Source organism: Homalodisca vitripennis, chromosome 7, assembly GCF_021130785.1.
Source record: "Homalodisca vitripennis isolate AUS2020 chromosome 7, UT_GWSS_2.1, whole genome shotgun sequence".
Lineage (NCBI taxonomy): Eukaryota > Metazoa > Arthropoda > Insecta > Hemiptera > Cicadellidae > Homalodisca > Homalodisca vitripennis.
In genome coordinates, this window is record NC_060213.1 from 91108066 (window position 1) to 91180154 (window position 72089).

Here is a 72089-nt window from a genome sequence, read left to right on the forward strand (position 1 = left end):
ATTTATATATATTTGTGTTTATTTTATAATAAAAGTATTTTGAGAGGTCCTAATGGATGTTTTATTAAATTTAGTATATAAAGTGTTTCAGTTGTAGACGGTATTATCAGTTATTGGATTGAATTGTCAGAATATTTAAAAAATAATTTATACGTTAACACGTTTAGAATGCAATATTATTTGCTTAAGTCGTTACGAACCTGGCGCTGCGCTCGTGAGACGAGTTCCTTGCTGCGGACGGCATCTAGCGCTTATAGTTAACAGAACTGCCGCCAGAGTGCTCCACTGTCATTGGAAATCCCGTTATTTTAAGAATAATTATGTAAATATACATTATTTAATAGAAATAAAATTACATTAGCTAATTTAAAAAGCGTTGCTAAGCAATTGTGCATAACTATAATTTAATAAATTACTAAATTTAACATTACATTAGGCTCTAAAGATGGCAGCTCTCGGGCGGTACGTTGCGTGTGTTGCTCGCCATATATACATCAACGCGACTACTAGACTCCGGGAAGGACTGATGCATCTAAGTATCACAAATAATGTAAATTGACAACATAGATGTCAATGTGGTTCAGGTGCAATGTTTGTACGTCCTTTCCCATTTGTAACACTTGAAAAAATATATATAGACAAAAAAAAATATTTTTTTCGACTTTTTTTCTACTGTTGAATTCTATCTTGGATTTTTGGTTTCTACCAACCTAACAATATTCACTTTTTATGTCTTCGTAGTCTTACGAATTTTTCATTCTTCCTAAAGTTCTGATTTTAAAAGGGTTTTGAGGCAAGAGCCGATGAATTACAGCAAAATGTAGTTTAAGCAATTTTGTACAGAATATAATTCTTTAATGTAAATTTATCGTCAAATTTGATTTACATTGAAATCACCCGATATTGTTATTTTAATAATATACTACCTAAAATAAGGAACATTACTCTACTATTAGTTTTAAATTATGTTTCGTTCGGAAATTAAATATATTGAAAACTCTAAGTATGCATTTTGGTCCCACAAGTTAGACTATATGTTTACCAGTTTTAATACACTAGCACTTTTCATTCACACTTGCGGCGGCAAATGTTTAGGACAGTATATTTTTTACCCATATCACTCTGGAATTTATATATATATATTTGTGTTTATTTTATAATAAAAGTATTTTGAGAGGTCCTAATGGATGTTTTATTAAATTTAGTATATAAAGTGTTTCAGTTGTAGACGGTATTATCAGTTATTGGATTGAATTGTCAGAATATTTAAAAAATAATTTATACGTTAACACGTTTAGAATGCAATATTATTTGCTTAAGTCGTTACGAACCTGGCGCTGCGCTCGTGAGACGAGTTCCTTGCTGCGGACGGCATCTAGCGCTTATAGTTAACAGAACTGCCGCCAGAGTGCTCCACTGTCATTGGAAATCCCGTTATTTTAAGAATAATTATGTAAATATACATTATTTAATAGAAATAAAATTACATTAGCTAATTTAAAAAGCGTTGCTAAGCAATTGTGCATAACTATAATTTAATAAATTACTAAATTTAACATTACATTAGGCTCTAAAGATGGCAGCTCTCGGGCGGTACGTTGCGTGTGTTGCTCGCCATATATACATCAACGCGACTACTAGACTCCGGGAAGGACTGATGCATCTAAGTATCACAAATAATGTAAATTGACAACATAGATGTCAATGTGGTTCAGGTGCAATGTTTGTACGTCCTTTCCCATTTGTAACACTTGAAAAAATATATATAGAAAAAAAAATATTTTTTTCGACTTTTTTTCTACTGTTGAATTCTATCTTGGATTTTTGGTTTCTACCAACCTAACAATATTCACTTTTTATGTCTTCGTAGTCTTACGAATTTTTCATTCTTCCTAAAGGTCTGATTTTAAAAGGGTTTTGAGGCAAGAGCCGATGAATTACAGCAAAATGTAGTTTAAGCAATTTTGTACAGAATATAATTCTTTAATGTAAATTTATCGTCAAATTTGATTTACATTGAAATCACCCGATATTGTTATTTTAATAATATACTACCTAAAATAAGGAACATTACTCTACTATTAGTTTTAAATTATGTTTCGTTCGGAAATTAAATATATTGAAAACTCTAAGTATGCATTTTGGTCCCACAAGTTAGACTATATGTTTACCAGTTTTAATACACTAGCACTTTTCATTCACACTTGCGGCGGCAAATGTTTAGGACAGTATATTTTTTACCCATATCACTCTGGAATTTATATATATTTGTGTTTATTTTATAATAAAAGTATTTTGAGAGGTCCTAATGGATGTTTTATTAAATTTAGTATATAAAGTGTTTCAGTTGTAGACGGTATTATCAGTTATTGGATTGAATTGTCAGAATATTTAAAAAATAATTTATACGTTAACACGTTTAGAATGCAATATTATTTGCTTAAGTCGTTACGAACCTGGCGCTGCGCTCGTGAGACGAGTTCCTTGCTGCGGACGGCATCTAGCGCTTATAGTTAACAGAACTGCCGCCAGAGTGCTCCACTGTCATTGGAAATCCCGTTATTTTAAGAATAATTATGTAAATATACATTATTTAATAGAAATAAAATTACATTAGCTAATTTAAAAAGCGTTGCTAAGCAATTGTGCATAACTATAATTTAATAAATTACTAAATTTAACATTACATTAGGCTCTAAAGATGGCAGCTCTCGGGCGGTACGTTGCGTGTGTTGCTCGCCATATATACATCAACGCGACTACTAGACTCCGGGAAGGACTGATGCATCTAAGTATCACAAATAATGTAAATTGACAACATAGATGTCAATGTGGTTCAGGTGCAATGTTTGTACGTCCTTTCCCATTTGTAACACTTGAAAAAATATATATAGACAAAAAAAAATATTTTTTTCGACTTTTTTTCTACTGTTGAATTCTATCTTGGATTTTTGGTTTCTACCAACCTAACAATATTCACTTTTTATGTCTTCGTAGTCTTACGAATTTTTCATTCTTCCTAAAGTTCTGATTTTAAAAGGGTTTTGAGGCAAGAGCCGATGAATTACAGCAAAATGTAGTTTAAGCAATTTTGTACAGAATATAATTCTTTAATGTAAATTTATCGTCAAATTTGATTTACATTGAAATCACCCGATATTGTTATTTTAATAATATACTACCTAAAATAAGGAACATTACTCTACTATTAGTTTTAAATTATGTTTCGTTCGGAAATTAAATATATTGAAAACTCTAAGTATGCATTTTGGTCCCACAAGTTAGACTATATGTTTACCAGTTTTAATACACTAGCACTTTTCATTCACACTTGCGGCGGCAAATGTTTAGGACAGTATATTTTTACCCATATCACTCTGGAATTTATATATATTTGTGTTTATTTTATAATAAAAGTATTTTGAGAGGTCCTAATGGATGTTTTATTAAATTTAGTATATAAAGTGTTTCAGTTGTAGACGGTATTATCAGTTATTGGATTGAATTGTCAGAATATTTAAAAAATAATTTATACGTTAACACGTTTAGAATGCAATATTATTTGCTTAAGTCGTTACGAACCTGGCGCTGCGCTCGTGAGACGAGTTCCTTGCTGCGGACGGCATCTAGCGCTTATAGTTAACAGAACTGCCGCCAGAGTGCTCCACTGTCATTGGAAATCCCGTTATTTTAAGAATAATTATGTAAATATACATTATTTAATAGAAATAAAATTACATTAGCTAATTTAAAAAGCGTTGCTAAGCAATTGTGCATAACTATAATTTAATAAATTACTAAATTTAACATTACATTAGGCTCTAAAGATGGCAGCTCTCGGGCGGTACGTTGCGTGTGTTGCTCGCCATATATACATCAACGCGACTACTAGACTCCGGGAAGGACTGATGCATCTAAGTATCACAAATAATGTAAATTGACAACATAGATGTCAATGTGGTTCAGGTGCAATGTTTGTACGTCCTTTCCCATTTGTAACACTTGAAAAAATATATATAGACAAAAAAAAATATTTTTTTCGACTTTTTTTCTACTGTTGAATTCTATCTTGGATTTTTGGTTTCTACCAACCTAACAATATTCACTTTTTATGTCTTCGTAGTCTTACGAATTTTTCATTCTTCCTAAAGGTCTGATTTTAAAAGGGTTTTGAGGCAAGAGCCGATGAATTACAGCAAAATGTAGTTTAAGCAATTTTGTACAGAATATAATTCTTTAATGTAAATTTATCGTCAAATTTGATTTACATTGAAATCACCCGATATTGTTATTTTAATAATATACTACCTAAAATAAGGAACATTACTCTACTATTAGTTTTAAATTATGTTTCGTTCGGAAATTAAATATATTGAAAACTCTAAGTATGCATTTTGGTCCCACAAGTTAGACTATATGTTTACCAGTTTTAATACACTAGCACTTTTCATTCACACTTGCGGCGGCAAATGTTTAGGACAGTATATTTTTACCCATATCACTCTGGAATTTATATATATTTGTGTTTATTTTATAATAAAAGTATTTTGAGAGGTCCTAATGGATGTTTTATTAAATTTAGTATATAAAGTGTTTCAGTTGTAGACGGTATTATCAGTTATTGGATTGAATTGTCAGAATATTTAAAAAATAATTTATACGTTAACACGTTTAGAATGCAATATTATTTGCTTAAGTCGTTACGAACCTGGCGCTGCGCTCGTGAGACGAGTTCCTTGCTGCGGACGGCATCTAGCGCTTATAGTTAACAGAACTGCCGCCAGAGTGCTCCACTGTCATTGGAAATCCCGTTATTTTAAGAATAATTATGTAAATATACATTATTTAATAGAAATAAAATTACATTAGCTAATTTAAAAAGCGTTGCTAAGCAATTGTGCATAACTATAATTTAATAAATTACTAAATTTAACATTACATTAGGCTCTAAAGATGGCAGCTCTCGGGCGGTACGTTGCGTGTGTTGCTCGCCATATATACATCAACGCGACTACTAGACTCCGGGAAGGACTGATGCATCTAAGTATCACAAATAATGTAAATTGACAACATAGATGTCAATGTGGTTCAGGTGCAATGTTTGTACGTCCTTTCCCATTTGTAACACTTGAAAAAATATATATAGACAAAAAAAAATATTTTTTTCGACTTTTTTTCTACTGTTGAATTCTATCTTGGATTTTTGGTTTCTACCAACCTAACAATATTCACTTTTTATGTCTTCGTAGTCTTACGAATTTTTCATTCTTCCTAAAGTTCTGATTTTAAAAGGGTTTTGAGGCAAGAGCCGATGAATTACAGCAAAATGTAGTTTAAGCAATTTTGTACAGAATATAATTCTTTAATGTAAATTTATCGTCAAATTTGATTTACATTGAAATCACCCGATATTGTTATTTTAATAATATACTACCTAAAATAAGGAACATTACTCTACTATTAGTTTTAAATTATGTTTCGTTCGGAAATTAAATATATTGAAAACTCTAAGTATGCATTTTGGTCCCACAAGTTAGACTATATGTTTACCAGTTTTAATACACTAGCACTTTTCATTCACACTTGCGGCGGCAAATGTTTAGGACAGTATATTTTTTACCCATATCACTCTGGAATTTATATATATTTGTGTTTATTTTATAATAAAAGTATTTTGAGAGGTCCTAATGGATGTTTTATTAAATTTAGTATATAAAGTGTTTCAGTTGTAGACGGTATTATCAGTTATTGGATTGAATTGTCAGAATATTTAAAAAATAATTTATACGTTAACACGTTTAGAATGCAATATTATTTGCTTAAGTCGTTACGAACCTGGCGCTGCGCTCGTGAGACGAGTTCCTTGCTGCGGACGGCATCTAGCGCTTATAGTTAACAGAACTGCCGCCAGAGTGCTCCACTGTCATTGGAAATCCCGTTATTTTAAGAATAATTATGTAAATATACATTATTTAATAGAAATAAAATTACATTAGCTAATTTAAAAAGCGTTGCTAAGCAATTGTGCATAACTATAATTTAATAAATTACTAAATTTAACATTACATTAGGCTCTAAAGATGGCAGCTCTCGGGCGGTACGTTGCGTGTGTTGCTCGCCATATATACATCAACGCGACTACTAGACTCCGGGAAGGACTGATGCATCTAAGTATCACAAATAATGTAAATTGACAACATAGATGTCAATGTGGTTCAGGTGCAATGTTTGTACGTCCTTTCCCATTTGTAACACTTGAAAAAATATATATAGACAAAAAAAAATATTTTTTTCGACTTTTTTTCTACTGTTGAATTCTATCTTGGATTTTTGGTTTCTACCAACCTAACAATATTCACTTTTTATGTCTTCGTAGTCTTACGAATTTTTCATTCTTCCTAAAGTTCTGATTTTAAAAGGGTTTTGAGGCAAGAGCCGATGAATTACAGCAAAATGTAGTTTAAGCAATTTTGTACAGAATATAATTCTTTAATGTAAATTTATCGTCAAATTTGATTTACATTGAAATCACCCGATATTGTTATTTTAATAATATACTACCTAAAATAAGGAACATTACTCTACTATTAGTTTTAAATTATGTTTCGTTCGGAAATTAAATATATTGAAAACTCTAAGTATGCATTTTGGTCCCACAAGTTAGACTATATGTTTACCAGTTTTAATACACTAGCACTTTTCATTCACACTTGCGGCGGCAAATGTTTAGGACAGTATATTTTTTACCCATATCACTCTGGAATTTATATATATTTGTGTTTATTTTATAATAAAAGTATTTTGAGAGGTCCTAATGGATGTTTTATTAAATTTAGTATATAAAGTGTTTCAGTTGTAGACGGTATTATCAGTTATTGGATTGAATTGTCAGAATATTTAAAAAATAATTTATACGTTAACACGTTTAGAATGCAATATTATTTGCTTAAGTCGTTACGAACCTGGCGCTGCGCTCGTGAGACGAGTTCCTTGCTGCGGACGGCATCTAGCGCTTATAGTTAACAGAACTGCCGCCAGAGTGCTCCACTGTCATTGGAAATCCCGTTATTTTAAGAATAATTATGTAAATATACATTATTTAATAGAAATAAAATTACATTAGCTAATTTAAAAAGCGTTGCTAAGCAATTGTGCATAACTATAATTTAATAAATTACTAAATTTAACATTACATTAGGCTCTAAAGATGGCAGCTCTCGGGCGGTACGTTGCGTGTGTTGCTCGCCATATATACATCAACGCGACTACTAGACTCCGGGAAGGACTGATGCATCTAAGTATCACAAATAATGTAAATTGACAACATAGATGTCAATGTGGTTCAGGTGCAATGTTTGTACGTCCTTTCCCATTTGTAACACTTGAAAAAATATATATAGACAAAAAAAAAAAAATATTTTTTTCGACTTTTTTTCTACTGTTGAATTCTATCTTGGATTTTTGGTTTCTACCAACCTAACAATATTCACTTTTTATGTCTTCGTAGTCTTACGAATTTTTCATTCTTCCTAAAGGTCTGATTTTAAAAGGGTTTTGAGGCAAGAGCCGATGAATTACAGCAAAATGTAGTTTAAGCAATTTTGTACAGAATATAATTCTTTAATGTAAATTTATCGTCAAATTTGATTTACATTGAAATCACCCGATATTGTTATTTTAATAATATACTACCTAAAATAAGGAACATTACTCTACTATTAGTTTTAAATTATGTTTCGTTCGGAAATTAAATATATTGAAAACTCTAAGTATGCATTTTGGTCCCACAAGTTAGACTATATGTTTACCAGTTTTAATACACTAGCACTTTTCATTCACACTTGCGGCGGCAAATGTTTAGGACAGTATATTTTTTACCCATATCACTCTGGAATTTATATATATATTTGTGTTTATTTTATAATAAAAGTATTTTGAGAGGTCCTAATGGATGTTTTATTAAATTTAGTATATAAAGTGTTTCAGTTGTAGACGGTATTATCAGTTATTGGATTGAATTGTCAGAATATTTAAAAAATAATTTATACGTTAACACGTTTAGAATGCAATATTATTTGCTTAAGTCGTTACGAACCTGGCGCTGCGCTCGTGAGACGAGTTCCTTGCTGCGGACGGCATCTAGCGCTTATAGTTAACAGAACTGCCGCCAGAGTGCTCCACTGTCATTGGAAATCCCGTTATTTTAAGAATAATTATGTAAATATATACATTATTTAATAGAAATAAAATTACATTAGCTAATTTAAAAAGCGTTGCTAAGCAATTGTGCATAACTATAATTTAATAAATTACTATATTTAACATTACATTAGGCTCTAAAGATGGCAGCTCTCGGGCGGTACGTTGCGTGTGTTGCTCGCCATATATACATCAACGCGACTACTAGACTCCGGGAAGGACTGATGCATCTAAGTATCACAAATAATGTAAATTGACAACATAGATGTCAATGTGGTTCAGGTGCAATGTTTGTACGTCCTTTCCCATTTGTAACACTTGAAAAAATATATATAGACAAAAAAATATTTTTTTCGACTTTTTTTCTACTGTTGAATTCTATCTTGGATTTTTGGTTTCTACCAACCTAACAATATTCACTTTTTATGTCTTCGTAGTCTTACGAATTTTTCATTCTTCCTAAAGTTCTGATTTTAAAAGGGTTTTGAGGCAAGAGCCGATGAATTACAGCAAAATGTAGTTTAAGCAATTTTGTACAGAATATAATTCTTTAATGTAAATTTATCGTCAAATTTGATTTACATTGAAATCACCCGATATTGTTATTTTAATAATATACTACCTAAAATAAGGAACATTACTCTACTATTAGTTTTAAATTATGTTTCGTTCGGAAATTAAATATATTGAAAACTCTAAGTATGCATTTTGGTCCCACAAGTTAGACTATATGTTTACCAGTTTTAATACACTAGCACTTTTCATTCACACTTGCGGCGGCAAATGTTTAGGACAGTATATTTTTACCCATATCACTCTGGAATTTATATATATATATTTGTGTTTATTTTATAATAAAAGTATTTTGAGAGGTCCTAATGGATGTTTTATTAAATTTAGTATATAAAGTGTTTCAGTTGTAGACGGTATTATCAGTTATTGGATTGAATTGTCAGAATATTTAAAAAATAATTTATACGTTAACACGTTTAGAATGCAATATTATTTGCTTAAGTCGTTACGAACCTGGCGCTGCGCTCGTGAGACGAGTTCCTTGCTGCGGACGGCATCTAGCGCTTATAGTTAACAGAACTGCCGCCAGAGTGCTCCACTGTCATTGGAAATCCCGTTATTTTAAGAATAATTATGTAAATATACATTATTTAATAGAAATAAAATTACATTAGCTAATTTAAAAAGCGTTGCTAAGCAATTGTGCATAACTATAATTTAATAAATTACTAAATTTAACATTACATTAGGCTCTAAAGATGGCAGCTCTCGGGCGGTACGTTGCGTGTGTTGCTCGCCATATATACATCAACGCGACTACTAGACTCCGGGAAGGACTGATGCATCTAAGTATCACAAATAATGTAAATTGACAACATAGATGTCAATGTGGTTCAGGTGCAATGTTTGTACGTCCTTTCCCATTTGTAACACTTGAAAAAATATATATAGACAAAAAAAAATATTTTTTTCGACTTTTTTTCTACTGTTGAATTCTATCTTGGATTTTTTGGTTTCTACCAACCTAACAATATTCACTTTTTATGTCTTCGTAGTCTTACGAATTTTTCATTCTTCCTAAAGTTCTGATTTTAAAAGGGTTTTGAGGCAAGAGCCGATGAATTACAGCAAAATGTAGTTTAAGCAATTTTGTACAGAATATAATTCTTTAATGTAAATTTATCGTCAAATTTGATTTACATTGAAATCACCCGATATTGTTATTTTAATAATATACTACCTAAAATAAGGAACATTACTCTACTATTAGTTTTAAATTATGTTTCGTTCGGAAATTAAATATATTGAAAACTCTAAGTATGCATTTTGGTCCCACAAGTTAGACTATATGTTTACCAGTTTTAATACACTAGCACTTTTCATTCACACTTGCGGCGGCAAATGTTTAGGACAGTATATTTTTACCCATATCACTCTGGAATTTATATATATTTGTGTTTATTTTATAATAAAAGTATTTTGAGAGGTCCTAATGGATGTTTTATTAAATTTAGTATATAAAGTGTTTCAGTTGTAGACGGTATTATCAGTTATTGGATTGAATTGTCAGAATATTTAAAAAATAATTTATACGTTAACACGTTTAGAATGCAATATTATTTGCTTAAGTCGTTACGAACCTGGCGCTGCGCTCGTGAGACGAGTTCCTTGCTGCGGACGGCATCTAGCGCTTATAGTTAACAGAACTGCCGCCAGAGTGCTCCACTGTCATTGGAAATCCCGTTATTTTAAGAATAATAATTATGTAAATATACATTATTTAATAGAAATAAAATTACATTAGCTAATTTAAAAAGCGTTGCTAAGCAATTGTGCATAACTATAATTTAATAAATTACTATATTTAACATTACATTAGGCTCTAAAGATGGCAGCTCTCGGGCGGTACGTTGCGTGTGTTGCTCGCCATATATACATCAACGCGACTACTAGACTCCGGGAAGGACTGATGCATCTAAGTATCACAAATAATGTAAATTGACAACATAGATGTCAATGTGGTTCAGGTGCAATGTTTGTACGTCCTTTCCCATTTGTAACACTTGAAAAAATATATATAGAAAAAAAAATATTTTTTTCGACTTTTTTTCTACTGTTGAATTCTATCTTGGATTTTTGGTTTCTACCAACCTAACAATATTCACTTTTTATGTCTTCGTAGTCTTACGAATTTTTCATTCTTCCTAAAGGTCTGATTTTAAAAGGGTTTTGAGGCAAGAGCCGATGAATTACAGCAAAATGTAGTTTAAGCAATTTTGTACAGAATATAATTCTTTAATGTAAATTTATCGTCAAATTTGATTTACATTGAAATCACCCGATATTGTTATTTTAATAATATACTACCTAAAATAAGGAACATTACTCTACTATTAGTTTTAAATTATGTTTCGTTCGGAAATTAAATATATTGAAAACTCTAAGTATGCATTTTGGTCCCACAAGTTAGACTATATGTTTACCAGTTTTAATACACTAGCACTTTTCATTCACACTTGCGGCGGCAAATGTTTAGGACAGTATATTTTTACCCATATCACTCTGGAATTTATATATATTTGTGTTTATTTTATAATAAAAGTATTTTGAGAGGTCCTAATGGATGTTTTATTAAATTTAGTATATAAAGTGTTTCAGTTGTAGACGGTATTATCAGTTATTGGATTGAATTGTCAGAATATTTAAAAAATAATTTATACGTTAACACGTTTAGAATGCAATATTATTTGCTTAAGTCGTTACGAACCTGGCGCTGCGCTCGTGAGACGAGTTCCTTGCTGCGGACGGCATCTAGCGCTTATAGTTAACAGAACTGCCGCCAGAGTGCTCCACTGTCATTGGAAATCCCGTTATTTTAAGAATAATTATGTAAATATACATTATTTAATAGAAATAAAATTACATTAGCTAATTTAAAAAGCGTTGCTAAGCAATTGTGCATAACTATAATTTAATAAATTACTATATTTAACATTACATTAGGCTCTAAAGATGGCAGCTCTCGGGCGGTACGTTGCGTGTGTTGCTCGCCATATATACATCAACGCGACTACTAGACTCCGGGAAGGACTGATGCATCTAAGTATCACAAATAATGTAAATTGACAACATAGATGTCAATGTGGTTCAGGTGCAATGTTTGTACGTCCTTTCCCATTTGTAACACTTGAAAAAATATATATAGACAAAAAAATATTTTTTTCGACTTTTTTTCTACTGTTGAATTCTATCTTGGATTTTTGGTTTCTACCAACCTAACAATATTCACTTTTTATGTCTTCGTAGTCTTACGAATTTTTCATTCTTCCTAAAGGTCTGATTTTAAAAGGGTTTTGAGGCAAGAGCCGATGAATTACAGCAAAATGTAGTTTAAGCAATTTTGTACAGAATATAATTCTTTAATGTAAATTTATCGTCAAATTTGATTTACATTGAAATCACCCGATATTGTTATTTTAATAATATACTACCTAAAATAAGGAACATTACTCTACTATTAGTTTTAAATTATGTTTCGTTCGGAAATTAAATATATTGAAAACTCTAAGTATGCATTTTGGTCCCACAAGTTAGACTATATGTTTACCAGTTTTAATACACTAGCACTTTTCATTCACACTTGCGGCGGCAAATGTTTAGGACAGTATATTTTTACCCATATCACTCTGGAATTTATATATATTTGTGTTTATTTTATAATAAAAGTATTTTGAGAGGTCCTAATGGATGTTTTATTAAATTTAGTATATAAAGTGTTTCAGTTGTAGACGGTATTATCAGTTATTGGATTGAATTGTCAGAATATTTAAAAAATAATTTATACGTTAACACGTTTAGAATGCAATATTATTTGCTTAAGTCGTTACGAACCTGGCGCTGCGCTCGTGAGACGAGTTCCTTGCTGCGGACGGCATCTAGCGCTTATAGTTAACAGAACTGCCGCCAGAGTGCTCCACTGTCATTGGAAATCCCGTTATTTTAAGAATAATTATGTAAATATACATTATTTAATAGAAATAAAATTACATTAGCTAATTTAAAAAGCGTTGCTAAGCAATTGTGCATAACTATAATTTAATAAATTACTAAATTTAACATTACATTAGGCTCTAAAGATGGCAGCTCTCGGGCGGTACGTTGCGTGTGTTGCTCGCCATATATACATCAACGCGACTACTAGACTCCGGGAAGGACTGATGCATCTAAGTATCACAAATAATGTAAATTGACAACATAGATGTCAATGTGGTTCAGGTGCAATGTTTGTACGTCCTTTCCCATTTGTAACACTTGAAAAAATATATATAGACAAAAAAAAAATATTTTTTTCGACTTTTTTTCTACTGTTGAATTCTATCTTGGATTTTTGGTTTCTACCAACCTAACAATATTCACTTTTTATGTCTTCGTAGTCTTACGAATTTTTCATTCTTCCTAAAGGTCTGATTTTAAAAGGGTTTTGAGGCAAGAGCCGATGAATTACAGCAAAATGTAGTTTAAGCAATTTTGTACAGAATATAATTCTTTAATGTAAATTTATCGTCAAATTTGATTTACATTGAAATCACCCGATATTGTTATTTTAATAATATACTACCTAAAATAAGGAACATTACTCTACTATTAGTTTTAAATTATGTTTCGTTCGGAAATTAAATATATTGAAAACTCTAAGTATGCATTTTGGTCCCACAAGTTAGACTATATGTTTACCAGTTTTAATACACTAGCACTTTTCATTCACACTTGCGGCGGCAAATGTTTAGGACAGTATATTTTTACCCATATCACTCTGGAATTTATATATATTTGTGTTTATTTTATAATAAAAGTATTTTGAGAGGTCCTAATGGATGTTTTATTAAATTTAGTATATAAAGTGTTTCAGTTGTAGACGGTATTATCAGTTATTGGATTGAATTGTCAGAATATTTAAAAAATAATTTATACGTTAACACGTTTAGAATGCAATATTATTTGCTTAAGTCGTTACGAACCTGGCGCTGCGCTCGTGAGACGAGTTCCTTGCTGCGGACGGCATCTAGCGCTTATAGTTAACAGAACTGCCGCCAGAGTGCTCCACTGTCATTGGAAATCCCGTTATTTTAAGAATAATTATGTAAATATACATTATTTAATAGAAATAAAATTACATTAGCTAATTTAAAAAGCGTTGCTAAGCAATTGTGCATAACTATAATTTAATAAATTACTAAATTTAACATTACATTAGGCTCTAAAGATGGCAGCTCTCGGGCGGTACGTTGCGTGTGTTGCTCGCCATATATACATCAACGCGACTACTAGACTCCGGGAAGGACTGATGCATCTAAGTATCACAAATAATGTAAATTGACAACATAGATGTCAATGTGGTTCAGGTGCAATGTTTGTACGTCCTTTCCCATTTGTAACACTTGAAAAAATATATATAGACAAAAAAAAAATATTTTTTTCGACTTTTTTTCTACTGTTGAATTCTATCTTGGATTTTTGGTTTCTACCAACCTAACAATATTCACTTTTTATGTCTTCGTAGTCTTACGAATTTTTCATTCTTCCTAAAGTTCTGATTTTAAAAGGGTTTTGAGGCAAGAGCCGATGAATTACAGCAAAATGTAGTTTAAGCAATTTTGTACAGAATATAATTCTTTAATGTAAATTTATCGTCAAATTTGAGCTACATTGAAATCACCCGATATTGTTATTTTAATAATATACTACCTAAAATAAGGAACATTACTCTACTATTAGTTTTAAATTATGTTTCGTTCGGAAATTAAATATATTGAAAACTCTAAGTATGCATTTTGGTCCCACAAGTTAGACTATATGTTTACCAGTTTTAATACACTAGCACTTTTCATTCACACTTGCGGCGGCAAATGTTTAGGACAGTATATTTTTACCCATATCACTCTGGAATTTATATATATTTGTGTTTATTTTATAATAAAAGTATTTTGAGAGGTCCTAATGGATGTTTTATTAAATTTAGTATATAAAGTGTTTCAGTTGTAGACGGTATTATCAGTTATTGGATTGAATTGTCAGAATATTTAAAAAATAATTTATACGTTAACACGTTTAGAATGCAATATTATTTGCTTAAGTCGTTACGAACCTGGCGCTGCGCTCGTGAGACGAGTTCCTTGCTGCGGACGGCATCTAGCGCTTATAGTTAACAGAACTGCCGCCAGAGTGCTCCACTGTCATTGGAAATCCCGTTATTTTAAGAATAATTATGTAAATATACATTATTTAATAGAAATAAAATTACATTAGCTAATTTAAAAAGCGTTGCTAAGCAATTGTGCATAACTATAATTTAATAAATTACTATATTTAACATTACATTAGGCTCTAAAGATGGCAGCTCTCGGGCGGTACGTTGCGTGTGTTGCTCGCCATATATACATCAACGCGACTACTAGACTCCGGGAAGGACTGATGCATCTAAGTATCACAAATAATGTAAATTGACAACATAGATGTCAATGTGGTTCAGGTGCAATGTTTGTACGTCCTTTCCCATTTGTAACACTTGAAAAAATATATATAGACAAAAAAAAATATTTTTTTCGACTTTTTTTCTACTGTTGAATTCTATCTTGGATTTTTGGTTTCTACCAACCTAACAATATTCACTTTTTATGTCTTCGTAGTCTTACGAATTTTTCATTCTTCCTAAAGTTCTGATTTTAAAAGGGTTTTGAGGCAAGAGCCGATGAATTACAGCAAAATGTAGTTTAAGCAATTTTGTACAGAATATAATTCTTTAATGTAAATTTATCGTCAAATTTGAGCTACATTGAAATCACCCGATATTGTTATTTTAATAATATACTACCTAAAATAAGGAACATTACTCTACTATTAGTTTTAAATTATGTTTCGTTCGGAAATTAAATATATTGAAAACTCTAAGTATGCATTTTGGTCCCACAAGTTAGACTATATGTTTACCAATTTTAATACACTAGCACTTTTCATTCACACTTGCGGCGGCAAATGTTTAGGACAGTATATTTTTTACCCATATCACTCTGGAATTTATATATATTTGTGTTTATTTTATAATAAAAGTATTTTGAGAGGTCCTAATGGATGTTTTATTAAATTTAGTATATAAAGTGTTTCAGTTGTAGACGGTATTATCAGTTATTGGATTGAATTGTCAGAATATTTAAAAAATAATTTATACGTTAACACGTTTAGAATGCAATATTATTTGCTTAAGTCGTTACGAACCTGGCGCTGCGCTCGTGAGACGAGTTCCTTGCTGCGGACGGCATCTAGCGCTTATAGTTAACAGAACTGCCGCCAGAGTGCTCCACTGTCATTGGAAATCCCGTTATTTTAAGAATAATTATGTAAATATATACATTATTTAATAGAAATAAAATTACATTAGCTAATTTAAAAAGCGTTGCTAAGCAATTGTGCATAACTATAATTTAATAAATTACTATATTTAACATTACATTAGGCTCTAAAGATGGCAGCTCTCGGGCGGTACGTTGCGTGTGTTGCTCGCCATATATACATCAACGCGACTACTAGACTCCGGGAAGGACTGATGCATCTAAGTATCACAAATAATGTAAATTGACAACATAGATGTCAATGTGGTTCAGGTGCAATGTTTGTACGTCCTTTCCCATTTGTAACACTTGAAAAAAATATATATAGACAAAAAAAAATATTTTTTTCGACTTTTTTTCTACTGTTGAATTCTATCTTGGATTTTTGGTTTCTACCAACCTAACAATATTCACTTTTTATGTCTTCGTAGTCTTACGAATTTTTCATTCTTCCTAAAGTTCTGATTTTAAAAGGGTTTTGAGGCAAGAGCCGATGAATTACAGCAAAATGTAGTTTAAGCAATTTTGTACAGAATATAATTCTTTAATGTAAATTTATCGTCAAATTTGAGCTACATTTAAATCACCCGATATTGTTATTTTAATAATATACTACCTAAAATAAGGAACATTACTCTACTATTAGTTTTAAATTATGTTTCGTTCGGAAATTAAATATATTGAAAACTCTAAGTATGCATTTTGGTCCCACAAGTTAGACTATATGTTTACCAATTTTAATACACTAGCACTTTTCATTCACACTTGCGGCGGCAAATGTTTAGGACAGTATATTTTTACCCATATCACTCTGGAATTTATATATATTTGTGTTTATTTTATAATAAAAGTATTTTGAGAGGTCCTAATGGATGTTTTATTAAATTTAGTATATAAAGTGTTTCAGTTGTAGACGGTATTATCAGTTATTGGATTGAATTGTCAGAATATTTAAAAAATAATTTATACGTTAACACGTTTAGAATGCAATATTATTTGCTTAAGTCGTTACGAACCTGGCGCTGCGCTCGTGAGACGAGTTCCTTGCTGCGGACGGCATCTAGCGCTTATAGTTAACAGAACTGCCGCCAGAGTGCTCCACTGTCATTGGAAATCCCGTTATTTTAAGAATAAACATGTAAATATACATTATTTGATAGAAATAAAATTACATTAGCTAATTTAAAAAGCGTTGCTAAGCAATTGTGCATAACTATAATTTAATAAATTACTATATTTAACATTACATTAGGCTCTAAAGATGGCAGCTCTCGGGCGGTACGTTGCGTGTGTTGCTCGCCATATATACATCAACGCGACTACTAGACTCCGGGAAGGACTGATGCATCTAAGTATCACAAATAATGTAAATTGACAACATAGATGTCAATGTGGTTCAGGTGCAATGTTTGTACGTCCTTTCCCATTTGTAACACTTGAAAAAATATATATAGACAAAAAATAAATATTTTTTTCGACTTTTTTTCTACTGTTGAATTCTATCTTGGATTTTTGGTTTCTACCAACCTAACAATATTCACTTTTTATGTCTTCGTAGTCTTACGAATTTTTCATTCTTCCTAAAGTTCTGATTTTAAAGGGGTTTTGAGGCAAGAGCCGATGAATTACAGCAAAATGTAGTTTAAGCAATTTTGTACAGAATATAATTCTTTAATGTAAATTTATCGTCAAATTTGAGCTACATTTAAATCACCCGATATTGTTATTTTAATAATATACTACCTAAAATAAGGAACATTACTCTACTATTAGTTTTAAATTATGTTTCGTTCGGAAATTAAATATATTGAAAACTCTAAGTATGCATTTTGGTCCCACAAGTTAGACTATATGTTTACCAGTTTTAATACACTAGCACTTTTCATTCACACTTGCGGCGGCAAATGTTTAGGACAGTATATTTTTACCCATATCACTCTGGAATTTATATATATATTTGTGTTTATTTTATAATAAAAGTATTTTGAGAGGTCCTAATGGATGTTTTATTAAATTTAGTATATAAAGTGTTTCAGTTGTAGACGGTATTATCAGTTATTGGATTGAATTGTCAGAATATTTAAAAAATAATTTATACGTTAACACGTTTAGAATGCAATATTATTTGCTTAAGTCGTTACGAACCTGGCGCTGCGCTCGTGAGACGAGTTCCTTGCTGCGGACGGCATCTAGCGCTTATAGTTAACAGAACTGCCGCCAGAGTGCTCCACTGTCATTGGAAATCCCGTTATTTTAAGAATAATTATGTAAATATACATTATTTAATAGAAATAAAATTACATTAGCTAATTTAAAAAGCGTTGCTAAGCAATTGTGCATAACTATAATTTAATAAATTACTATAATTAACATTACATTAGGCTCTAAAGATGGCAGCTCTCGGGCGGTACGTTGCGTGTGTTGCTCGCCATATATACATCAACGCGACTACTAGACTCCGGGAAGGACTGATGCATCTAAGTATCACAAATAATGTAAATTGACAACATAGATGTCAATGTGGTTCAGGTGCAATGTTTGTACGTCCTTTCCCATTTGTAACACTTGAAAAAATATATATAGACAAAAAAAAATATTTTTTTCGACTTTTTTTCTACTGTTGAATTCTATCTTGGATTTTTGGTTTCTACCAACCTAACAATATTCACTTTTTATGTCTTCGTAGTCTTACGAATTTTTCATTCTTCCTAAAGGTCTGATTTTAAAAGGGTTTTGAGGCAAGAGCCGATGAATTACAGCAAAATGTAGTTTAAGCAATTTTGTACAGAATATAATTCTTTAATGTAAATTTATCGTCAAATTTGATTTACATTGAAATCACCCGATATTGTTATTTTAATAATATACTACCTAAAATAAGGAACATTACTCTACTATTAGTTTTAAATTATGTTTCGTTCGGAAATTAAATATATTGAAAACTCTAAGTATGCATTTTGGTCCCACAAGTTAGACTATATGTTTACCAATTTTAATACACTAGCACTTTTCATTCACACTTGCGGCGGCAAATGTTTAGGACAGTATATTTTTACCCATATCACTCTGGAATTTATATATATTTGTGTTTATTTTATAATAAAAGTATTTTGAGAGGTCCTAATGGATGTTTTATTAAATTTAGTATATAAAGTGTTTCAGTTGTAGACGGTATTATCAGTTATTGGATTGAATTGTCAGAATATTTAAAAAATAATTTATACGTTAACACGTTTAGAATGCAATATTATTTGCTTAAGTCGTTACGAACCTGGCGCTGCGCTCGTGAGACGAGTTCCTTGCTGCGGACGGCATCTAGCGCTTATAGTTAACAGAACTGCCGCCAGAGTGCTCCACTGTCATTGGAAATCCCGTTATTTTAAGAATAAACATGTAAATATACATTATTTGATAGAAATAAAATTACATTAGCTAATTTAAAAAGCGTTGCTAAGCAATTGTGCATAACTATAATTTAATAAATTACTATATTTAACATTACATTAGGCTCTAAAGATGGCAGCTCTCGGGCGGTACGTTGCGTGTGTTGCTCGCCATATATACATCAACGCGACTACTAGACTCCGGGAAGGACTGATGCATCTAAGTATCACAAATAATGTAAATTGACAACATAGATGTCAATGTGGTTCAGGTGCAATGTTTGTACGTCCTTTCCCATTTGTAACACTTGAAAAAATATATATAGACAAAAAATAAATATTTTTTTCGACTTTTTTTCTACTGTTGAATTCTATCTTGGATTTTTGGTTTCTACCAACCTAACAATATTCACTTTTTATGTCTTCGTAGTCTTACGAATTTTTCATTCTTCCTAAAGGTCTGATTTAAAAGGGGTTTTGAGGCAAGAGCCGATGAATTACAGCAAAATGTAATTTAAGCAATTTTGTACAGAATATAATTCTTTAATGTAAATTTATCGTCAAATTTGAGCTACATTTAAATCACCCGATATTGTTATTTTAATAATATACTACCTAAAATAAGGAACATTACTCTACTATTAGTTTTAAATTATGTTTCGTTCGGAAATTAAATATATTGAAAACTCTAAGTATGCATTTTGGTCCCACAAGTTAGACTATATGTTTACCATTTTTAATACACTAGCACTTTTTATTCACACTTGCGGCGGCAAATGTTTAGGACAGTATATTATTTACCCATATCACTCTGAAATTTATATATATTTGTGTTTATATTATAATAATAATGTTAAGTATTGTTGCGTAAATAACTTGTTTTTTTATTGCCTAATATGAAAAGGCTACTTTTATTGAACAATAATTATGTTTATATTTTTTGGGCAATTTACACTCTATATTTGCCTTTATTTTACTAAACTGTATATACTGCATTAATTCTATTCTCGTTGCTCGTTACACTCTCGGTCCCGCCTGGGGCACTTATGTACACTCTAGCCACTGCTGACCATACTTACTCTCTCCCCCATGTGTTACACTCTCACTTAAAATTATAGTTTATCTCTATTTGTTGTACATTTTCATTAACACTAAAGTCAGTACTCTGGATTGGCAATCTCTACCAGACCGTCTCTGCTCCCGGACACCCGCGTCTACCTTGCTCTACAGGACCGGCCACAGTGTTATGAACTATTCGTTTGCGGTCGTATTGTGCGTGAGTGAATCCGTGAAGGACATCTTCTGTCTTCACGCCTGCCTACAAGACAGCAGCCTATTTCCACACTTACTGATCACAACCTGGCCCTCAACAAAAGCAGACTACGGTTAGGTACTACCTAAAATAAGGACCATTACTCTACTATTAGTTTTAATTTATGTTGCGTTCGGAAATTAAATATATTGAAAACTCTATGTATGTATTTAGGTCCCTCAAGTTAGACTATATGTTTACAAATTTTAATACACTAGCACTTTTCATTTACACCTGCAGTGGCAAATGTTTAGGACAGTATATTATTTACCCATATTACTCTGGAATTTATATATATTTGTGATTATATTATAATAAAAGTATTTTGAGAGGTCCTAATGGATGTTTTATCTCCAGCTACTTCAGAGGCCAACTCTGGAACTTCAGCCGTCCTACCGCGGGTCTGCGAAACGACAAGCGGTTTTCCAGCTTCGACTCTTCCGCCGAAAAGCCGACGGACAACACAGGCGGAAGACATGGACGTCGAGCGAGGGCCACGCATTCCTCCCATCATCATGGACGTCCCCAAAGGATGGGCCAGCCATGTTGTTACCATCAAACAGCTGGTTTGGGACGACCCTGGGAGGCAATCTGCACGCTCGGACGCTACGGCCTGAAGACGAGCACCGTGGGCCCACTTTCGGCAACTACAAAGGTACTTACATGAACTGGAGCTGAAGTTCCACACTTTCGCTATGACCACTGAGCGCCTCCTCAATGTTGGTGATCAAAGGTCTCCCAGCCACCCTATCGCCGGAAGAGGTCGTCGAGGGCTTTTCCAAGGAGATGGCTATGGCATCGTGGAAGCCAAGCTCCTGAAGACAAGACGTGGACAACCGACCAGCCTGTGGCTCATCACCCTCCGTGGAGGCGATGGGCTCCGGCCTCCTACTGATGTCTACACCGCCCGGACTCTGTTCTTCTGCAGGCTGGAGGTCAGGAAGTACACCAGGCCTAGTGGACCAGTCCAGTGCCACCGATGCTAGGGGTTTGGGCATGGGTCCAGCCGCTGCCACGGTGAGCTCCGCTGCGTACGATGCGGTGATAATCATCCCGTCCAGCCTCTGCCCGAAGGAAGCTTCAACCCCGGCCAGATGCTGCAATTGTGGAGAGGCCCACTCTGCAACTACCGTGGGTGTTTCACCTTCAAAAACGAGAAGCAGCTCTCGTATGCTGCCGTTGCCAGGAGGGTTTCAGTGGCCTGTACCTTCCAGGATTGAGCCTCCTAAGCCTCGAGAAGCTCCTGCTCCTGCCCCCTCCTGCCACCGTAGATTACACCGTGGAGCCCTCCACTGAAAAACCGGGAGGAAGATGACTTCGAGATGGTAAGGCGCCGCCGTCATCGCCCAGCTCAGGAAGCCGGAAAAATCGGGGGCTCGTTCTCGTTCAACTCCGAAGACCTCAACCTCCGAGACACGTCAACAACCTGCCTCTCATCAACTAGAGAAACCAACAATCGAGGACACTCCTGCCCCTGTCAGGACCAACACTACCCAGGCCTAACATCGAGATCTCGTGCTGAGCCACCTAAGCCTGCTTCCAGCCCTGAACTACAAGCCCAGCCGCCCACAAAAAAAACTTCACGCCGATTTCTCACCCAGCTTCCCTCCTGCCCTCAGGATCTCAAGGTAAGACTAAATCAGATTCTTACTCAGCTGACCAACATAGTGGCGTTGATGTCACGCCTCATGGACACGTTGTCCGCCAACGTAAATGGGTAAGCTGAGAGTTGTCAGCTGGAACGCCGACGGGCTGTTTTAAGCGGCTGGCAAGCGGCTGGAACTCGGTCAGCCTACTAACTGAAATGGATGTGGACGTAGCTCTTCTACAGGAAACTCACTTCAGGCGACAAATCGCTTCAATATCCCAATTACCAGATATACCGCACTGATAGGCAGGTGCAGAACAACCGACCCGGCGGAAGCTCGGCGATCATGGTGCATCGGCGAGTGACCCATCGTCTCCTGGCAGAAGTCCCTGCCCCAGGAGCTGAGATCACCCGGATTGCCATCCACTACAGCGGAGCCGAAACTGTAGATTGCCTCCGTCTACAATCCACCTAGAAACATCGCTGCAAACTCGCTGCCTTGATGCCCTGCTGCGTCCTGGTTCCCCTGCACTTGTTGCTGGGGACCTCAATGCAAAGCATCTGGACTGGGGATGGGGATGCCGGAACACCAACTCCAACGGCAGAAATCTCCACCGTCTCCTGGATAACCGACTCCACATCCAACTACTGACACCTGAGGAGCCCACGCACTACAATCACAATGGACGGCACCTCCCCGGACATACTGGACATCGGTCTAGCTGGCTTCGCTGGAACGGACACAATCGAGGTGTTTGCAGTGTCTGATCTCTCGTCAGACCACGTGCCAGTTGTATTCGACCTCTCGGGACGACGGAGCGCAATCATATCCTCCTGCTCGTCCCACCAAGATCAACTGGCACCGCTTTGCAAACCACCTCGCTGACAGACATCGGCCACCACCCAACTCCTGCCGAGTCACCGGACCAGCTAGACCGACAAGTACACGACTTGACTTCCATCCTCCAAGAAGCTTATGACGGCCTCGTCATCTCCTCTCTCCCGGACTGACAATCACTCCACCTCTACCCGAGAAGTTGAGAGAGGAGATTCGCCTTCGTCGCAGACTGCGAAGAGAGTACCAGCAGTCCCGATGCCCCCACGCCAAACAGACCTTCAACCGCCAGGCCAGGAAGTGCTCTCGTCTCCTGGCTGAAAACACAGAGCGGCTGCGTGGGATGACTTTGTGGAACATCAAGCTGACGGTGGTGTCGGCGGCATCTGGAAAATCTCCAGGGCACTTCGAGGGGAGAAGAAGACCAACCGACCACTTCATGGGACAGCGTGGTATTGTCTACTCCCCTGGAGATAGAGCAGAGGCCTTCGCCGACACAATGGAAGGCTAATTCTCTCCCACACGCGGATGTCTACGACGAGGACACGTTCGAAATGATTGAAAACTTCCTGGAGGAATACCAACCTGACGAAGACGACCTACCTACTGCCCACTGTGACTACACTTGAAGTGCAAGACCACATTTCGCCGCCTTCGCCCGAAGAAGGCCCCTGGCCCGGACTCCTTAGGAACTCCAGCATTGAAGAACCTGCTGGCTTGGGTGATGGTCACGATCACCTGCATCTTAAATTCATGCCTACGCCTGGCTCACTTCCCGTACCACCTGGAAGGATGCCAAGGTGATCATGATACCCAAGCCCGGCAAGGACCCTCTCTTCCCGGAGAACCACAGGCCGATCTCCCTCCTGCCTGTGCTCTCCAAGATTCTGGAGAAGATCGTCTTGGCGAGTTTCTCTGAGGAGTTCTTCACGTCTATCAGGGACAGAACAATTCGGCTTCCCCCGCACTGGCCACTCCACCACCCTTCAGCTTCGCAGAGTCCTGAACAACATCACCGGAGCTGTAGGAAAACACCACTCCACTTCGGTCCTGATAGACGTGAGCAAAAGCCTTCGACAAGGTGTGGCACGAGGGACTGCTCTTCAAGCTGTCATCGTCTCCATTGCCTGGCAGGATTTTCCGGCTGCTCCGCAGCTATCTCCAGACCGGACCATCTCCGTCAGCGTTGCCTGATCCCCCTCCACGACCGCCCAGTGACATCTGGTGTGCCACAGGGATCAGTCCTCGGCCCAATCCTGTACCTGTGGTACACAAACGACTTTCCGGTCGCTCCGAGAGTGCAGCTCTCCCTGTACGCGGACGATGCGCTTCTCACGGCCACTTCATGCCAACCTGAGGATGGCTGGGTTCTACATCCAGCGGCAGCTGCACCTACTGGAGTCCTAGTTGACCAAGTGGAGGGATCCAAGGTCAACGTTGACAAATGTGAAGCCATAAACTTAACGAGGGGACAAGGAGACAAGCGGACGGCACCTGTCACTCAACGGCGACGACATACCGTGGAAGACTTCAGTCAAGTACCTGGGGGTACTCCTGGACTCCAAGCTGACCTTCACACCCCACGTCAAGAGGATCTGTGGCCAAGCGAGGAAGGGCTTCGGCAGCATCGGCCCCTTGCTCTCAACTCCACGAAGTTACCGACCAGGACGAAGGTCCTGCTCCACACGGCTCTGATACGACCAGTGCTCACATATGGCGGCCCCAGCATGGTACCACCTCACCTGCAAGACCGCAAGGAGGCAGTTGCTCGCTGTCCAGAGCGTGTGTCTCCGGCGGGCCACTGGGTCGCCGTGGTTCGTGAGGAAACACCGTAGTCAGGGCTTCGTCCAACGTCCCTACCATCAGGAGCCTCGTAGAAGGCCTGACATCGAGCCTTGGAGGAAGCTGCAGAGTCTCACCGTGGGATCACATCCGTGAGCTTCGCGCCCCAGGAGGTCCCCAACTGCGTCTTCCTATGGATGACTGATGACATCGACTACAACTTCGACTGCACTACGACACTTCACCCCACTGACAGGTAGCGAAAGCTATCTAGGGCTATGACCCTCGAGGACACAAGGCAAAAGCCTAACCGGCAGAGGCCTTGAAAGATGTGGGGGATCCAACCCCCCCACAGTCGCAGCGGCTTGACTTGACTTGACTTGATGCATCTAAGTATCACAAATAATGTAAATTGACGAACATAGATGTCAATGTGGTTCAGGTGCAATGTTTGTACGTCCTTTCCCATTTGTAACACTTGAAAAAATATAAATAAACAAAAAATAAATATTTTTTTCAACTTTTTTTCTACTGTTGAATTCAATCTTGGATGTTTGGTTTCTACCATCCTAACAATATTCACTTTTTATGTCTTCCTAGTCTTACGAATATTTCATTCTTCCTTAAGTTCTGATTTTAAAGGGGTTTTGAGGCAAGAGCCGATAAATTACAGCAAAACGTAATTTAAGCAATTCTGTACAGAATATAATTCTTAAATGTAAATTTATCGTCAAATTTGAGCTACATTTAAATCACCCGATATTGTTATTTTAATAATATACTAACTAAAATAAGGAACATTACTCTACTATTAGTTTTAATTTATGTTTCGTTCGGAAAATAAATATATTGAAAACTCTATGTATGTATTTTGGTCCCTCAAGTTAGACTATATGTTTACCAATTTTAATACACTAGCACTTTTCATTCACACTTGCGGTGGCAAATGTTTAGGACAGTATATATTACTCTGGAATTTATATATATTTGTGATTATATTATAATAAAAGTATTTTTAGAGGTCCTAATGTATGTTTTATCCAATTTAGTATATAAAGTGATTCAGTTGTAGACGGTATTATCAGTCATTGGATGGAATTATAAAATTATTATTGTTATGGAATTATAATTATATTATAAAATGTTTGTGACACTAAATAGCGTTTCATACGAGTTTTTAACACTTTGAGTGTTGAAGTGTTTTAATTGAATCTGGTATCCTATTAACGAAATGAACACCTGGCTGTGAAGGCAAGCGTTCATAAACCAGCGTTCTGTGTCTACCAGTTCGGTAGCTATCTCTGCCTCTAGCCTCGTACACATGTATGTCTCGGCCATTCGTCTTGGCACATTTAGACATACAAAACAGAGTTGTTTCCAAGATATAGAGACTGGGCAGCGTGAACAGTTTCAAATTTTTGAAGGCTTTCTTGCACGACTCTCTAAATTTCAACTTGGCGATAATGCGTATTACTTGTTTTTGCAGCTTGAACACTCTCAGGAATTGATTGTTTGCACAATCTCCCAACAACACCAGCCCGTAAGTGCGGTGGGGGTAAATCAAACCATAATACGCCGTAATTAGAACTTGAGTCGGGCAGTATTTGGCTAGAGACCTCAAAACATAAGTGCCTGTGGCCAATTTGGAGCAAACGTGGTCGATGTGATCGTTCCAAGTCAACCCTTGATCTAGGTATATTCCCAGGAATTTCGAACAATATACTTCTTCAAGCATGTTGTCAGCCAAAATAACAGCTGGCTGGTCATGACTATCTACTGTCCGTAAAGCAAAATGTATAAAATTGGATTTTGCAGAATTTGATTTAAGATTGAGGCTGTTAAAATTTTGGACGCAGTTGTTGATTTCAACAAAACTCTGCTGTTCCAGAATAAAGTTTGATTTGCTAGTGAAACAGAGAGTCATGTCATCAGCATACTGCACCAGTCTTCCGTGCAGAAGTCATGAACCTACATCATTGACATAGATCAAGAAGAGAATTTGACTACGAATTGAGCTCTGTGGGACACTATAACTCAAGTGAATTGGTTCAGATAATTTATTTGAGTTCTGGAAAATGTGAGTTCTGTGGCTTAGAAATGATCAGCGCCACTGAAGAGGCACGCCTCGGATGCCATGAGATTCAAGTTTGTCAAGCATTGTAACTTGGTCAACACAGTCGAATGCTTTTGATAAGTCCAGGAACACACTCAATGTGTGATCCCGACGTTCTATTCCTTCTCAACAATGTCGCCAAGATTTACAACTGCGTCTATAGTCGACTTGCCCTGCCTGAAGCCAAACTGGTCTTCCGATAGCTGGTTGTGTTTATTAAAAAATTGAAGCATTCTTGTCAAGATAAGCTTTCAGAATATTTTGCTCATAACTGGCAAAATTGAGACAGGCCGGTAATTTTGTGGGGATTGGGGATCGTCTTTTTTGAAAATATGGGTTACTTTAGCGGTTTTGAGGAATGAGGGAAAAACTCCTTGTTCAAAAGAGAAATTTACTAATTGGGTTAATGGTCTCACAATATGCTTTGAACATGTTTTTATAAGCCACGTTGACATTGAATTTAAATCATTTGTTGTTTGGCTGAGAGCTGCTGTTTTATTTTTCAAGCTCTTCCTCAACGCCAGGGAGGCTACTGGACACTGCATTCGTCTTGGGATTCCTTGTGGGGGTGATGGGCAAGGGCCTTGCTCACAAGCAACAGATCCGAAGAATCTGTTAAACCTATTTGCAACCTCCACCGCGCCTTCACAAGTCTATCACCACTTTTTAATTTGATTTGATTGTTGCATGATTTTTTTTATTGTTAACCATGTCCCATGCAGTTTTAGAAATATTTTTGGAAGATATAATTGATTTGGAAACATCATATGCTTTTGCAGCTTGGATAACTTTTCTATAAATTAGTTTGTAATTTCAAAAAAACGGCTTAAATTCTTCATTTTGGGACGTTTTCTGGATTTCTAATAAAATCTGTAGTTTTTCTCTAGAAACTAAAATTCCTTTATTTATCCATTTGTTGTTTACCCTTTTGAGACAAACTTGTATGGTTTTGAGTGGACAGTACATGTCGAGATAAAAGTTGAGTGTATCACTAAACTTTTTAAAATGCTCTTCTACTGAATGAATTGAATCTTGGTGTTTCCAATTTTCTTTAGAAAGGGAAGTGTTGAGGAGAGCGATGTTTCCTGGCCTTAAGTCTCTTATTTTTTTGTGATTTTGAGCTCCCTCTCGATTTTTACTCCGCTAATTACAGCCTATTGGCCATAGTGGTCCGAGATAGCTGCATTGACCACGGATACTGCGACATTTGATAGATTGGAGATGATGTTGTCAATTGTCAACTGTGTTGAATATTTCACACGCGTTGGCGTTTTGACTTACAATTTTAGGTCAATAGACCTTAACAAGTCGACAAATCGTTTGGTGGAAGAATGATTAATGTCCATTGCATTAATGTTGAAACCATTCATTAGGACATAATCCTGTTGATGGCTAGTCAAATCCATCAGTAGGGCTTCAAAATGTGTAAACAAATTTTTCTCATTGCCATTGGGAGACCTATAGATTCCGATGACGGTTAATTTTGATCTGTTTGAATTGAATTTTATCCCAACTACTTCAAAATCATTTTCGATAGTTTTAATGGGTGAAAAGGGAGAAAAAGTATAATTTGTTTTACAAAAAATGGTGACTCCTCCTCCTTTGGAGAGTTGTCGGCAATATGAATTGGCCAATGTGAAATTTGGAATTTTGCATATGTCGATTTTCTTGTCAGTAAAACCGTTGTAAGTTAACACAAGTACATCTGTTTTCATTTTTGCACACATCAGTTGAATTTCGTCAAGCTTGTTAGTGGAAGATTGGTTATTTTGATGAAGCAGTCGAATTTGAATCTGATTGAGAAATTTTAAATTCGTTTGTATTTGTTGGGTAACGTCAGTCAATTTTGGTCGTCGGACGGATGTGGGGCCCCTAGAAAAACAGAATCAATTTGGACAGAAGGCACGGGAGATGAGGTGGCAGGCGAACAGCTGTTGACGGACTCGGCAAATGTCTTGTTGCCAGGACGTGTCATCGCGCTTGCTGGATATATTACAATATATATATATATATATATATATATATATATATATATATATATATATATATACATATATATATACCGGGTGAGTTTTTTAAATAGATCCAATAGCTAACTTTTTAATTACACGACTTAGCACCACACTTTAAATTTGGAACTTGCTCAATTTTAAGTTTTACTCAGGGATACACTTTCAAATTTTTTGAAGATGGCCGCCATTTTCCAAAATGGCGGCTAACTTTAAAATCTTTTATGGAACACCCTATATTTTACGTTGTTTTTACAAAATACAAAATAAGACATTTTTGCTTTTGAGAGTTTTTCAATATCTCTAATGGTTCAGGAGCTACGTTTTTGGATTTTTTCGGACTGATGATGAAAATTTCCAGTCCACGTAGATCCTGAACCATTAGATATATAGAAAAACTTTGAAAAGCAAAAATCTCTTATTTTGTAGAGTAGAATCTAAAAACTACATAAAATATAGGGTGTTCCATAAAAGATTTTAAAGTTCGCCGCCATATTGGAAAATGGTGGCCATCTTCAAAACATTTGAAAGTGTATCCCAGAGTGAAACTTAAAATTGAGCAAGTTCCAAATTTGAATTGTGGTGCTAAGTCGTTTAATTAGAAAGTTAGCTATTGGATCACTTTAAAAAACTAACCCGGTATATACACAATTAATTATATACAATTTAGTATATAAAGTGTTTCACTTGTAGACGGTATTATCAGTCATTGGATTAAAATGTCAGGATTAAAAAAAACTTTATTCCTTAACACGTTCACGATGACATAAATTTGCTGTTTTTTGTAAATGAAGGACTTAATAACATGGAGTTGTCACAACATTCGTAAATCTTTTTTACTTTATTACGTTAAAAATAATGTTTTAAAGACTATATGAGTCCCGAAAATATTTAAAATTGTTAGAAGTGCTTATTGGTAACTTTTTGTCATGTCCCACCTGTGGGACATGACGTCCCTAGTTAACACCATATTAGAAATGTGCGTAATGTCCCACCCGTGGGACACGCTCATGTTTCCTGTGACTGTTTCTAGACACTCTGCTAGTTGTACTCTGTCCCGCTAGCCAGTTGAAGTATTGAGTTGTTTTGTTAATTTCGTTCATAACCTCACTTTTTTACCAGTGCAAACGTTCTTTACATGGTTTTGTTGTTGGTTTACTTTTTATTACTAGTTTTGTATTGTTTTAAGAAGTTTAAGTTTGAATAAAGTTCAACAAACTACAAACGTCCGAAATGGATGTCAGTGACATAGACATAGAATCACAACAATCTGATTTATATGATTTTTCACATTTTGGAAGTGAGTATGTGCCAGATTCTGAAGTTGAGAGCAGCTCAGAGTTCACGGATGATGGAGAAGATCTTGAGTTGAACAACACTATTGTAAATAGTCACGTAAATTTGCCTAGTACTAGTATCCAAGATAATGAACAAAGTGATGGTTTGGATAGTGATGATAATGGTTTTGTGGTCCAAGGCAATCGTGTAGGCCAATGGGACGAGTGTACAGAAACTGTAAGGCATTTTCCGTTTACTGGAGCCAAAGGTTTGTTATACGAATTTGATGTTTCAAGTCCACTGATAGTTTATTCTCAGTTCGTTATTGATGAGGTTGTGCAACTAATGGTAACTGAGCCAAATAGATATGCAAATGCATGGCTATCCAAAAATGAGGTTAAAAGAAGATCGATCATGCGGTACTGGAACGACTGTAATGCATATGAAATAAAAAGTTCTTGCTATTATAATGGTTATGGGAATTAATCCTCTCCCGAAATTTATACTTTACTGGTCTAGTGACCCTAAATATGAAAATGAATTTGTAAAAAACCTATGAACAGAGATAGATTTGAAGCGATCTTGAAATGCCTTCATTTTCACAACAGCGATGTAGTTGTGGACCCAGAACCAAGACTGGGAAAAGTAAAAGAAGTTATTGATTTAATAAACAATCGATGTCAGGCAGTGTTGGCACCTGATGAAAACGTTGTTGTGGATGAAACTATGGTTCCATTCCGCGATAGGTTGATGTTTCGGCAGTATAACCCTAGTAAGTCACACAAGTATGTTGTTGAGATTTATAAATTATGCTCAGAAAGTGGTTACACCCATAAAGTTAAAATTTGTGCTGAAAAATGTGGTGATGCTACTGGTAGTGAAGGACATGCCCAAAAGATCGCCCTGCACCTGATGTCAGACTATTTACTTGAAGGACGTACCTTGTTTATAGATAACTTTTACGGTACTGCCCCGTTGGCATAGTTTCTTCTAAGAAAAGAAACTTACGTGTGTGGCACACTCCGTTCATACCGCAGGGACAACCCTAAAGATTTATTAAAGGAAAGTAATAAAATGAAGAGAGGTGAATCAAAGGCTCCAGAAAATAAGAATGGTGTAAAGGTTATTGCCTGGAAAGATAAGAGGTGGGTTATAATGTTAACAACCCGTCCAGAAGACAATGGTGCTGGACAATAAAGTCATTAATTCAATTTTATAACATTCTTAAATAACGATAGTGAAATTAGATTTAGATTTGTTTTCATGTTACCTCAGTGAAAAAAGATTTGCGACACGTGGTATGGCATATTGTTTCCTTGTTAGTTTTAACAGACAATGTAACAAATTTCAGCAGTCACTCAACAGTATAAAACCACGCTAAATGTTCATTTTCAAGCTGTAAAATAACATTAAAATGAGCATTAATAAAGTAATTTGGAAAAAGATCATTCTTTGCCATGGAAGAAAAATATTAGAGGGAAGTGTTTGAAACTACAAACTGAATTATATTTAGAATATTTAATACTTTACGGCGTACAAAGATAGAAATAAAATAATTGAAGAACAAGCTAACACTCCCTGATTCCCTTTGAAATACTTATATTTTCCTGTTATTTTGATAGTATTTTCTCTTATAATGTTTGTAAAAAATTGAAAGATAATGTGTAAGACTCCTAGAACCATATTTACAAAGGTTACTAAAAAAACACCCAGATTTTATTACAGGTGTGAAGTACATGTATATATATATATATATATATATATATATATATATATATATATATATATATATATATATATATATATATATATATTATCTGGCACTTATATTTTCACCACTCCTAGTTCGCTATATTTTCAAAGAGATAATTTAGAGGTTAAATTGTTGTTAGAGTAATAATCCGTAGTTATTAGGTAATTATCCTTTTTTAGGAATTATTACGTAATAACTTAACGAATGAGTTAAATTGTATTGCATGAATATAATTTACAGTTAGAAAGTGTACACTTGAACTATTGTACTAATTTAAAGTCATTATTAATTGGTTTACATCTTTTAGAACGTGCTTTATATAAACATTGATTATCTCAAGACTAAAATTACATTTCCAAATAAATTGTTAGTTATTAATCACTGAACGTTTAATATCATATTAACAAAGTACAGTGTTGATATATGTGATTGCAAGTATTGTATCCTTTATTTTGAAAAAAGTTTACGTTGTCTTATAAGGTTTTCAATAATTCCCTTTGAGATTAAGGGGAGAATAACGCTTTGCGTGCTCCTATGTTATCTAAATTGCAATGCAGTACTCAACCTCGTACATTTATTTGACAAAATATTAGGCCAATTGACTTTAATAATATCCATAATACTGTCAGTAACATTACACATTGACTTTTTTGTCAAAATAAAAAATAAGTAACAAAAAAGTTTTGCCTAAATGAATTTTTAAATTCAAGTCATTCATTTATTTAATTTTATAAATTTATTTGGATGATCAGGCATTAAAAATCCTAGAGTTTTGTGTACAGTGCAGATAAGTGCAGAGTACAAATTTCAAAGCTCTATCTCAAATAGTTTAGGAGAAAATTGTACCTTTGTAAGAAAAAAACTAGTTTTTAGAACACGCGATTAGAGAAAAACTTATGTTTAACAGGTTAAAAATTACCTTTAAAATCCACCTGGCACGTGTTCTTCATCTTCTTTGTCTTCTTTTTTCTTCTTCAGAATTCTCCTTCCCACTCTATTCTTTTTAGTTTCATCTTTGATCTCCTGGTCTACCTTTAACATTCTTTCCCGGTCGATTATCTTAAGTCTAATCGTAAATTTACCCAGTTTTATTCCCACTCTCTCCAATAAGAGACCCCTCATTAAATGTTATCACTGCATCAGTAACTCCTAGTGTCAGTGTTTCTAGTTCTACAATCCCACTCTTGTGTAACCTTTGCCAAATACAGCTATTAAAGCTTTCGTTAGGGTTTTGTGTTTTCCCATGTAGACAGCAAATTAGTAGTTTATCCTTGGCCAGATCTTTGTACACTGGCTTAATAGCTGTCATGATTGCTTCAGGTATAGAATGCTTGAGCTTAAACACTTCATTTGTATAAAAAATAAGGAGTTACTCTATCTATAGGTGTACTATAATAAATAGGTCACGTCCAGCAGACTCAATTCTGGCGTTTAGACCGCAAAATCTGATGACACTGCATACTTTATTTTTTTACCTATTTACCTTTAAAATTCATGTATACAAGTATATATTTTCTTAAACTAGAAGAATCAGAGTTTATTTTGAACAATAACAAGAAATTAGCATTTTTTAAGGTGTAAGTGCTATTCTCTTTAGTGTAAAAATATTTGGTAGACTAGTCCAATATTTAATACAAGATGAAATATTTCTATTTAAAAATTAAGTTTTGCAATTTTACAATTACGTTATATACTTGTGCATAGTTAGCATATGCTGGCAGGTGTAGTTTCTTCAAATAACAGATTATATTTATGTTTTGTACCTTTTGATTTGTGAAGAAAATATAAATACTATAATGAGAATATTATTAACTTAGTAAAATACTACACATTATTTTAAAACACCCAATTGAATTTACTGATTTATCGCCTACGCTTAAAAGACTAAAGTAGTCATCACGATGTGCTAAGAGATATAGCGTAACATCAAGTACAGTCAGCATAAGATAAGCCAAAATGAACAAAATACTCTTCGTAACAGTTGACTTTGTTATTTCAGCTGTCATCACACAAAAGATCAAAAGCTTTCTTCGATATTACTTTGTTCCTGTTATTATTATCTATCACTAAGCTTCATAGCGAGTGACTCTGAACCTATGAAAGAATTTCTGGTTATATCTTGAATATCTAGCCTTCATACGGCTCTTAGATTTTCTTTTGAAATGCTTAAAAATGTATGTTGAAACAATAATATCTACCCATTAAAAAAAATACATTTTCTGTGTATGTTTACTCTCTTTATAATAGTGAGGAGTTATAAAATCCGTCGGTGTATATAAAAATACCAGATTGTAATTCTGGACAAAATAAAACTATAGTAAAAATTAAAATTCTGAAAGAAGGACAGGTTTTAGTTGTAATTTCTTTTTAGTTGAGGCCTTTTAAACAGTGTCCTCTGGCCCATAAACCATTTCATTGTAAACACTCAAGAGGTACTATTGTTTTAAAAGTATGAAGCTTTATGTACAAGGATATTTTGTATACGTAGTAAGTATATAATTCCTTTTATTGAAATTTACATAAAATAATATAAACCTAAATGTAAAATACAATATTTAATGAGCTTTCACGGTCGAAGTGGGTTTAGTTACGCTATCCCAATCTGTATTACTCGTACGATATCCCACACTCACAAATTATTTCGTGGATATTTTTCGCACAGTTTCTTACACTTGATTGGGAAACTAAATGACTCAATGTTTGAACCAAAATTAGTAAATTATACTTTAGAAAACTTTATTAGCAATAACATGTTATGATTCATGTATCAAGATAAGAATATAGGGACTCGTGAACACAGCAAAAAACTAACATTTATTGGGCTCATAAACGAACAATAAAACCTTGAATATGATGTATAATTTAGTTTATAACGATTAATTTCTTTTGTTTGTATACTGTTTCCATGACATCTTCCTTTTACTTATTACTGCTTATCCTGGTATATTCTCCTATTCAAAGCAAAACTAAACGTGATTTATTAAATAAGTATTTCAGAGGCTCCAACAATTAATCTCTAATGGTATCGTATAAATGGTATGAACCTGTTTCAGGCCAGTATCTTTCATACATCAAGTATTCCCACAGGTCAGAAGGTCTCAGACTTTTAGTATTAAAATTATTAGTCCATCCTTAATCTGGTAGCTAATAAGGTGGAGGATACACAGTTCAGCAGCATCTACAAATTTAGGACCTTCAAAGGCTTTTTACTTCCGGAGACTGACACATATTCAATATATTTACGATCACATATTAAGGAACTTAAAAAAGACAGCAGTCGAATCCTTTAATGTATATATATATTCCAAAGTTTTAACACTGTTAGGAACTCCACATTAAGGGTTATTTCTAAAGTCTAGTAGGTTCCAATGGCTTACAGTTCCAACTGGGTATTTATCAGAGACCGGCATACTGTAATGGGCAATAGGTTGTAGAAGCTCTGGGCAGGTAGGAAATCTCATGAGCTGATTGGCTGAAAACCTCAAGTGACCGGAAGATTTTACAGCTCAAAAACTAGACTCCGTGATTTACTGACAAGGTATTCTCACTTACCAATGTGTTTGTGAACTAGTAGGGAAACATATATTAATCCATTTTTAATGTTACTACAAGTAGTTTTAACCCTTAAATTTGAGAGAAAATTAGTAAAACAGGCAGTAAGAAACTTAATCAGGTTGACATGGAATCAGATTTATACAGAGTATTCATCCGTTCACATTTTAGAGATCTGATAATCAATACGGGAGGTGCTTAGTGTTAAATGATCCAATCACTAGAGTATCACATCTGAATATTAGAGATATTATTATGCTCTCAAAGATTAGTTTTATTAAATAACTTGATCCATTATGTTTCAATAATAATAATTGAAAACAATGTACAATAAGGTCTAAATAGATTGTTTCCTGTTAGGAGAGGCATGTTGTAAGGTATACTTTGTTTGATACAAAAACGAAAAACTTTCAAACAAAATACCAACTGTAAATAAAAACCAAATGCATCGAAAGTACGAACGACAATGGTTCATCTAAATAGATCTAAAATGGATATAATATTATGAACGATGATACAAACAAATAAGTATCTGCGTGTGATAAATCAGGCTAGTGACAAGGGTCGTGACAGCTCTTGATGTATTGACCCCTGATGTTTGTTTCAGTTCTAGATCTCATTACCTGTTTCCAAAGTTCTAAAAAAAATTAATTGATTGTAAATGCAAATGCGCAGGATTAGATTTTGTAATATTTATATTTGACTGAGCGTCAGCAAATCCTACAGCTCAAAGTGTTTGTTATTTTTTGCCTATATGTCTCTCTCTGACTGACTATTTGGCTGTCTTCCTGACAGCCAAACAATGACCATAAGAACTAAATCACTTATAGATTTTAAATTTTTGCATTAACCTCCATTTCTGCATAAACAACATCGAGTCCGTTGTTGGTGCATGTCATTCCATGGAATTTGGTTGAGCAAACAAGTTTATATTGGTCTTTTAGTTAACATAAGTGGCGTAAAAATATTTTTCACTTATGTAAATTACATGAAAACAAAAAGAAATTACCTACATATATTTCTAAAAAATCTAAATAGTTATAAGTTACGTAGATTTCAAGCAAGCACCTTTTCACTAAAACACGACAATTTTTTAGTCTCAAAGTTTAAGTGGTACATGGAACACATTTTTGGCTGTGACAGAAAATGACGCATAAAGATATGTAACACCTCTTCCGAACAAACTTTCTTCTAATATTATGTCGGGATTTCTAATTAATTATCTAAAATCCTGAAAAATAAGTTCACGAACAAAATTTTGAAATTTCATATGCATGAGGCGATGACGTACCAGAGCAGTTTAATAGTATTTGGTGCATATCGTCCTATTTATTTAATTACTATAACATAAAAATTAAATAACTTGTTACTGAATTAAAATACATCAAACTTCAGGGAAATACAATTTATAAAAATCATTACAACTTTTAAAATTATTGTACATCTACCGGGATCAGTATAACAACTTCACTGATAAGAGAATCAATAAAAAAGTATAACTAATTCCATCCTAAACCAATCCTATTCATGCCGATTCAGGAAGTATGTTGAGATCTCCCATAAGTTTGTATAAAGAAATAATAATAAGTAAATAACAAATGATCAAAACACGCACATTCCTAGAACAGTACTGTTCTATTGATGACATAAAATGTTAAAATATAATTTGAACTTTGATGTGTACTTGATGCTTCCGTTGCTGCCAATATGATAAGGCTTATTATATATATACTTTTGTAAACAGATTCATATAGAGTGCAGTAGACACTTTCAATCTGCTAGTGCGATGACACCGCTATCCTCCTACAGGCTGGTTTTAGAGTAGTTTTCAATTAAGCTCCAAATATTATGTAGTTTTCCATATTTAACTGTTGTTATACCATAGTTCTCTAAGCTGACAATTCTTTAAGATCCTTGATAATACTATTTTATAAGGACAGCTTCCTTCATTTTATGTGAGGATTGATCCTAGTATTTACACTTAATATTTGAGAATACAGTTTGATTATTATTCATATAATTATAACTAATATTGATAATTATATTATTTTATTGATCATACAGCGTTGATTGATTCGTGCTGTTAGATTATGTTAGGTTATAATAAGTTTACTCGATATTTATTTGTTAATAGATTTTTATACTTATTAAAGTACTTTACAAATTATACATATTATATACACTCATATAAACAATGTATAATGGATTTAAATGTACTACAGTTATTTGAGGTTACACCATTTCATTACATTTGGTTTTTGGCATTTAACGTACTTGGTAGTAGTTGCGATATATATATATAAAATTGACGTAATCCACATTTATATTTAGAGATAATATTTCAAGCCAAAAATGTACACCAACAAAAGCCTGAAATTATATTATGTACAAACTAATGATTTTTCCCCCAAGTAAGAACGCATAAAAATAAAACTCAACATTCCGAAAGCATTAAGACACTTAAGGACACAGCAAATGATTTAAGTATCAGTGTCTACAACTGTTGTGAATTTACTTTCAGTATCAACAAAAGCTTGAAGCTTACTTTGTAAGCACTTGAATAACCACAAACCTGTAAGTAGATATTGGAAAATTCTGCTAAACAAGTTTTAACTTTTATTAATAATAGAAATAACATTTGTTGTTTAAATAAATATATTAACTATGAGATATCTTACAATTAAAAAGGAAATTTAAATTGAAAAGTCAAACTGCTTACACAACTATATACCTTACATGTAATAATTTACAAAATACGTTAAAAAATAGAATATCTATGAAGATATATTTAAAAGTATTAAAATATGTAAATTATATGGAATAGTTAAGACCAATAACAAGAACTCACACTTAAACCATTTTTAAAGTAAATAAGCAATGTAAAAACTATTTGTGGTCAAATGATTTAAAACCCGTGAAAATGTCTCAAACTTAAAAACATCATGTCCTTTCTTGAAATGTTACTCCTAATTTAAATAAAAGATCTCTATAAATTTCAAACAAAATAAATGTCTTTATTTTTTCCAATATACGTTTCATTTAAATATTAAAATACGGATAAATATGACCCGGAAACCACAATTTTGAATATTTTTTGTCTTGATTACTGGTTGTTATTTTTAATGCCCATTCCATTGTTGCTTATTACCGAAACTGCTTGATTTTTGTTACTTATTTAATGTCATGTACACAAATGTATTGTGTATAGTATTTTAACATAAATGCGCCATTTTACACTGTAATTTATTATCAAGTCATTTTAGTTGCATAAATACCCAGTATCAATAATCTCTATTGTTGGATACTCAGGTGAAAAGAGAAATACACAAATATATATAAAGACAGAGTGTACATCTCGAACAATAGAGACACAAAACAATAGGGAGTAACTGCTATTATCGAACTTATGAATATTATTCCATTGTCAAAGAGCCATTGTAAATATATTATCACTAAGAATCCTTATCCCCATATCATTTATAACTCTAGTAATTTTTAAGCGTTTATATATATATATATATATATATATATATATATATATATATATATATATATATATATATATATATATATATATAAAGCGCTTAAAAATTAGTAGAGTTATAAACGATATGAGGACCAATACCAATTACATCAGAGACTGATGTTTATTTCTATGCGTGTGTAATATGTAATTAACTTTAAAACATTTAAATTATCAACAAAATACTTTCTTGAATTTCCCTTAAGGAAATTCATTTAAAACCATTATTAAGACTCCAGTACATTTACCATTGTTTTTTTTTTCTAAAAAGTTCACTAGTGTATATTTACCTAAATAATTATACACATAAATATAAGTGTTGATTTCAATAATTCTAAAAACTAGTGTACTTTTTTGTAAAATATAACTATGGTAAATGTACTGGAATCTTAATCATGATTTAGAATGAATTCCCTTAAAGGAAATTAAAAAAATAATTCGTTGATACTTAAAATGTTTTAATGCGACAAATGTGTCATGTCGTACAAGTTTTTGTAATTTGGTGAAAAGGTGGTTTTACTCACTATAGCGTACAACATAAATTGTGGTTTTTATTTAATATGTGATTAATAAACTCTGCTACTACACAAGCTAGGAATTTGTCCAACTCATTCATCATCTGTCTAATAATTAGCCACTGATTTCAGGTAGCTATAGCCCTCTGGTCACACAGTATAACCGCCCTTTTCACATCCTGCCTTTCTTTTCTCTTTCAACGTAATAATTCTTTGTATATGGGTATTTTTGGTTATCGTTGTTCAAACAGCACATAACGTAAATAGTGTATTGTCTCAGCTGTGTGTAGTGTTTATTATTTTCATTTGATAAAACTATGATTCAGTTTTATGGGTTTTGAGTATGTAAATTAAGTAAGGTAGAAATTCCTATTGTTAATTTCAAGATCTTTAAAAATACTCTTAAAATGCTTTCTTTATTGTAATATTAAACTTTAATAAGTCTTAGAATTCCTACATATATATGTAAATTTACTCGCAAAATCCAAATATACATTACTGGGTACAGCGAGCAAATTTCAATTCAGCATTCTATACATAAGATTATTTTATATTAAGAATTAAGTAGAATAGATAAAACTCTTAAACTAGAGATAAATGTATACGCTTATTTTATTTAAAAAAGTCTTATAGATGTGAGTCCATTATTTTAATGAATACATTATTTTTTTTATAATTCTCTCGTCTAGCTCTGTTTTAATCTCACGTAGTTCGTCTCCAAATGTGTATTGTTTTCTTGCTTTTGAGGTACTTGGAATGGGACATGCACCTATTTACAAGGCAAATTTTTTTGACGTAGCGAGGCTAGTTACATCACATTTGGTGTGGTGTACTCTTATTCCACGCTTTTTCTCTGTTCCATATACCAATATTTTATTTTGTTTTAGACATATTATAATCTTAATCTTAAATTTACCGGTAACAGTGATGTCAAGTTTACCCTTCATGAATATGCAGGGTAACATCCCTATTGAATAATAGGGGATGTTATTAACGACTGTTGAACTTTAACGATAGTTGTGGTAATGTTCTGACTTAGTACACTTGGCCTGGCCTGTAAGTAATTACTTAACGCTTACAAGGAATTTCTCTGCATACATATTATGCATACATTCGTTTGCATATAGGATTTGACATTATTGACTGGTATTTCTGATTCTTTAATTATCTCGCAAAAAACAATAATACTACATTTAAATTCATGTACTTAAAGAAAAAACGATGTTACTAAATCCCTGTTAATGGGTAATGATGGCTACAAGGCATTCATTTAATATATTACTGGAGTTCAATATCAATATCAAGAAGTAATACAGTAGAAACCGAAAGCTAGTAATTTCCGTAGTAACAGTTGTAATTTTCCGGTGTTATTTAAAACCAATACGATATTTCCTAGCTAGTTTTGATGGAGTTCATAAAAGATGGAGGATAACATAAAGGTCTAAAATATGAAATGTTATCATTTTAACAACATATTTGTTTTACATACCATATGCTGAGAGATATGTAAATAAAATATTACTTTTAGCTAAACACGTACGGTTCTTTATAGATACAAAAGTCAGTCTGTTCATCCCATTAAATTTGATAAATATATTATTTATATAACAATCTATTTGAAAAATAAACATTATTTATTAGGTTATATATAAGTCAGATGGATTTAAGTGTATAATGCTAGGAGAACTATAACAGGATAAAACATTTTGTTTAATATGATTTTATTGAAACTCTTACAAGTTGGATTACCGCCAAAACTAGTGTGGGTCATGATGAGTTTCTCTAAAAGTAAATATTCCGGTATCGATTACGAAATACCAGGTTTATTGCAACCACATTGTAAACTGTATCTAGTTTTCGACTATAACACAATCAATAATACAGTTTTTTTATATAAAACTACAGTTTAAACAACAGTTACTTAATGGTGATATAACAGTATAGGTAACAGGGTGTAACGTTCCAGGGCATTATTATAAGACACGAAGGATATATTGCAGGAATAGTATTTGGTATGAAGGGTTCCAATTACTATTTACATTTAAATAGTTCATTAATTAATCGATGTATGTATTTTATTTTAAGTAATCCTCATTTCTACATAGTGTTTGTTGGAATTTTGTTATATCGGTGTTTATTAACGTTTATGATAGTTGTTTATCTTATTACTTAACAAAGAAAACCATTGTCATAAGAATTTTACTTTTGGATGAAAAAATGTACAATGTATTAATATAACGTATTATTTGATATATATATATATATATATATATTTTTTTTTTTTCACATTTTAGGATTAACAAGATTATGAGTGTGACACATGTAACCGCGGTATTGTGTAAAATACAATTTTGTAAACTATTATTATTATTTATACAATCAGGTGTTCTTCCTATAAATGTAAATAAAGTGGGAGAAAATTCAAATTAAAACTATAATGTTAAGTGTTCTTCTATGGGACTTGTCAAATGTCATATTTGCTGTCATAACTTGACGTCTGCAATACCATTAATATCTTCGCGTTTTTCTCCTTTAGATGTTATTGTGGAACGTCTATTTGAAAGAAACTTTAGCGTTGTATTTTTAAAGTATTTCATCCTGTTTTAATATTTGAGAAACCCATTACAATTTAGCTTGATTGATTCTATATAAAAGTAACTCAGTATTATTAATTCCAGTTAGCATTTGAAACTAAATATACATTGATCGAAAAATAACTGCCGTCCATTAAAATTAATTTAATGTTTTGACCTTTAGCTGTTCATTTTATATACGAAGCAATTCATTCCGTGAGATTTTAAATACAGTACGACTAAAACTATACAAATTCATGGTACAGCGGTTGATACTCGTCGATGCATGTACATATTTTAAAGTTAACATATATTTAACAAACATAGAAAACTATTTTTGCAAGAAATTAATTATACTTTTTTACCTGATTAGAAATTAATTTTCACCCCTCTATTGTAGTACAAACTACCAAAAATAGCCTGACTCAAATTAAAACTATTTTGTATTACAACAAGAATATTTGCATAACAATATTTTAGTTGTTTAAATATTTTGACACATTATTGTAAACGAAAATACTTTCTGGCTTATATTAAAAAAACATCAATGTATACTCTATTAAATTATTAACACACTGTTCAAAACTTGTTACTTTACACTTAACTACAACTGTCTTTCATAACGTATTCTAATAAATTATAATGTGCTGATTTAATTTATTTTAGAGAGTGAGTTTTTATATATATTTTAATAAAACTCTAAAGGGTGCTACGTGTACTTTTTTACTACTAATCACTTGGGCTTACAGTCTGATTGTACTGAAATTTTACATAGACTTTCAAAGACTTCCCGATTAACATAAAGCCCTATATCTACTTAAAAAATCGCTCTGAGGTATGCCTCACTTTTCTTGGAAATTGCTTTTAGTTTAATAAGCAGATAGTAAAAGTTTTATGAAATCAACTTTTCTTTTATCAAAACATACTAAAGTGAAAAAATCATATATTTTATTAATATAAGTGCTATTTTAAATGTTTAAGTTTATAGTTTGAATTCGTCTTATTTCAAAATTTATCGCTAATGGTTATATAGGTTATCCAGTTATATAAATAATAAACTTGGAATTTTAATAAAAATACACTATTATTGTAAACTTGAGCAAAGATTGAACCTGCATTCCTTTGTCTATGGTAAATTGCAGATGTTCAATACAAATTTACGAAGTTACAAATAAGGCCGCGAAAGTGAAGAGCTACATATCTCTGCGGTAATGTATATCGGGTGTTGACAAGTCGATGCTGCAGTCATAACTCATATACCAGCGTCTTGCTTAGAATATCACAGGTTCAACTATACCAAACTGACTTATACAGTTGGTGTAGGTGCAGTAAACTTATCAGATCACACACAATATAATATAGTCAGTAGTCAGTGTTTGAAAACAGCCACATATATCTGTGTTAATGTAATTCGGATGTCGACCAGTCAGAGCTGCAGTCATAATGTATACACTGGTGTCCTGTTTAGAATATACTAGGTAAAACTATACAAAAGTAACTTATTCAGCGGGTTGTAGTAGATATATCAAACCGCACAGAGTAATAATGTCACCACTGGGTCCGCGGAAATAAACAGACACATATCTCTGCGCTAATGTAATTCGGATGTCGACCAGTAGGAGCTGCAGCTGCAGTCATATACACTGGTGTACTGTTTACAATATTAAACATTAAAATAATAAAAATGTTTCATTAGAAAATTAGCAATGCTCCAAATCCCACTAATATTATAAATGCGAAAGTTTGAATGGATATTTGAATGTTTGGAGGTTTGTCCTCGAATCACGCTGAAACTGCTCTACGGATTGTGTTGGAATTTGGAACAGGTATAGCTTTTGGTCTGAATTAACATTTAGAGTGCTTTTTACCACCCATAACACATTCATTTGACCAAATAAAGTCGAATTCAAATTGAAAAATTACTTTGTTTACATTCGAATGTTATGATAAGAACGAAACGTATTTTGAAAGCTGTTAACAGCTACAGTTTGACAAAGTTTCTGAAAAATCTGTTTACATTTGAATTTGATCAATAATAGTAAACAGTGCTTTTTTTGTAACAGAGGGCCAGGTTTCCTAGGCCTGGTAGTTGCCTCTCAGCCATCCGGCTTATTGTGCACCCTCTCCCAGGTTTAAGCTGTATCAAATCCCAGGCCTTTACAAAACCATGAGATCTTCTGAACAATGCTTTCCCGTTCCAACCCCTCTTCCGTATGCATAAGAACACCTAGGGATCTTGAGCGTTTGGTCTGTAATGTCGGACATTCAAATATGACGTGCTTGGCTGTTTCGTTAGCCTCGCCACATTTCCTGCACAGTGTTTCCTGAACTGGAATACCTATTCTGTTCAGGTGACTTCGGAATATCCAATGACCTGTAATAAAACCAGTCACCTTTCAGATCTCCGTTCTACTCATTCTAAGGGCATCTGCTGCAATGTTCCTTGATAGTCCCTTGAGCATCCGCTTTGCTTGTACATTCCCCTCAGTATTTCTCCAATGTTGTAGGTGTTTGTTAGCCATCCACTTGGTAACTGATCTACGTGCTAAGTTATATGAGACCCCACACGTTGGTTCAGGACCGGTAAGAGGACAGTTGGCTCCAAAGTTAGCGCAACTGTCTGCCCCTTCATTTCCTGTGATTCCTCTATGTCCAGGCTCCCAAGTTAGAATAACTTTATTGGTTTTCACCAGCAATTTCATGACCTTATGGCATTCCCAGACTGTCTTCGAATTACAGTCATGGTTGGCCAAGGCCTGCAGAGCAGCCCTGCTGTCCGAGTTAATGTAGATGGTTTTTCCTTTGTAGCCACTTTCCACATTAATTCTTGCACATTCTGCAAGGGCTGTAACTTCAGCCTGAAAGACAGTTGCCAGTTTACCTAGGATAAAGCTTAAGTTAACACTAGGTCTGGCTCCCCAGACCTCTGCCCCAGTACCCTTGAGAGTCTTTGACCCGTCCGTGTACCAGGTTAGAGCCTTCTACATGTAGTCAGGCTCACCTTTTGACCATTCCTTCCTTTCAACAATGTTGACTTGAAATGGTTTTTCCCAGTTCGTAACCTTTGCCATTCTGTCAGACATCATTTCTAGAATATCCAGTTTGAGAATGTCAACGATCTTAGAGTGCTTACTAGCATGGTGATGATGCCAGTTCCCAATGCACTTCAGTCTGTAGGCCGCCATCCTAGCCTCTCCTATGACGAATATGTCTAGGGGTGGGAAGTTTAGCACTACTTCCATAGCAGCGGTTGGTGTTCCTCTCATGGCGCCCATTGTCCCCAAGCATCCAACCACTGTACCTTTGACAGGTTTTTTGCGGGAGTCACCTGTTGGACTTTTGGCCATCATACCACTGAGCCATACACCATCATTGGCCTGATGACTCTGGTGTACAGCTAATGTGACATGTCTGGTCTAAGCCCCCATGTGCATCCCACCGCACGTCTCACCATCATCAATGTAGTCTGAGATCGGCTGATTATGCATTCCAGATGACTATTCCAGGTGAGTTTATCTTCTAGTTTGACTCCTAGATATTTGAACTCCCTGCTTATCTGTATCTGGCCCCCACATAGGACTGGCTGTGTGATTTCCAGTTTCCTTCTACTTGTAAATGGTATCATGACGGTCTTCGAAGGATTCACTGCAAGTCCGTCTTTGTCACACCATCGCTCCACAATGGCCAGTGCTCTCTGCATCATTTCCACACACGTAACCATATGCTTGCCTCTTATGAGTATAACAACATCATCTGCATAGCCTTGAGCATACATACCCTGTTCATTCAGAATCCTATGATTAATACAACATAAATAGAACACTAAATCTTTAAGACTTATTAATACCCATTATTTTTCCTAGTATCAAAATCTTTTAGGTATAAGTTGAAATATACACTGAAATTATTAATGCAACAACATTACTATTAAGTTATAGTAATGAAAAATAAAAAGGAAAATCTTACGCTTCAGGGTGCCTGGAGTAGGTTCCAACCACTGCATATAGGTCACTGCACATAGCAATTGGACTGAAAAATACACCTGAACGTACCGGAAATGGTAAATGATATTTATATATGATTTTGGTCACGATTAAACGTATGAGGGGTATTAGAAAAATAAGTTTACCATGATTTTTTAAAATAGACAGCTCTATATTTATACCTAGTATCATACATAAATTTAAAACTTAGAAGTTAAGCTATTTTTCCACATAATGACCGTTTCTGTCCAAACACTTTTGTAGACGATGCTCCAACTTTTCTATCCCCATGTTGTACAATTCTGCCTCAATCCTTTGAGGAATCGAGTAAACTCTTTCTTGACTTCATCATCGGTACTAAAGCGTTGGCCACCCAAGTGTTCCTTTAATTTTAGGAATAAGTGATAATCACTTGGGGCTAAGTCTGGGCTGTAGGGGGGATGGCCGATCTTCAACCAATATTGTCTCAACTTTTTCAACAACTCCATTTGAAACTGAAGGCCGTCCACTTCGGATTTCATCGTGAATTTCCATGCGGACTTCACTGAATTCTCTACATCATTTCCGAACGTGTTGAACAGATATGCAATTTTCCCCATAAACTTCGATTAACTGACGATGAATTTCAATAGGTGAAATCTGTTTTGCATTTAAAAACGTATCACAGCACGAATTTCTCATGTGGCGGTAACAACGATAGGAGGCTCTATCTTTGAAAGCACCTAGGCCGGCACTGTTGGACGTAGCGAGGCGCGAGTGGTATGGATAGAGAGAGGGACAACTGATGAGTAAGACAGTGTTACCAGATTTCTCCCAACTTATCGCATTCTGTCTCAGCGGCATAGGGAACCTTATTTTTTAATACCGTATTTAGATACATGATGTTAATTTAAACCGTGTTGTAAAATAACAACGGCAAACAATTTGCATAAAAAAGTCATAATTTATTCATGCCTTAAAAACAATATTATTTATGGGGTTGCCAGCTATTGTTACTCTAATTACTCTCAAATAATACAAAAACGTGAAAAAAGCATTCTATCGGTTTGAAAATTTTCAAATATCATTAAAAAGGCTACATTTGAATTTTTAATCTTATTTCTTGAATTGCTCTAGTACTATGAATAATACTGTTTACCACATGAGGAGGTATTTATTTCACAGTATTGGAAATATATATATAGTATTCATAGTATTAAAACTACAGATACTAACCTTTAAACACATGCAACAATAATTAAGAAGAAACTAAAAAAAATATAACCGGATTAGTTTTAATATTTAAAAAAATTGCGCCTGTTGAAAATTTTTTAAATAACTAATAAAGACCCTATACATAAAAAGAGTTTATAATATCTCAAACACTTAGTTATTTTATTACAATATTATATCCGTACGTTTTTCACCTGTCGAGGAATAAGTGAGCTATACAACATTAAAGGTATTATCTCAGAAGCCTGGAACAACAGACATTATTGTCTGTCACAGGAATGAAATGTTTTGGTATTTTTAAGAAGTTATTTCGCTATAATTCGTTCGATAATATGAGAGCTCTCAAGGTTATTCATTGCGAGGAGGGTTTAAAATGTATTATTTTTATGAATTATCATGGAGACGATGTTTTAGAAGTTTATCTTATAATGTGGTAATTATCCAAATATTCTTTTATTAATTGCTTTAAAAATAAATTATTTATACATTTTGCTTATTTATGGACCTAAATTTTACATACTTATCTCATGTATTATAATGTTGAACTCAGATTAAAATAAATAAAATTTTCTTAGGATACAGTATATACGATAATGTTATCATTTATATTTTATAATACATTGTACAATCATCGCAATAGACCTTTCAATATTTATGTATTTGCTAAGCTTTTTTATTTACTGGGTGTTTTAATTACTAAGCCGAATCAGTAATTGTGCCTTCAATTACATAACTTGTTGTAAATATAAACTCGGAGTTCTACGTGTATAAAACCGCTTCTCAATTTATTAGTTTACCTTGTTAAGGTTTGAATATCAGATAAAGTCTTTATCTGGTACAACACAGAAGTAGGTCATAAACCATTACACACTACGTGAGGAATATCCGAACTATAAGCATCTGCTGTTTCACGCTGTGCTACTGTGGCATCAATATCATAAACTGAAAACGTGACGTCATTGTCAATTTTACAAATTCGCAGAAGTTATTTATAATAGTATAATCCAGCATTCCTTTGATCTCTGGAATGTTGGAAACTGTCATTTATTATATAAGTGATGATATTCGTTTGCCTTTTAAATCTAAATCCATTCATTAAATCTCTTCGAGTTTCGTTTAACACAGGTTTTCCTTTTTAATTAACGATCAATCGGGTTTTAAACTATTGAAAAACTAGACATAAATATAGTATTTAATAAAGTAGAAGAAAAGTTTATAATGCATACAAATTTTTAAGTATAGACTCTTATACAATCGACTCTCGATAACTCGAATTTCAAGGGAACGGATGTTTTCTTCGAGTTACGTATAGTTCGACTTAAGAATAGTTCGAGTTATAAAGGTAATATTTCACTAAATTCGACTTACAGAGGTAATTCGACTTACGAGGTAAACAAAATAAAATTCGAGTTATAGAGGTACAAATAAACTATGTTTTTTATTCCCTACATCCTTTACAAAACTAATGTATGTACTGTAACTACATACAGCATTTGTACTTACTCTCACACTGCAATGTATGCCTACAATTCATACGTACATACAATACAAAATTTCGAGTTGTAGAGGTTATCTATTTAAAGACTTCGACTTATCTACTGAAATTTTATTGAGGTAAAATTCGGGTGCAAAATTAATTCGAGTTACGCATGGTTTTTTTGACTTAGGCAGGTTTTCTCAAGGGAACGGAAAAAAAATTCCAGTTATCAAATAATTCGACTTATTGATGTTCGAATTATCGAGAGTCGACTGTAGTAAAAATTTGATTACAAAACGTCAAATTAGTTGTTCTTCAGCTAAATGGTATTTTGATTTAAACATTAGTTTCTCCCGTGAATTTCTTTTTTAAAGCCTCGAGCGATCTTGAATAAGGAAGTAGGATTAAAGGAATAGCCCAAAAATGTTACATCGTTCAAACTATAAAGCCTCTATTTGCCACATAATACCTTTTACATCCTCGAGGTCCGGAATAAAGCTGAATTGCCACCCAGACGCTTTATATATATATATGAAACTAGTTGTCTACATTTTCACGAAAAGTAATAGGCATGGATATTATATGTAGCTAATGAATACATTAATTATGGGTAATGGTTAATGGTAAAGTAATTGTTCATAAAGCTATGGTTTTACAAACCACTGACGTTTAGATGGTTCTTTAACTACACATTTTCTTCAATTGTCTAAAAACAAGTTTAATATATTTATTGCTAAAAATATTTATTCACATATGACTTGATAGGAAATTGATAAATTATTCTAACGTGGCATTGAATAAAGAGAATAAGGTGCTTTCCATGACTTTCCATGATACATCCTTATCCTATTTGCCCTTTGTTTTTACACATTAGTTCAATGGTCTCACGCAAATAAAATACTAATTTAAACGTATTTCAAGCATTATATAATTATTTTAGGTATAATATTTAACCCACTTTTTGATTTCTTGCTTGTTTTCTATGGAATCTTTAAGGCCAGTACAAAGAATTTACAGTAATGTTGTGCTTAACACTTATAATACGAAGAATTGGCGTACTTTACAAGCCGCAGGTAATTGTATGTTGCTCCGATAATGGACCTATAGGATTTAAAGATGAATTTATACAAAGAAATTGTTGCCCCTAAATACAACAAGATAAGTTGAAGGATGGAGTACATCTAATGCGTTTTCTTTGAGTGGGCATTGTTTCACTATTTTACGGAAGTTGATATATACTGGACAATTTTTTAGATTTGAAGGTTTTAGAAGAACTACTTGTTATTATAAATAAGGTATATTCTTTAATATAATTGGAGAAAGTTTTGTGCGTGTGCGAAAACTCATATAAAACTTGCTGGATGCACTTATACAACTGTATGTACATATAAAATACACTTTATATGTACACGCCTCAGGACTTCCCTTCGAAAACTACATCATATCAACAGAAACAAAAAACTCTTCTAAATGGTCTCCTTTTTTAAAAAAGCTAGTACATAAATGCGTAATAACAAACTCCCATACTTCCATAGAATTAAAACACGACTATGTTAAAACAATTTTAATAATACCCACCGCATTTACGTAAGATCTATTTTCTAGTATTATATTCATAATATTCACATATTGTTCACCTAATTCAACTTTAAATTTTTTTTCCTGCTATACCCATTTTATTGCATTTTATTGCAATACTCAGCCATAGAAGGTTTGTTATTTATCTACTTACTCCATACTAATTACACCTTTCTACAATATTTTGTAATAAATAATATATAAAACACGTAATAGTGTTTGAACAGTTAATAATACTTCAGATTTATATGAACGTGGAATTTAATTATTACTACTACACTTTCAGGCCATTTTTGTGATCAGTTTCATTTCAATCCGAAATGAACATAATATTTAAATTATTATTTAAAACCTAACCTGATGATAGCCTAGGTTGAAATTATAATATCTTATTTAGATTTAAATTGGTTGCAATTTCTATATTTATTCTTTATTCAAGCAGTTCGTATTAAAAAAATAAATATTTCTTTTTCCCCAGTCTTCTTGGAACCTGGTACGTACTACATGTGTTGATTCGTGTGGGGAAATCGTTTGGGTTTATTATTACCCGACTGATTATCAAATCTATACAGATTAGTTACCTATCATGATCCAATGTGATTAGAGACGCGCTTCTTTTCCTGGAAATTCCAATCCCCCCTGTCACAAAATTCATAGCTTTTGTTTAATTCTTAGGTTACTTTGTAAATGACAACATCTAGTGTACGTATTTTTCTACTTTTATCTGTTCAAGATATTAATGTTTAGTAAGTTTGAATTGATCTGTAAACAAGTAGCTATTAATGCTATTAGTGCACGGACAGTATAATTTACGTCACAAGGTTTAAAGTATAACATCATAATACACGTGTAAAGTCTTATAGTACGCTTTAAAATTATAATATTTAACTATTAGTTTATAGTTTACACACAGTTAAAAATTCTTTATTTGTACAATATATTACAAGAAATACATATTGTCAAGTGCAGTAAGCAAGTGTGACAAAAAGGCTAGGCAAAGGTGTTAGTCAAAACGATTTAAAGGTTTCTTTGTTCAGACGTCCAGATCTGCTAAATGTAACGATTGAAATCTATAAAATAATTAAAAAGAACACGTTTTATTAAGAAAGGCATAAGATTAGTTAGTTACTACATAAATACGCACCTAATGGGTGATTTTGATAGTATTGAACCGTAATTATTTTTTAAATAAAATTAAATCGCAATCTTCTAAGCGTTAATCTCGAAAAATTCTTGACAAAGATTTATGTAAGGAGATTTATTTCAATGTTTATCTGGAATATTTTAGAATTAGGCAAAAATTGTAATATTCTTTTTGTAGTCCAAATTGAACTGACCTTAAAAAGCTGTAGAAACTTTCAACTGGAGTTCAACACAGTGACTGGATCGTCTGTTTCCGTTTGTATTTTAGGCATGATCAGTAGTGTAATGTAGATGGAAAAAACAAAGTATATAATGGGTGATTCAAAAAGAGCGCCGGTTTTGAGAAGACCAGCAAATTTTATTTTATCGGTTGGCAACAATGTTTGACCTTGGTTCTATATCTGACTACATTCCGATTGTTGACGCAGCTGATATTTCTCTCATTACTGCATTCTGTGTCTAACTATGGAGAAGTTTACTTATGCGCAACGAGTGTTAATAGTGAAAACGTTTTATCAGAGTGGAGAGAGTTATGCGACTACTGTTAGGCGACTTCGCGGTACTCTAGGACGTAATTAGGCACTGAATGAATCAACAGTTCGCAGAATCATGAAAACGTTTCAAGAAACGGGTTCACCAGTCGACCTCAAAAGTTCTGGACGTCGTCGTTGTGCCCGAACTGAACAGAACATTGATGTGGTTAGTGACAGTGTGGCTGTTAGCCCAGCGAAATCAAGACGTCGCCGTTCTCAACAATTGGGTTTAAGATGTTCTTATGTACCGAGAATTCTTCGGTACGATCTCAAATATCACCCCTATAAAATTCAGCTGACGCAACATTTGAAAGTGGCAGATCACCAGAAGAGACGACAGTTTTTTGATTAGGTATTGAGAAATTCGCAGGAGGAAGAAAACTTCGCAATGAATACCATCTTTAGTGTTGAAGCGCACTTCCAATTGAATGGATTGGTTAATAAACAGAACTGCCGTATCTGGGGTTCAAAAACCCTCGCAAGGTTAACGAAAGGGAAATGTATCCATAACGAGTGATAGTTTGGTGTGGCTTTTGGTCGGGCGGCGTCATCGGCCCTTATTTTTTTTGAAGATCAGGAAGGGCAAGCTGTGACAGTTAATGGAGACCGATACCGTACGATGATTAGAGAGTTTTTGTGGCCTCATTTGGATAACATAGACATTGACCAGTTGTGGTTTCAGCAGGATGGTGCCACCTGCCACGCTGCCCGTGAAACAATAATTGTGTTGCTCCGTGCCCGCTTTCAGGATCGCGTCATTTCTCGTAATTCTGACCATTAATGGCCACCAAGGTCGTGTGACTTAACACCTTGTGACTTTAATCTTTGGGGTTATATAAAGTCATTAGTTTATGCCAATAAACCCCGAACCATCAATGAGTTGAAGGAAGAAATTCGTCTTGTTGTCGGCCAAATTGAAGTGGAAACTTGTCGTGCAGTCATGGCTAATTTCATAGACAGAGTTGTTGCGTGCAGCGTAGCAGAGGAGGGCACATGCATGACATTATTTTTCATACATGAAATCGGAAGGTTAGATGAACATATTTATGTATTTGATTTCAGATTTTCATTAAAATAAATCTCTTAATTTGATATATCAAACCGGCGCTCTTTTGAATCACCCTATATCTTACATATTTAGCTTCAGGATGCAAAAGTCACAAATTAAAATATCTAATAGTCATTAAAATACAATTTAAATCCTGTTTATAACGAAACTTAACAAACTAAGCTGTGTATGTTTTTACATAAGATATTTCCTTGACATTATGATTTGTTATTTTAAAAGGAGCGTAAGAGCACACGTTGAAATGAACAGTAACGTTGTTCTCGGCCGCTCAGTTATAATTAAAATTTGAATATAATAATAAAAAAGGATTTCTCACAATGCGTAGCTCTGAGGATCGCTCCTAGGAAGTTTCACCGAGAGAGTCACTTGGGTTAATTTGTCTTAGGGCATTAAGTACCCTAGCCCTGGCTGGCATTAGCTATATCCCGAAAAGTAACACGACTTCTATAACGCAAAACTTAATAAACGATTATTTTACAGTGTTTCATGAACTTAATAAAACTTTTCCTCTATACCAGCAGTAGATACGAGGTAGAGAGAATTTCCTTATAGACCGTAATAGCCTTCTCAGTCCTACTTATATATGTATATTTTCTTCATCAGGTAAACTAAACAAGGGAGTTGGAAATATTTTAGATTAAAAGTAGATAACCAGAGCCAGGATTAGCAAGAGCTCTTGAAAAAAATACATTTCTTAGAGCTGCGTACGTATACAGAATTTTAATCGGGTCAATAAGGCACCGAACAAAACAACTTTGGTGTCGTAAGTGAATTTAAGAGGCCGGAAATTTACACGTTTTAACCAAAGTAAGCTTCCCATTACTAAGTACGTAAATATTTTGTCTTCGTCGAGAAAATAAGGGCAATCTTACTATGTTACTGTCAATATCTTAGACCGGAAGAATATAGTGATGTTATTGTATGTCGTGAATATATCTGTTCAACTGGGCAGAATCAGTTATGGTGAGGAAAATATAATTAATTCGAACCAGAAATGCTCCTACACGTTCAAGATATGGTATTAAAGTCAGGTTATACACTGATCCTCGTATCTGTAGTTACTAAGTTAATATGTGTTTGATGTATGCATAATTATGTATGAAAAATTCATACTTATCCATTATATTGTTACTGGTACATCGTTAGCGCTTTTACTAAGTAGTATATGGCTTCGAGTTTGACAGGCATATAAAATTGTCTTTCTTGTTAATATAAATAAATCGCAAAATATGGTGCTAACCGCTAATTTGGAGAAATGCTTAGACAAACTTCGTTAACTATTTTGTAAAATATTCGTTGAAATACGCGGAGTGTTTATGAATGAAAAGATAAAAAAGATTACCTGAAATACTCTTTTGTTCTTAAAATATTTATTATTTATTTATGTATTATGATAAATATTGACAAATAGTTTGAAACATCTGTTTCAGAAAATGTGACGTTATTGTTTAATACCACGTAAGTATACAAGATAATACGTGTATTTTACGATAATTTATAATAATACCTAGATAATTTTATTTATTTTCTAAGTAAGATTCCTTTTATGTACATTTTCCTGATAATAACCTGAAAGCATTTTCGCATGGATATTCTAAGGCGGTTGACAAATTAAATGGTACGCGCGGACTAATGCATGGAATGGGAGTGCTTGAATATAGTCAGAAACGTTCATACACAATTGCTTTCGTCCAATAAGCGGGAAACCTTTATTCCGAGCATTATGTCATCAGTTGTCTGTGCGAGGTGAAATGTAGCTCTAGTTGGAGCTCTTAGACATACCACCCTTTTTGAATTACAGTGGTTCAGTTTATTTAGTAGTCACTCGCCTTATTTTCGAACATTAAGCAAGAAATTTCTCCTTCAGTACCTCGTAACTTGGTTATTATAAGCATAAGCATGTACATATCTTTTTCAATAAAGTTTTTGTGATGAAACACTAATTAACATATAAACAACATTGTATGGCATAAATCTTATTTAATTTTTATCTATATTTTGCCAGTTTAGATTATTTACTCAAAGGTAAGTACCAGTTTTCCGTTATGTTTGATTTAAGATCAGAAATGGCCTAAATTAATACAACATATAAATATTATCTGAATTAGGAGACGGTTTAGTATTAAATAATGTTTGCGGTGTGTTAAAAATATGATTTAAATCAATTTATGTGAAAGACAGTTATAAGACGATCTCTAACTTTGTTTTACATACACAATTGCGATAATGCAATAATATATATATATTGATGAATACAATATGCCACATGCATTAGAAGTCTAATAATTATAACACTAAAAGGCTTTCACTATAAAATATAGCTGCTCCTCTTTTTGGTATCTTGGTAAAAGCTCAGTTTCATAGAAACTTCATTTTAAGTTTGTTTGTTCATGTTAAAAAGTCTCACAAAATTACTCACTATTTCAAGTATTTTTAAAATTGCTAACCATAACAAAAAGTTTGAGCTCTTAATATAAAATAATGTTATTCCATTACATTCTATCGTCATAAATAAAATTAAGTTTTTAACCAACAAACACAATTAAAACATCCAGCAGATATATTAATAGGCTTCACTCTGGCTCAGACAATAATTGTAAACTTTCCTATGATATTACTTCATCTTAGTCCCTATGCGTAGGGAGTTTGTTTTGTCGCTATTCACTTATTGACAACCAATTAACTAAACATATTTTATTTTCTTTAAATAATTTAATTTATCATCGGTTATGAAATATTGAGCCGGAGATCTAGAGCAGAATGAAATAGAGGACTTGTATTTCACGTTAATAGAAACAATTTCAGTTATAATAAAGTCGGCACTTCTGGAAGTACTTCAGAGCTCATCATTGTTATGCCATAAACACGATATCAACTAGTGATAAGGTTTTACAACCAGACGTAAATATTGTGATGCATACTTTATCTTTATTCTGTATTTTCATGAGTCACCGACCATCGTTATTTATGTTTTCAGGTTATATATCTGCATAATAGCTTCAGTTACATAGTAACTATTAATTCTTCTATTTCAACGGTTGTAATTAAAACGGTTCTAAAATTGGGCGCGTTGAAATGTATACCTTAAATTGAAATATATATTATATGATACACTATTTAACTTTAATCAATAATTTAGTGAGTGATTTTATATTCAGCCATAATTTAAATACTAGAATTTGGAACACATGGAAAAATTTTACCAAGTGATGTATAAAATAAATCATGTTCTTTGTATTACTTTACAAAACCGTATAATTTAAACGCTCAATGGGTAATTTACCTATTTTATGCAATACTTGTTTGAAAAACATATATTAAGTTCATTTTTGTAATTGAGAGTTTTGTTATTTTAATATAGCCCTTTTAAAGGGTTCTTTTTGTTATTTTGATACTTTTCGTACAATTTGAAAAAGTCGAATTATGGAAAAACATTCCAATTATCGTTGCAAAAGTTTTCTATTACTTTAAGGTCTATTACGCGAGTTCCCACTTTCTTACAGGACGGTGAAGTGCTGGAAACCAGTGACCCACCATTACTTGATGTAACACGGCCTTCTCAAGATCATTACCGTCCTTATTTGAAAGGTAAAGGTTGTATAGGTTTGACATAAAATAAAGTTTGGATCCTCACTCTGAACGAACACGTAAAGAGATTTTAAATCCTCTGATAACTACCGAATGGTTGCTTTCCGAGGAACCAGAGCCATCACCCCTAGCCTGACCATCCAATATCCCGTATTACTCAACTGATAAAAAACCATGCATTTTACAATTTGGGACCTTACATCCTATTAAAAGTTCTTGTACAGTTTTATAAATATAAATGATTTGTAATATTTGTTAACTGGCCTTAATCACGAGAACGGTGGGACCAATTTTGGTAATATTCTTATTAAAATATTCGCAAAAATATGAGAATGGTTTGTAAGAATATTAAAACTTCCACCTCACAATAAGAGTGGAAGTCCAAAACAAGCTTCCTAATTTGATGTGTGTATATTAAGAGATATGAATATCCACGACTACTTAAAAAAATACATTCAAGATAACATTTAAATTATTAATCAAACCATAACAAATTAGTCAAAGAAGGACTTGCCTACCCGTTATTTCATAGAGAAAAGAGCTTTTGCATAGATAAATATGGATTAAAAGAGAAATTTAAGAAAGCTGAATCGGATCATAGATGTGTAGTAATAATAATAATAGTAAATAAATGCAAAAGAACCAGAAGACTCATTTCCGAGTCAAAAAAAAAAACTAAACAGTTAGATATTTGCGTTTTTGTCAATGAATTAAGTGCCGGGATTATATGAGAAAATTATAATAACGGGTATAAAGTATAACATTAGAGCCGTTTTTAAAACAAACAATACTCTTATGCACACAGGATTCCAAAAACTGTGTTTACAGTATAAAATTTAGTTGCAAAATGAAATGGGTAGCAAGAAAATAACATCAAACGTAATGAAAAAGGATACAAAGAAAACACGAGAAAGGGTCTAACTGAAACGTTAGAAATTGCAGACATTGTTGGTCCGAAGACCATCATATGAATTGGGATGAAGTCTACATAATATATCGGGAACCTCATTTCTTGAAAAGAAAATTAATCGCAGGTACATGTTTTAAATTGTCGGACTAACCAATCTGTCAACTGCTATTAGTTCGCTTTAGTTAGAAATTCTTAAAAATTGACTAAAAATGAAACTAAAAGTATCAAACGGATAAATATTTGCAATAAACTAACGCGCAGTCACAATACGGTTTTAAAACTTTTATCTAGCATTAAATAGTAGTAAAAACGCCCACTCCTTTCCTTTTTTCCGCTATTTGATTCTGACAGGACGATTGCTATTTACTATTTGCCTCTGGTCAGTCGTCGGTGGTTTGTCAGCGAACGCATACCTACAGTTTAGTTCAGTTTTAATAATAATTTGTTTGTTTACTTATATATAAGGTGCATGTTTTAGAGTTAATAAAATTGACCTGGTTTGACTCGGTTGTGACTCCTAAATTAAGCTCTCTGGTATGATTTGTTTATTTTAAACGAGTTTGTAATTATATGTTAGGTTAGTTATTTACCTAAATAAGAGATCAGACTGCAGATCTTAAAATGTACTGTTACTAACTTTTGTATTACTTAACGATGGAAAATTTTCAAAAAGTCCTGTTTTCATCACGGTTGTTCTTCATTGTAAAAAAACAAACTTAATACAAAGATAATTATATTTAGAAGAATTAAACCTCCATTTATCTCAAAAACGTACCAATTATTATAGTTTAAAATAAGGTTCAGATACTAGTTTTAAACTGTGCGTGACTATGCGAACTGTGTTGTGCATATGTTGTATCACGTCTATACATGCAGCCCTCTTGATATTCACGTCACGTTCTCAGTTTATACCCCAGATAGTGGACCGCTGCACTACAAGGTCAGAAGTTTCGATTGGTTTCATTGTGGCTACCGTTCATTACTTACCACTACTGAGTTATTTCATTTTAGTAAATTAGGGATTTATAAGTTGTTTATAAGTTCCGAGTCCATTCTTATAGTCTATGTGTAATCTCACTGTTTGAAAAAGAGTTGAACAAAATATTTCAGTATTAGGATATTGATATCTTGGGACCTTTTGCATGGCCTGGAAGTGGAAGCAAACGCATTAATATACGCATAAACTTTTATTTTATTTTTAGCTCTTCATGAACAGTCAAAAGTGATCACAGTACATTTTGGTTTTAAAATTACATCTGTTTAGTTTCAAAAAGCTTCTTCGTAACTATTCGAGTAACGTAAAATTTGATCTGGAATATTTTGTATATTATTGTCCCGTATCTAGTGACACACTCTTTTCCCCCGAATGTCCAGTCCTCCTTTGCACGAAGCTGAAGTTTTCATGACAGTCATTGAATAAATAACTAGACAAAAAATTTTATTTTGCTTGAGAAAATTGCCATTCCACATACGGCACAAAACATCTAACATAATAGAAAAATTCAGATAATAACGTAGCATATCCTTCCGCATCCTCCAGGACTGTCTTCGCCTCATCAAACAAATATCTGTTTAGATCTCTTAAAAAGTATCTACGAGAGAAACAATTTAAATCCAATGAAGAGGTAAAAAATTAGGTCTGAAAGCGGTTTCAAGATCACCCAAAGAGTTTTATGCCAAAAGTATTTACTAATTCGCAGGAAGGTAGAGCAAGTGTTTAAGTATTCCAGGGAACATTTTTGAAAGCTTATCAAAGTATTTACTTACTAAATATACTCTCTTTTAGCAGTAGTATTTTGTATATTTATTTATTGAATGGCAATCGTATTGTTATTTATTGGTTGATTTATAAATTATAGTATTTGCAAACTATTTCCATATATCACCGTAAACGTTTTCTTTTACTTTCATATTTTAAACGTAAAAAATTCTTCCAAGTGTTACTTCTAGGGTCACAATTTATATAATTCTTAATATAAATTAGGTAAAACAATTAGTGATGGAAACCTGTGATTCGATCACTCAAGAAAATTTAAGGAAAAGGTGTGATCATACGATAGCAGTCGAACAGACCTATATGGAAGTCGAATGAAAAATCAGAACGAAATGACAGAACAAAACAGTTCTGATACTAGGCGAGGATTACGACAGTGATGACTAAGAAAATGAAAGTGGCAGTGATGAAGACAAGGAACCTATCGTTGACACTATAGTGACAGTGGCAAAGATGATTGAACGGAAATTGTACCCTTCGACTGTTTATAATTATATTGAGTCCCGGTCACGAATGTGGCCATCATAAAATTTACAAACTAATTAAATAATACAATTAATAATATTTTTCAAACTAAGATTTAAGGCAAGGGTTGCAATATTTGTTTATTTATTTCTTATTGTGTACGAAAATTAAAAAAAACTTATTTTTTTATTATACAAGGGATAACAAATAACTAATCTGCATCAACGAGTACAATTAAGACTCGCCACAGTAGAAACTGATTCTGACAGTTCCCACAGAGACAGTGCCACGGCTTCGGAGCGCCCGCCACATATAAGCCAGGAGCCGAATCACTCAGCTGTGGTAGTAGCATTGTATCGACTCCCCCTAGTACAGATTGTGTTCCCACACGCTCACCCCCTTCGAGCATTCCACCGGTAATGCCTATAACTGATGCACTAACTATTAAACATATTTGTAAAACCGTTCTTTTATACTATAATTCTGTCTCATAATTGTGATACATTTCAACCTTTTAGTCATGATTTCTAGTTAAAATTTACTAATTAACCAGAAAAGGTTATTTGAATAAAACTAAATAAAACAGTTTTTACGACGATAACAGTATAAAATAACAAGGGATAATCAACTGCCTCGAAGCCTCACAACATCCAGACACATTTTCCCTGGGACCGTTGGGCCAATTTCACGCTAACGTCCGTCTTGACGAACTCATTCAATTCTACCAAAGACAATGGGTGTTTTGTAATGTTTAATCTTAGTGTCACATAACCATGATTCGTTACGAGTAATACTCAAAATAAAAATGTGTTTATTAATTTTATTTTTTAATATAATACATTACGAATTCTACATAGATTGTTTATTTTTAACTGCTTTAAGATAAATTTATTTCATTAAAATTTTTCAATGTATATTCACTTTTGCATAATATATAACGGAAATACAATTCTGAAAATTAATAATTCCGTTTTATTTTTCAGCAAATGATCACCAACCTGCACAAATTTTATAAAAATGCTCTTGTACTTCTTTATTTTACTGTAAATGCAGTTACTCTCTAATTTACTATAAAAAGGGAACACAAAATAGAATCAATAATCGCTTATATCAAACACAAGCTGTTACGCGCGGCTTTGCATGTGATTACTAAATGAATAAAAGGCACCTCACAGACACATTCTTCTTACATAGTATAACAGTCTCTCATTGTAATGAATTATTGTTAGGAAAATATTTTCCCATCTCTTGATCCAATTTTAACTTTAAATTTTACTTCAATTTATAAAGAGCAATGGTTGAATATATGAAATCGATGAGTGAAATTGTGATTATATAAAAATATTAAATGCTAATGGATAAAAATGAATGGATTTCGAAGGTAATCGAAATTTTAAAGAAATTTTCTTTTGTTCAATAATAAAAAATTTAAAAAACTGTAAACCTACGTTTCTATATCTGTTCTTCAGGTGAATTACTAACCTCACATATATTACAATCTAGGCCTTGCTTAAGTAAACAGATTCTAGCAGAGTGTTTAACACGCATAAATCAGGCATAACAACCGCTATGTAGTTTTTTACTTCACGAACTCAAATACTAGCAGTTATAAAATCATTACAAAACACTGATTATTAAAACCGAACCACAGGAAATAGGGAACAATATGTCATGTAGAAATTTGACCGTAAATCTTTACTTGATCTTCATTTTAACCAAATATTTGTTGGAGGTAAGTTAATGATACCTTTATTGTTTTTCCTCATAAACAAAATAAAATAAAAAGGTAACTTCGCGTTTCTAGGTCTGAAATATGATTTCTTCTTCAGGAGAATAACTAACGTAACATCTAATTACAATCTAAGTTTGTGGCGTTTGCCACTTTATTTTTGTTGGCCGATGGACGGGCCGGCAGCAGTTTCGCTACAGCTGGTCGAGTCGTCTGCTTTTCCAGATGGTTAACCTCTTCTTCTAGATGTTTCTTTGGAATTCTGCCTGTTATGGTTTGTTCTAGTGTTCAGGTATCTAGATGTCTGGGATTAGGTTTTCTCGCTGTCTTCTCTTCAGGCTTTCGTAGGGCGATGACATTCTGCGAGTTTCAGTGGTCGGAGTTTAAAATCAAAGCTGGCTTCCCGCTCCCTCGACGAACCTGCACTGTGTTTTGGTGTTAATATCTTGACCGGCCTTCCAATCAACGTTCCACGACCTCATTTAATTAATTAGGGCCCGGTCATTCCAAAGTCAGTGTACGTTCGCCACAAGTTTAAGTTAACAAATCATACCAGAACGTTGCGACACGCGTATGTCAGGAATCACATCCACCATGTGCTATGTTACTTCACTAACTCATTAACTTGCACTTAATAAAATCATTACAAAACACTGATTATTATAACTTAACTACAGGAAACAGGTAATAAAGGTCATGTAGTGATTTGAAAAAAGATCGTGACTTTATCTCATTTTAACCAAAATTTGGTGGAGGTATGTTGATGGTACCTTAGAAGCTGAAATGAATGAGTTGTTTAATCACAATAATAATATTTTTCCTCCAATAGGTCTCACAATATAAGTGAAAGTCCGAAACTAAGAATACTTTTTGTATATATGTATTAAGAGATAGAGGTGATTTACAATAAAATAACTATTTTCTATCAAAAAGTAAAAAAATATAGTCATAGGAAAATTAAAAGAAAACTTTATTTGTTTAGTGTTGTATGGTAATTATTTGCGGAAATTTTACAGGAATAACTTCAATTGAATACAGAATTTGGTTTTCGTTTCGTAATTTGCTAACGTTTCGAGAAATTGATTCATTTCAATCTAATATTTTTACACTATGGCTGTTAAAACATATGTGAAATTTGTAATATATTTTAGGCCTAATATTGATTGGAATTGGTAGATACAAACTACATCTGTGTATCAAAGGTACGTGACACTTACATAAGGAAACACTCGGTGAGTTTGATAGAATTGATTGAAGTGGGGAGGACGGACGTTGGCGCGAAATTGGCTTGACAGTCCCTGGGGAAATGTGTCTAGATGTTGTGAGGTTGCGTGGCAGTTGATTGTTCCATGTACTTTTATAATGTTATTGACGTAACATCTATTTTATTGACGTAATAATCTGAAATATAATTATTAAAATCTAACGACGATAATAGCGCGAAAAGGAACTGATTGACGTACATGCTTTTTAAATCTGACAGCAAACTTTTACAGCGAAATCATACATTCAGATTATTTTATTATGATTTCCTAATATATTTAAAATTTATGTTTAAAATTGGTTAGAAGTATGTGCTGTTACAAATGTTATATTATTGTTCCGTATATAAAAACTTTTCTTACCTAAAAGCACATCTCAATACTTATTATGGCATTTCAGAAGTACTAGTTGTAAAAAATATAATTTAAGTTGATTTCACATAAAAAGATGTGAAAGACCTAAATGCATCATTTTCCTTATGTGATCTCGTAAATTTATTATCTCTTTCTAGGAAGCCGGGAATAAAGTTGGACTTTATCAATGACCATAATGTTTCCGTATTATATTCGAAACATTTCTAAATATGAGGTTAATTAGCAAAAATATTATATTAGGCAATTTTTAAATCTTAGGTATTTCAATATATTATGTTTAAAACAATTTAAGCTTCCCTTTGTGTTTTTAATTGGTGACAGCAGAGATAAAAAATATTATTTTAATGTCACGAGTGTTATTTCAAGATTACTTCCATATGAAGCAAACAAGTGCTTATATCTCCTAAAAAACTATATTCTTCCTTTACACTTAGAACTATTGACTATTTTTGTATTATTCCTATTAAAAATTTTAAGTTGAAATATAATTTTCTAAAGACAATGGACTAATTAAACGAGTCATTTGCGCGTTCATTAGACGAAATTTATTGATTTGCCCATACATAACCATTCTGATACAGACTGTTATACAGGTTTTATATTTGAGCCCCTAATACTATCTAACTTGTTACAAAAAAACCATAATTTAACTGTAGTTCATCTTATATGATATAAGAGTTGATTTTATGACCATTTGCTGCGGAAATTGTTACTACTCTAAGCGAAAATTTCTCCATATGTTTTATACTATAGTAACATCTCTATATTTATATATTATTTTATATAAAATAGTAAGAGCAAGACTTATTATTATTTTTAAGACAAGACTTACAAGACTTATTAAGACTTTATTATTACTCTTCATTATTTATATATTAGTAAGAGCAAGCTCAACTACAAAAGACCTATACCATTTAAGATGGTAGTGCCAAAGCACTGCAAACAACGAGCTGTTTTCCCTATGACGTGAATATCTTTACATCCTAATTGATTTACATGTTGTCCGCAAGTCATGTAAATAAAATAAAACGTACATATATTGAATTTATAAAAATTATTGTAAGTCAAATCAGTAGTTTTACATCCACATAATACTGACAACAGAGCTGTGCCCTCTTGGAGGGATTAAGGATAATCACCATCTGATTTTTATCTTTAGGGCTTTTTTCACTGTGATTTTGTAAACATGTGTAGTAACAAAACAACAGTGTACAAACTATTAAAAAATCCTATATTTGTAGGTTTAATGACAAAACAACAGATTTATTAACAGTTATTCTAAAATATTTACGGTAGCAGTTAATTTTGTACTCGCAATGGAGTAGCAAAAGAGTATATGAAGACACAATAATGTATTTTAATTTTAGTTTTATAGGCATTGTTTACTTCATAATATTGCCAATTGACACATGGAATTATTCGGTATTACAATTATGAGCCAGTTTGATATTTTATAGACATTGCTTTCGTTTCCGTTGTTATAATTGCTATTTGTTTTGTTTGCGATATTCACTGCAACAATATCGTAAAATAGAACGCGTTATGGTGTGTTGGCCGTTCTAATAACATTACGCAATACATGTGTTGCTAATTATATTGTTGTTTGTTTTGACCCTCATATCGCGTGTATTTATCACTCTTTGTTAAGCGTACTATAAGCGCGTGGATATATTAGGAGGTAGATATTTGTGGAATTTAGTATTATAATTGCAAGATTACAGATATATGGAGCTAATTATTAAACTGAACTGCACAACACAATATTTTTAACAAATAATACAGCTGAGGTAACAGTGATTTATAAGTCTGTAGGTTATTTCATTAGGCTATATGAGTTATTATAACACATGTTATCATGACTTCTGAATGTACTTAGTTTGGTTAGAAATTATGTCCTTTGCATTTTTATCTTCATTATAATGATAAAATCAAGGTAAGTAATTTCTGTAACGCTCACTTATATCCACTGATGTAACATACAAAATAAACAAAATAATTTCTGATGTACCTAATTAATAATTGTAAGTATTTTGTATTTGAAATGCCAGATGTAAAAAAAAATATTTTTCTAGGCTTTCAGTAACGTAAATTGCTAATATTTACCCAATTATGTTTAGTGATAAAGTAAAGATTTTCTTAAAGCTATTTATATACAAATGGCCAAAATTATAGTGAAAAAATGAATAGACGATTGTATTTACTTTTACGCAAAAAGTGTTAAAGAAATTGTTTTACTGATTAAACTTATTACATATAATTAACGACCCAGCGAATACAATGGTTGTTGCAATATTTTACGGAGGACGATGTAACGTAGTTTATTGCATCGGAACTGTGCCAAATGACTCAGAATTGCTCTACTTTTATTATGGAAATCAAAGATTTGACAGTTTAGGTATATTGCCATGAAATTATTTTTCTATATTAGTTATTTCCTACGTTAACTTTGCCTTTTCTGTAATCTTGAGCAATGTGTTTGGCTAGGTAACAATGAAATTGATCTTGCCATTTACTTGTAGAAAGTTCATACTTATTTCCTTAATGATGTACTAAGAATTCTGCTGTAATTGCACGTATAAAAAAATAACGTACAGTTATTGGTTGATTATTTTTACAGCTATAAGTTGACTACAAACACTTTCTAAAATCAGGAGATAAAGATTAATCGTAAGTATAGAGATCTATAATGTTAATTTCAACGTGACAGAATGTAATTTATTTCTTAATTATTTTAATCAATATGAGAAAGTGTAACCTATATTTTAGTTATAAAATAAATTTTAAGATTTACATATATTTCATTGTATATAACTTTTGACACATATCTTCGTGAAATCAAAATATATTTAAATCACAAAAATAATCCCTAAGAAACTACACTTGTATGCCTAATCTGAGATACAAATTACATATACAAGAATTTGAAAACTAAACCAAACGAACTAGTGATGTTACAATAAGGAGATTTACGCTACTATTATATTTCTTTAAATTTTCGGCGACATGTTAAACTAGTTATTTACAGTCAATTAATTTTATTTTCTCTGACTATAAAAACAAAAAAGGGCACCGATGATGACATAGTTACATCAAATTGTACTCTTTCAACTTAAAGCCAGGAGAGTGTTTATTGAAAAAACAGTAAATATGTGCCTATCTTACAAAAATTGTCTTAATAGAATATTTTGATGGCAGTCAAAATGTACTGTTTTAGACTATTTAATTTTTAAGTTGTAAATAAGTGGTCTTAGATGTACTCTTCTTTTATTCTTGGCCAATCAGTTAAAATATTGTATATTTATTTAGTTGCGGAACTTTTAAAGTAATTCATCTTTGACTTTTAATAGTTTGCTCACTGTTTTGGACGCATAATATTCTAGACTCAAGTAACAGAACGGATTTTCATAATTTGCCTCGCCTGGCACTTGCCTGTGTTAACAACCAAACCTACACACTGCTAAGAAGCAACACCAAAATTTGCTTTACATGTTTTAACCCACATATGATCACGCTAGCCCTCAATGAATCACCATATATAAGGTTCTTGCAAATTAATTTAAAAATGACCAACGTATTTCTAATCTGATACCGCAACGTTATGGTCATTGATGAAATCCGGTTTCTTTTGATGGTATACTTTATGTGCAAGATTTCATAATATAATAATGAATTTTGGTCTTCCACATGGTGTTTGTATGCTCTTAATATATACCGTTACAGACTTAGTTACTAAACGTGACAAAAACGTTTGTTTCACAATTATCTATTTCGTATAATAATTTAGTCGTAATCTTATAAGATGTCTCCATGTTATAATTTTTGAAAGACGCAATTTGGTTTGTTAATATATTGTTCTGATATTGAAATTCATCTCTACAGTATAAAAAGGTAGCAACACTTAATAAAGTACTCAAAAAATTTATAGTCAAAATAAAATCAGTAAATATTTGTTGACCCTCTGTAAAATGAACGTAATTATTAAAGTTCGTAAAACTAAATCGGATCTAGTTACATGCTTTAACCAAAATAATAATAAGTTTAGACCTTTTTATTTCAATTGTATAAAATGAAGATAATCCATGTAATTCAGCGGCAAATTACGCTCAGGTCCACTCAGTAATTACTTCCACATAATCATTGGTTAATTAGTTAAACATCGTTAACATAATTATCTTTGCAATATAAAATCTCTTGTTACTTTTAATTATTACAGTAATGGTAGTTTAGTAATTCCTAACATTTTATAAATACATTACAATATGACACTATACAATGTGTGTATATTATCACCAAAGCCTATTGATACCTAATGATACCTGTATTGAATTCAGTATAAGTTCAAACCTTCTAGAGAATTTCTGATATGTCACTTACTTTCGTTTCATATTTTGTCATAAAAATACTATACAATGTTTCGTTTGTGTAAAAGAAACATATATTTCTATAAGTGGGGTAGCATTAGATTATATCACTCCTTATTTTGTTCTCTTCTGTTTGTCTGTGGGCTGCAAATGATGTTTTATTGTTGACTTTTAGCAGGATATTTCTTGATTATTTCTAGCTACGCCTGCGATACGTGGTATGGTATTCTTCTAAATTGTGTGTATTTAATGCACCTTTAATCTTGTAGTTTACTCGGTGAGGATTTCCATTTTATTATATTGAGTTTCCACAACGAATACCATTCAGCGGCAGGAAAGATACCATTATGATATGATTGAGTATCATAAATGGTACATAAGTGGTTTTCTTCATTGAGAAACTTATAATTTTTGACGTTTAAAGTATGTAAATTAAGTTTTATTAAGTTTTAAATATTGTATATGAAATACAACCGTATACAGGATTAATATTATCATTCATAATTAATTTGTAAATCTGAGCATTTTATGTAATATCTAAATAAACCCCTGTCATGAGGTTTATAAATTTCGACTCTTATTATGATTAATAATAATATTTTACTGTTTTCTTGAGGACAGTATGAGAGAGACAAGGAACAATCAACTGCCACGCATTCTCACAACATCTAGACACATTTCCCCTGGGACCGTTGGGCCAATTTCACGCCAACGTCCGTCCTCACAACCTCAATCAATTCTACGAGGTGATACCTTATGTCTAATCTTAGTGTCACGAGCACATGATTCTTTACCAATAAAGTAGTTATTTAATGTGTTTTACCATTTGTTTTCTGTATTGCAATATGGCAAGAATTTAAAAAATCTGACTACATAAGAACTAAATGAATCGACTGTTGCGTGCTATCTAATGGCTATAATAAACAGTATCTGCACATATAAGCAAATAGTAATCTCTGAAATACTTTCCACGAGAATTTAAATACTTTTGGTCTGAGTTGATCCAGCATTATATTTGTGTTTTCCTTGCTCTCCTCATGAATAAAAATATAATTATGATGGTCTAAAAAGTCTATTTTGGTCAGAAGGAATCTTCTTACGTCCATTGTATCATTTAGAAAAAAAGATTCAAAACAGAAGTATAGTCCTTTTATATGTTGCTATCTTATTTTTACCCCTATGAAATGTCATTTTTATGATAATGACTGAAAGTATAATGCACGTTTATATTATATTATGTATTTCTAGGGCATTAAGTTTGAAAGCAATTTATATTCCCTACAAGATGTTACAAGATACTATCATCCCATTATTGTTGGTTGACCTGAGTGAAAAATGTTTTGATTTTCTATTAAGAATATGAAGTACGCGTGAGTCAAATTTCGTTGTTATAGGACCTTGGAAAGTTGCAAAATATATAAATTTTCTAGGGTTGTATAAATTTTCTAAACATTGTATGGTTTTCGTATCAATTTCTTTAGTATTACATGTCACAAATTTACATTATGTGTAATCGTGATGTTCAATTGTTAATGGTGAATGTGGGAGGAAATGAGTCAAATTGTGAAATCTAAGTATTGAATGATAGTTTAAGGTTATTAATATTTCATACATAGTATAGAACTAAATAACTCGTGTTTAACCATTTAAATAACGATTATGTTTGTTCAATTTAAATTATGACAATTGAACTTCAATTGAAATTGAATTTGAAATTCAATTAAAATTCATTTGTTTAGAAATCAGAACATTTATTTAGAGTATAATTACGAAATATTTTGATACAGATGGTCTATGACCTTACCTAAAATATACTCATTTTAGGAGAATAAAAACTGCTAATTTTGAACAAAAATATGTATTATGATGAGAGAATAAAAATTATATTTGTTTGTGCATGCAACATTAAATACATGCAACATAGCTGGTACGATAAGAGTTGCCTGTCGGTTGTGGTACGTTTTAAAGGTCTGTAAATTACATTAAATGTGTACAAAACAGGCAAGTTAAATTGCTTCATATGTTTTCGGCTTGGACCGGAATAAACATGTTCAGTTATTTTTCTAAATTTCTAGTACAATACATTATAAAATATGTTACTATTTCCAATAATCTTAGAGAAGAGAAAAAAAATTCTTACAGAACTTAAAGACTTTGTGAAATTATATTATCTTTATTAAGTTATATAAATTTACCGTGGGTCTATACATTTACGAAAATTACATTTATCATTAAATTAATATAATTTTGTATTCATTTCTTTACTGTATGTAAAGGAGATTAAAAGTCCTTAGTAAATAGATTTTTTTTTTATATTTTGCAAACAAATTAAGTTTCGTAACGATTGTAAAAGTAGATCTGCTAATTTTACTGATAAAATTATTAGAAATGTAATTAAACTATATTTCAAGTTATAATTTTTAAAATTAACAATAGTATTGATTACCCTACATTTTAAATTTTTAAATTATAGAAACAGTTTTTAAATATTCTTTTAAACTGGTAGCTTCTGGTAAACTGGGTGCCCCATATATAATGAAACAGTTAATAGAGTTTATATATCATTGGATGATGACAAAATATTGCATATGTTTTTCGTTAAAACTCCATTCCATTATAGTATCAAGTATAAAAAAAAATTAGAAAAAGAGCCCCTAAGGTAGTTTAGTTCGAACTCTTTTTCAAGCGGAGTTTAAAAGTCTGGTTTACCATCTTATTTCGTACACAGTAGTGGAATTCCTTGCGTCCAAACTCATTTAATCCATGTTGTATAAATTTATTGTGAATACAATGATATCAACAGAGCAAGTGGGTTACGTCACGCACGCGGATATTTGCACGATTGATGTGACACTCGGCCGTCACGCAGTTTTACCACATCCAGACACATCTCCCTCCCGGTTGTCGAGCCAATTTCACGCAAACGTCCGGCCTTACAATCTGAATAAATATGTCGAAGCTTTCATAACCGTTCAAAAAAGCGCAGTAATACATTTTTATAATTAATATGTAAATGTCAATAAGTATTTTCATGATTAAAAGAATATTTAAATATTTGTTATGATTGAAAAAGTAATATTTATCTAAATTGTATATATAAATGGTATAATGTACATAATTTACATTTATAACTATCAAGATGGTACCTGCAACTTTGACGCGGTATCCTAAAAAATAGCACGTGTATCATAGACATGTGAATTTTAAAAGCAATAATCACTCTTGAAAATATTTCATGGTCTACGGAATACGTTCCAGTCACTGATTCACTTCAGAATAGTTTGAATTTAATTTAAAAATCAAATATTTTGTAGTCTTGATATATCAGTATCAATCATCAATCAATATATCATAGGATCCTATGATATAAGAGAGTGAAACATCGACTATGACTACCTATGAAATGCTCACATTTCTCTTTAATAATCCATTACGTACGATTTATTAGTTCAAACATAGCAGTATGAACAAAGTTTTATAGCTCATTGAGGGAATACATATATTGTGATATTACTATGTGTTTTATATATGTATGTGTGTTTACAGAGTTTACAAAAACCTTTATTTCAAAAATGTACATACATTTACAGAGTCAGGTGCTTGGAAGCACGTGTGACTTATTTACAGCATAATACAATACCTTAGGCTGAATATACATGCAGTTGGCAATTCCAGGTTTTTTTCTTATTTTTATGTTTTCTTCCACCATGGTGCACAAATACTATACTCTTACTATCAGTCCATAATATATACTTAATTTACTACTTATACAATCCAGATTGTAACAAGAACCATCTCACAAAAACGAGGTAAAAAAATTAACAAGCATAAATATATTAAGTTTTAACAAATAAATATATAAATAATAAAATATTAAATATCAAATATCACATTTTTGGCCAGAACACTTTCTATTCCCATGAACAACCCAAAACAGTAAGATCAACGAACAATATTCAAAATATCAACAAGCATAAATATATAAATAGATTTAAAAATAAATAATTATCAAAACAGCAGTAGAGTATTATAAATTTCAAAAATATTAACAAGCTTAAATATATAAATAGATTTAACAAACAAATAATTATCAAAACAGCAACAGAGTATTATAAATTTCAAAAAATATCAACAAGCATAAATATATAAATAGATTTAACAAAAAAATAATTATCAAACAGTAAATAACAAATATAAAATACCAATGACAAATATAACACAAACAGACGACAACAACATAAAATAGTATGTAAGTATTAATAGAATATATTATAATTTTCATTACTTTCCGCGACATACATTTTAATCTTCATTTTA